Here is a 60,948-nt window from a genome sequence, read left to right as displayed (position 1 = left end):
CGCTAACAGACTACACTACTGATAAGGGCTACTGATAAGAATAGCGTCTCTACGAGATGGTAATCAAAAAACAAAAACAAAAAAAAAAAAAAAAAAAAAAGGGAACCACATGATTTAAGGCAATTATTAAGTATTTAATGCCAGAACATAATAAAATGAGCATAATAGTAATGATCATAATAAATAAAGGAATTTAAAGGTACTTTAGTGACAGATATTTCATTTAGCTTAGAGAAAAGAAGTTCTACTTATCTGAATGTTCCGTCTTGGTGTTGTTAAAGATTGCAAGGAAGATAATACCTTCAGGAGAAGTTTCGGTTTTGAGAACGAGACAATGTAGAGGATATTCGCGAAAATTTTTCTTAAATAAAGGAATATTTTTTGAAAAACATCTTTGAAAATTTAGGAGCTCTTCTAAGATCCTGCCTCCATCGTACGTGATCACAGCCAACACCGACTCTACTACAAGCCAGACGGCGGTTTTGTTACGTCACAAGTTGTGGTCATCGGGGATTTGATGCGTCGTCCGTTGTAAGGAACGAAGCGTGTTTGTTGCAATCGCTATTTTACAGTGTTCTTTTGTTGACATATTTGTTGGTCGATTCCGACTTAATTTTGACAAATATGGGTGGATGTGTTGCATCAAATTGTTCCAATCATTCAAAAAATAAGTTTAGGATGTTTCGCCAAAAATGAAGAAAGACGAAGAAAATGGATAATTAATTCTCGTCAAAATCAATGGATTCCGGTCTCAAAAGCATGTTTTTGAGGTAAGTTCAGCTTCGAATTTTCTCATAGAATGTTAGAATAAATTACTCTTCGTATTTCTTTAAAACGTGCATTTTCGTTTAACTATCATTTATTGATGATCAAATGATTTTATAAATACAAAATAAACTGCGGAATGTGTGTGTGTTTGTGCAGTAAATTATAGCCGATACTGTTTGTGATGTTTTTTTTATTATCGTGAATAGTTTATGCTGTTTGTAAAATTGTACACTACATTTCATGTAAATTTTGTGCTTGGTTAGAAATGTGATATGACTTTTCGTGTTTCAATTTTACTCTACGATTGGTAATTTAATAGTCGCATGCTATATTTTGATGTATTATCACCAAACCTGTTGGTTTGCACCTTTGTTACAAATTGGATACATAGTTATGATCTAAATTATAAATTATTTAGGTTTTTCGTTATATTAAGATAAATAAATTGTGTATTTGTCTAGGCATTTTGAAGAAGTATTAATTTAAATATTCTATGCATCATTTTGATCCTATTATCATGCTTGTATGTTATAGTAAACCTTCATGTTGTATTTCTAACTATAGTTACTTTAAATTTATTTTCAATGTGTGAACAGGAAATATGTTTTAATTAGCAGTATTAATTAATTAAATTTGCAAATTTAGGTGGGGTTTAAAAGTCCTCCTGAAATTTTTAAATTATGCTTTCTATGTGAAAAAATAATTTAAAATTTTCAAGACAAAATAATATGTGGAAATATAACTATGGATGAAGCATTTATAAATATGCAAAATCAGATGAGGTAAATATTCCCTCCTGTTACAATATCAAAACAAAGATCATAAAATGTTTGACTGCACGTGGAATTTTTTTTTTTCAAGAAGCTTATTCAAAATAAAAAGCAGCATGAGGAAAGTTTTGAAGCTCCTGCTTTTAAAAGGAAGAAACTAAATTAGAATCTGACAGTTTAAGAAGTTTTTACTGTTCAGTTCTGTCTGTGAAAAAGTACATTAGTTATTGCTGAAAAATTGTTGCTTATCTCTTAGAACAATAGTTATACCCACGAGTAGCTGAATGGTTAAGGTTACTGAATGCTAAGAGTACATTTTCTGTTCTTTTTCTGAACATGCTGTCTGCATGGTTGGTTTTTGTTTTTTTAGTTTTTTTTTACATATAATGTGAATACAAGCCAGTTCTCATTAGAAAGTCCTTCACCATGAGCAGGTAGCACTTTTGAGCTTTGTGATAGTCAACTAACCAAACTGTTATGAATATTAGATAATAAGCTTAACATTGGTGAAGATCTTTCTCATAAATTTGACATGGAATATCTCTTGGTCTGCTAAATCAAATTTACTTTTGTGTGACCTTAAATCAGAGGCACCAATCGTGAATCTGTTTTGGCGTGTTTTAAGAATTATAAATGAAAAATTTATTGCTACCGTGGAAGAGTGCTCAACTAATGTTTACCTTACTAATCAATTCTTATAGTATTGTAATGGCTGGCTCTGTTGCAATTTTTTCGCTAACCAGAAACTTTCAGTACTGCATTTCCTTTAATTGTGTTTTTGTTTATGCCCTTTCAGTTATAATTCTTATAATCATAGGGATAATGAAAGTATTTAATTACTTTATATTTAAGAAATAATTAAGTTTTTTTATTTATGGTAATATTTTGCACAGATTATAAAGTAAACATTTCACACAAGAGAGCATATATTTTCGGGAATATTGTTTAAAGTAAAAATGATATCAGTTTTTAAACATTATATATATATATATTAAGAAAATAAAATCAAGCTCTAGTGTAGAATTGGGTGCCCCTTTGATTAGCGACATTTTTTTTTGGGGGGGGGCAATGAAACCTCGCTTCAGGTTACCATGATAGTTTTAACTTTGTTTTAGCTTCCTTATTTAAATGAAAATAGATTGATGTGTACATGGACAAATTTAAGGCAGTGCGCAATGCCTAGTTTGTGCAATTCTAGGATGCTTTTTTAAGTGAAAACATATCGATGTATACATGGACACAGAGTTCGTGCAATTCTTTTTTCCTATTACTTATTACATGCTCCGCCTTTAGGCACTACAGGAAAAGGAGGAATGCCCCGTGGAGGTCTTGGTAAAATCCTAGTATACGGTGCAGCCTTGGTGCAATTTTGAAAATTATCGCCAACATCAAAATGACCTGTTTAACTACTCATCGTATATGTCCCGTTTACTGCTCATCATAAAGTGGGCAAAAGTAGCCAAATCCCTTGTGCACCAGATACTAGGATAAAACTTTTAAAATCCTAGTATACGGTGCAGCCTTGGTGCGATTTTGAAACTTATCACCAACACCAAAAATGACCCAAAGAACGTCTATGTATATACTATAGTATATGCTATGTATAACTATATATATTCTTTGAATGACGCGTTTACTACTCATCATATATGTCCCGTTTTTACTGCTCATCATAAAGTCGCCAAATCCTGTGTGCACCGGATACTAGGATTAAACCGAGGTCTTTTTAAGGTAAACTGGCTCATATCCAAGTTACACATGGGGAAAGCCACGAAAACGCCCATTTGCCGGGATTCAAACTCTGGACCGAACTACCAGTGTTCAGCGGCTTTTACCCCTTGCCCACTGGTGGGCTTGTGCAATTCTTTGACTTCTTATTTTGGTTTTGTATAGCGGCCATTTTGAAATTGTGCCTTCCTGACGCCGATCTTGGTGTCAAAAAAGAATCGCCAAAATACAAGGGACACCCAATTGTAAACTTTTACCTAAAATCACTACTCATCATGACACCAAATTTTTTTAAATGAATTTAGATCAGCAAAATATTCAAGACTATGCAAATTGTAAACAAAAACCAATGCATGTATAAAGAATTCTTTATTTGATTGCAGTCTTAATGTGACATGTCAGAACACTTTTCATATTTCACATTTTATTTATTCATTAAAAATTATTATGCATTCAAGTTTGTTTTCATTTTAAACTTAGTTTTGAAAAGGCATACTAAATTATTTTCAATATAATATCTGTTGTAATGTCCATAGATGGATTTATATTAGAATATAAAATTTTATTTGTTAGAAAATAATACAAATTTTCATAAATTCAACTGCTAAAGAAAAATACACAACAGTACATTTATAACAAATTTTATTACAGCATCTTTACACATATCATTATAACTGAAATCCAACACAATTTATTCTGTGTTGACACAAAAGAAATACAATGCAAGAATATAAAACTCGATCATTATAAGAAATGAACATTCGTAATATGAATCATTTATAATCTTCATAATAAATGGTTTTCTCTCCTTTTAATGCAACATTCAGGTATAGAATCCAGTACAGTTCTATTATGGGGAAGCCATCGGCAAATTTTTTGCTAAACTCGCCAAGAGACTGGTTCATATGAAGTCGCCAATGTTTACTTCTAAAGTTATTATAATGTTAAATTTTTTAAGAAAATGTAAAAGAATGTCTTTTCAAAATTGGCAATGAGAATGCAAATTCCAAAGACGTAATGGTCACTTGTATTTCAATCAACAAGCCTTCAAAACAAGTTTCCCATATTCTATTATAAAATATCTGGTTTCAATGATAATTGTAAGAGAATACATGTCAATATACACAGTCCAGTCACATTAATGTGACCACCAGGTACTTTCCATGTCAGAGTTAAATAACCAATCACAGAAGGCAGGTGGCAGCACAGTGCAGTTGAGCGTATATAAAGGGTGTGTGAGGGCTTCGGAAAACATTTCAATCATTGGCGTAATGCAGAAACGAAGCGATTTATCCGACTTCCAAAAGGGCATGATCATTGGCTTTCGGGCCAAGGGTGGAAGCATTTCCGAAACGGCTGAGTTTGTGAACTGTTCGCGTGCCGCCGTGGTAAAAGTGTACTGTGCATGGCAAAATGGGACTGTCCAAAATCAGCGACGTGGCAAATGTGGTGCACCACGGGCCATAGATGACAGAGGCGAACGACGGTTGCGGAGATGCGTTCGGGCAGATAGACGGGCTACCGTTGAGCAACTGACCACCAAAATGAACCAAGGGGCTACCAAAAGTGTCTCCCAAAGTACTATTCAGCGAACATTGCTGCGTCTGAGCCTCCGAAGCAGACGCCTGGTTCGTGCACCTATGCTGACTGCTGTTCATCGACGGCGAAGGCTAGAATTTGCACGCCAGTACAGCAGCTGGACGTCCACTGAGTGGCGACAGGTTGCCTTTTCGGATGAATCGCGTTTTATGCTCCATCGGACAGATGGACGTTGGCGTATAAGGCGTGAAACCTCTGAAAGGAACCACCCTGCAACCATTGCCGGAACGGTCCAAGCTGGAGGCGGGAGCATTATGGTCTGGGGAATGTTTTCCTGGCATTCTCTAGGTTCACTGATCATTGTGGAAGGCACAATGGATCAATACAAGTACGCATCTGTCCTTGCGGACCATGTTCACCCCTACATGCGCATTGTTTTTCCTCAGGATGATGGCATCTTCCAGCAGGACAATGCGAGGTGCCATACAGCTGCCAGTGTACGTGCGTGGTTCGAAGAGCACCAGGATGAGTTTATCGTCCTCCCCTGGCCAGCAAACTCACCTGACTTAAACCCAATCGAGCATCTGTGGTACCATCTCGATCGAGTTGTTCGCGCCATGGATCCTCAACCGCGTAATCTAGCGCAGCTGGCCACGGCATTAGAGTCGGCATGGCTCAACATCCCAGAGAACACCTTCAGGGACCTATGTGACTCTCTTCCTGCACGTCTCGCAGCAGTCCGCTCTGCGAAAGGTGGTTATTCTGGCTTTTGACAGATGGTCACATTAATGTGACAGGACTGTGTAGAATAATGACAATACACCAATGGCATTTTAGGAAAAAAAAAAAAAGTTTGCTTATTATCAATAATTAAATTTACAGTTATATGAAATAAAATAAACATACCCATTATATGCATCACAAGGTAATTTGTTTAAGAAATATTTTTCCATTCTTATGATACTCAGTTTCATAATATCCACAATTATCTGGGACATTTTTTACTTCTTCAGCACATAAAGCTCTTGCAATAATCAAAGATCTTTCCATCTATTTTATAATACTGACAATTTGTTACACAAGACACCACACTGATAAGCACAAATGTATATTACCAAATGAAGAGTTTTTGTTGAAAATAAGGAGGATGAATTATTCCAATACTTATATTTAGAATTAAATCATGCACACAATCAAGTTCTAAATATTCCTTTGTTAATCATTTTCTTTATCATTCAGGACTGATCGATATTCTTGAACAGAGTGGTGTGACAATGGATATTGCACATATTTTTTAGTCCACAAAGCACCAATTCTTAACTTCAATAAACTAAGATATATCCTATGCATTTTTACACCTGAGAGCCATTTCATGATAAAAACACTCCTTTCTTTGTTATGAATACCTGAAACAAACAAAGAAAAAACAGAACAAATTTATTTTTTAGTCTTTAAAATCATATATCATATAACTATTATACAGGTGAAATGTTATAAAGACCTTAGTATTTCAATAAAAATTCTTTGTAAAGACTTATAAATTAATATCATAATATATTTATAGAGCTTGGGTCAAAATTATTATTATGAAATATAATTATTGCTGTATGTCTCTTTCTTTTTAATAAACAAGGTGTTAGCCGAGGTTTCCAAGCCTTGTTACCAAAGTGTACATGGTAGAGCCTTATCATGTCAGGAAAAGTGCAATGACAGAAAAGGATACCGGACATCCCTTGCAGTCACACTTCATCATTTTTTATTTAATTATTTCAATAACTTTTCAAACTTTTAGTCTGTTTGCTTATTTTTCATGTTCCAAAACGAAAAGTCCCTAGGCCATTTCCAAGTCGTTTTCCAGTAGAAGCAGTCCGGCTAATTCTATCTTTGGATTTCTTAACAGTGAGATTTTTTATGGGATGGGGTAGTTAGCCCCACACCCAACCCCCAACCTGGAGGACCAGTTCCCTGATATAATCCCCAGGAGCAGGGTGCCCGGCCCCAGAAGCTGGGTACCCATTTTAGTCGCCTTTTACGACATGTATGAGCTACATTGGGACTATTCTTTCACACCCGGTCACCACACAGGTATATTAGTAGATTGATTTGTGCTTATTCACTGTGAATAATGTGAAGAGCAAATATTACTTGAGCTGAACATGTAGTACTATCCAGAAAGAGTCCATACAATTATTGCATAAATAGAAATATTAGAGTTAGATTGTGCAGAAAGAAGACATTATGGAATTTGTCTTCTTTCTACACTACTACACTATGCCATGTAATATGTTTTTTCTACACTACTACTCTATGCCATGTAATTGCAGGATACAAAATCTTAAATAATGACGAACATTTTAAGAAACACAATTGAAATACAAAATAGAAACTTTGGGAACTTGAGAAGTAACTGAGTATAAACAAAATTTTAAATAATATAAAATCTTCAGTAATACGGAAAACTTGGTTAAATAACTAAATAAGCAAAGAATAATATCTACAAGTCCAGAATAAATTATGATATTTAGCATTTAAATGTATAATAAATATGCTTCTTAAATCTCAGCTGCTCAGCAACGATGACACGTAGATATTTAGCAAAGGCGCTTGTAAATACAATATAGAAATTTCAGGACCTTGAGAAGTAACTTAGTATAAAACAAATTAAAAATTATATAAAATCTTGAGTAATATTAAAAACTTTGTTAAATAAGCAAAGAATAATATATACAAGTCTAAAATAAATTTTGGTATAAAGCAATTTAAATGTATAACAAACATGCTTCTTAAATCTCAGCTGCTCACCAAAGATGACACGTAGATATTTAGCAAAGATGCAGTTTGAGAGAATTTTAAAAATTACTTTTAAAGACAGCATAAATGTTACTTTGCAAGTGTCTGATGTTTCTTTTTTTTTCTTTATTGGACTTAATATTGTCATTTTTCCTATTGCAAAGATTCTTGAGCATGATATTTGTTGATATCCAAATTATCAGTTTGCTTATACTTTCACTTGTATGACCATTATCACAAATAATATCATCAAAGAGCATTTCTTTTAATTCTAAAATTTTAAAAGTCAAATTTGTAACAATTTTCCTCTGATTTTGTTCCAACAAAAAATCTTCATATTCTTCACTACACAGCTTATTTACAATTAAATAATTATATAAAGTCAGAACTGGCAGATGGCTACTAATGCCCTTCACATCACTCTCCGTAATATTTAATGATGGGTAATATACTGTATTATCTAATTCTATAATATCATGAAGATTATCATCATATTCAAATGATGTTAAAGGGACAGTAGTATTTTTAATAATTAATTCTAACTTAATACTTGATTGTATTCTTAATTTTTTTCGCATTCTAATAACTGTCTCATTGAAATATGATACTGAGAACCAGAAAGTTGTCTGTATTTACCAAACCGGGCTTCAAGAGCATCAGTCTGAATTTTTCCTGGAAGTATATATTTCATTCCAAGTTCTTCAACACAATATCTAGTCAACTCCAGTATACCATAAGTAGTTTGTTTGAGAGCTGCATGAGTTTCTTTTGTAAGCATGCCTGTTGAACATTTCATTGATTCCCATGCATTAACCAGTTAGGAAACTGATTGAGGAAAATAACTTTTGGATCAGAATCATCTGCTGTTAATGGCTTCATAAATTCACTCTTTTGATGTATACCTTTAAACATAGTTTTAACATTCATAATATCCCACCATTTGCATATTATGGATATAAACTCAGATGTATCTGAATAGTGTGGTATTTCATGCAAAGGACCCAAATGAATCAGACCTTCAATAGTAAATTTATTAAAAATCTTAAGAACCAGTTTAATGTTTTGTTTCTCTAAATTAGAAGGTGAAAGACTTGTTAGAGTTAAACCATTAGAATTTCAATTTCATGTAGCTTTCTCAAAGACATAAACGAAGCAGTTTTGAAGTGCTTCTTTGAAAGATCTTCAATATTTGGAAAAAACATACATGTACCAGGATTTTTCTTTTTCAGCCAATTGTTCCTTATATTTTTAAATAAATGAACTGCATCTATTATGTAGAAAAGAGGCCTATTCCCATTCATTGGATGTTTGTGTAAACAAATGAATTACGTGGTGGATTTGAAAACAAACTCATGGCTTTTCTATTTATTGCATTGTTGTCTGTAATAACACAAATAACAATAATTCCCATATTTTCAAGACCTCTAATCACTTTTTTAATTACATAATGTAATGTTTCAAAATTTATTGTGTTAACAGGCATAATATGTATTACCTCTTTGAATGAAGATTCCAAACTGGATATCATAAAAGCAAATGCACTGGTTGCCGGACTGGAAGAATCAAATGCAGCCCCAATGACAGAGCCTCCTTTGTAATCAAAATATGGCTGAACATAAATTTCATCTACCAAAAGAATCACTTTTCTTTCTCGATCCTCAAGGAAAGTTACACGATTTTTTATATATTTTAAAAAATTTTCATCAATAGTTTCATTACATGGTGACAATACTAAATTGCTGCAAATTTTTTTTTAAAGTCGAAGGATGAGGCATAATAATACTGCCACTATCCCTTAAAAATTTATATGCATGTGGTGATATAGTATTTAACAAGCACGCTAACACTAGTACATCAGGATTGTATCTAAAATTATTTTTAGGGCAAAGTAAAAGATTCATCTGGTCTTGCAAAAATTTAATAATGCTCTTATTTTTGTCGTTAGAGATAGTTTGCAGTAATTCATTAATTATATCAATTGTTATGGTTAATTTTGAATTTAACTCTTTGGTTTGAAGATTAGCAAATTTATCTAAAACAGTCCTAATTTCATTAAAATTTGGGAATGTGTAAAATTTGGGAAATGGAATTAAAATGTGGGAATGTGTAAGGAGATAATTGCATAATAGATTTTTCTTTAATAAATACAGACATTTCTTGATTGTCATTCACAACTACAGAATAATCAATTGATGGCCCAGGACTAAAAACAATATGAATAAAGCAAACAGTTGAGGTATCTGGAACTGTGTATACATGCCAAAATGCTGATATTCCATAGCGATCAATACATGACAAAATTTAAATTAATATATAAAAGGGAGTAAATAGTTATGTATAAAATATAAATTAATTATTTTTAAATATAAAAGGGAGTAAATAGTTATAGTGTATAGCTAATGGCATGTAAAATTTTAAGAATAAGCTGTGTTAGCTTATATTATAACATCAAATTTATACAGGTCCATAAAAAAAATGTTTTATTCTGAAACAGATCAGGTAATATAATTATGCAAAGCCCGTTTATTCTACGATGGGTTGACACAACATTATTCAAAACGAAATTATACATAGCACAGCAGCCTTGTCTCTACCAGAAATAACACATGTATACTAGAACATACGCCTAAAAACGTTGATATAATTAGAAAAATATAAATTTACAGAAGTAAAGTAATGTATTCTTACCTCTGTAAAATACATCCAACCTTAAAACCATAAAAAAATCAAAGTATTCTGGTTCAGCGTTCGCACAACGTAAGAAGCTTCAGCAATCAGCAAAGAGCCACCGCATGCGTTCCGAAGTTTATTATGACCAGAAGTCGTGACGTCACAGGAATTTTCGAACCGCGCGCTTAGGCTTGAAGTAGAGTCGGTGTTGTCACAGCGCCTTCCCACCCTTCCTCTAGGAGAGATTCTTTGTTCGGGGGTATTCCCGGTTTCAGCGCCCTCTTCGTTGAGCTATTCTTTGGCTTTACAGAAAATTTCGAGTAGCGTCTAGCCCTAGCATTGAAGTTGCTTCACGCATGCGCAATGACAGTTTCGTTGGCGTTATTGGCTGGTGTCCGTTATACAGAATTGGCGATGTATCATCAGGTTGGCAACTAAAGACATGTTATTCCACTAAATATTTCCACGTTGCAGAAGTTAGGCCTGAATAAGAAATTTGAAGCATAGAAGTTAGTTAATGTGTTACTATCGCGGTCGTTATTATGGAAGGTAATTTTGTATGTTTAGAGTGTTCAAAGACGTATGCATTCCGACGAAATCTACGGGCGCATATTACTAAGTGCCATCCATCGAAATTAGAGGAATTAGCTCCTGCATTAATAATTGTTCCCAAATTTACATGTAATGATTGTGAGAAAGTTTTTTCAAAACAAAACCTGTTTCGTACGCATGAACATACAGAGCATGGTAAGAGTTATACTCCTAAACTCACAAAAGGTGGTAAATGTTACAGCTATAAGAAGTGCCCATTATGTGATTTTACATCTACAAAGGCAGACTTGTTGAAGCATTTTGAAAACATCCATGATAAATGTGTTGTAACTGAAGATTTGCAGTTCCCTTCTTTTCAAGAATTTAATGTATGGAAAAAAGGCATTGAAACAGAGACAAAGTGCAGTTTTATAGTCGAACGTGGTGCCCAAAAAAGGAATTCAGATACCCACTACTTTTTTGTGTGTCATCGTTCTGGTGTTTATACACCAGAAGGTAGTGGTATTAGACATTTAAAACTACAGGGGTAAAAAAAAATAAATGGATTTTGTCCAGCAAGTATTACAGTTATTGAAACTGATGGAAAATGCTGTGTTCAATACTTAAAGACTCATGTTGGCCATAAAAATGAAACTGGACATATGTTTCTTTCAAAGGAAGATAGAATGCATTTAGCTTCCAAGATTGCTGCTGGTATTCCTTTCGAAAGGATTTTAGGCGAGATTCGCGATTCTATTGCAGGAGATCAGACACGTATGCATCTAGTTACTTGCCATGATTTACACAATATTGAATTTCTGTTCAATCTGTCATCTGTAAGACATGCAGTAAGTGTGGACTCATGGGTTCGTGAAATGGAGGGCACATAAAATTCTTGTGTGCTCTTTTATAAACCACAAGGACAGCTAAGTGACATGTACCCTGAGCTTAACCTTGAAGATTTATTCTTATAATTATGAATGAAGCTCAGTGTTACATGTTAGAAAAATCTGGTAAGGACTGTGTCTGTGTTGATGGGACTCAGGGTTTAAATAACTATGGGTTCGAACTTATCACACTGTTGGTCCTCGATAATCTTCGTCAGGGGTTTCCATGTGCTTTCTGCATATGTAGCAGAAACGATCAAACGGTAATGGCACTGTTTTTTTCACACATTCAGAAAACATGTGGAAACATTCAGCCTGACATATTTATGTCAGACATGGCTAATAATTTTTTTAACGGGTGGTGCCAAATTATGCCAGCCCCCAAAAAACGGCTTTTCTGTAGCTGGCATGTAGATAGAGCATGGCGAACGCAGTTAAAAAAAGTAAGTAGCAAAGAAAAACAACTAGAAGTGTACAAAATATTGCGAACTTTATTAGAAGAGAGGGACATCGCAGCATTTGAAAACATGTTAAAAACAGCAACCGAAACACTGCTAAATGACTCGGATACAAATGCCTTTGGGCAATATTTCATTAACCACTACGCAAAAAATGCCACTGCATGGGCATATTGCCATAGATTACAGTGTGGGATTAATACAAACATGCATCTAGAAAGGATGCATAAGACCATAAAGTATCTCTATCTTAATGGAAAAATAGTTAAACGACTCGACAAGTCTATAACAATATTAATGAATTTTATAAAAGATAAATTAGTCGACAGACTAATTATTCTGAACAAGGGTAAACTGTGCAGCAAGTTACAAATTCTGCGCAAACGCCACAAGGTAATCCTAACTGAATCGTATTCAGTCATTCAGAATGAAAGAGGTTGGAAAGTTTTATCAAGTGATTGTTCTGAAATCTATCTGGTCGAGCAAAAAGTCAATGATTGTACTTGCCAACTTACTTGTACTGAATGCAATGCATGTATTCACAAATATACTTGTACATGTGTAGATGCAAGTATAAAATGGAATATGTGCAAGCATATCCATTCTGTATGTCAGTACAGAAAAAATAAAAATTGTGATGACCATAATGATTCAGTAGGTGATTTATGTATCGATCATGATGATGACAAAGTTACCGAGCAGGATATAATTTCATCAGAATTAGAAAAAAATTTACCTAGCACTTCTAAAACTTTAACTTTGATGGAAAAAGTTCACAATATGAGTGAAAAGTTTTTATTCATTGTGCGCTCAATTAAAAATGATGCTGAGTCTAATGCAGTAAATAGACTGTTAGATGCAGTACAACCAACACTGGATGCAGTGCGTGCCCATAATGTCAGCTTTTCTGAAATTCAAACTGCTGGCCCTCCTAATAAAAATATTACACCCCAAAGTACGACAAAGAAGAAAAAAATTGATGTGCCTCAGAGGCATTTATTTTCTGTAAAAAAGGGAGAAAGAAAAAAAAAACACAAAAAAAATTGTGTAAACCCACAAAGGAAGAACCCCAAATCACTGCCTTACACCTACTAAATGTTGGAGAATCGAATCATAACACAGATACAAGGCCAGTATCACAGCAATACAATCCAGAAGACTAAGCTTCTTCATACTAGGCTAATAATAAATTATTTATGCTTACAGGTAATCTTTGTCTGAATACCCATTAGCTTCCACTATAAATTTATGGCCAAAAATTCCTTGCAATAATTTGTAATTCTAATTTTTGTAATAGCTCATAATAAATGTTACAAAAGAAATAAAAGTCTATATCAAGGCATCTCATTACTGTATGTTATTTAAAATTAACAATTTTAATACTTTGACTGCTGTCTGCATCGTACGTCATTTGACCATGGCACCAAGATGATTTTTTTTTATTAATTCAAATATGTCCAACTATTATGCAATGTATATTGTGTTGAAATATTACTTACAGAAGATAAGGTGAGTTTTATTAATTATGTTTAGTGCACTTTTTATGGTGGGTATTAACGGTGATCCCCCAAGGTGCTGTAGACCATTATTGCAATTTATTATTTAAATTTTTGCAATTTATTATTCTTGAAATCATTATAGTAACTATGGTATTATTAAAAACTTATCAGTATCAATATTTACTCTAATATTTTTACTATTGGTTGCATCACTGGTGGCCCCCAAGGTGCTGTAGCCAAGTTGAGTGCCAGCCACTGGTTATGCCCCCACAGCAATCAGTGTTAATCAATTCTTTAAATACAATATAATAATTTTTAATTTTATTACAATAATTATTTTTGTTGATAAAGGTCATAAATGTTAAAAAGAAATTTAAAAATCAACATTGGATTTGCCGAGAAGCTTACTGCAGTGAAATTTTAGATGATTTCTGAAGATAATATATTGCAAAGAATAAAATCATATCTACATTCCTGACATAACTAAGTTGAAGACAGGGGAACAGGGAATGGTACTATTCAACGTCAAGACATATTTTCTTTACATGACTCTATATCTTGATGTATTTATTACATTAAGTTGATTTAGTTTAATAATCTAATAAACAATCCCCAGGCCCTACTGAACAGCAGTCAACAACGCTAGCTACTATACTGGTTGAGCGGCTTTTTATAACTTAAATATATGTATAATTCGTCAATAAATATGTTTTAGTGCGAGTTTTAACAAAGCACAAATTGTTTGCATATTTAGACAAAAGATAATTTTTTTTTCGTGTGTGTGTCTTTTATATTATTATGTTAATAATGCTTCATTTTAAGTGTTAACCATAAATAATTTCCCTTTAACATCGTCACTGCATAAAGGCGCTCGTTAGGCATTTGCATGATGGCACCGGTTGGACTTAAAGCAAACCTGCATAAGAACATGCCTTTATGTTCTAAGGTCTTTTCAAAAAAGAGAACTTTTTTTAGACCTTTATCTGACTTTGCAGTTACCTTTAAACATAGCAATAATTTGCTTCATGTCTATCAGGGGTTTTGGACTATTTAACGTTTACCAGACCAAGTAAAACTAAGGCTCCTCTAAACCAGGCTGAATCACCAATGTGTTTCTCTCTTGGCGAGGGAGTGAACGCGCTGCCAATTTTGGCGCGTTTATCGCACACGCTGGCTGAATGTCTGCTGTTTTTTTAAAGATTTATTTTATAGACGCGCGGTATTCAGCGCATATAAACTTTTCGGATAATTTATTAATTCTCGAATAGTATATAGACGTTTTCACTGAAATAAAAATTTCGCGTATATTTTGTAAACATATTCAAAATAACTTATTCTTTAGATGTTTCAGTTTCGTTAGCAGACTATAATAAATAAGATATGAATAAAAACTTTCAATAGTGTCAAATGGGGAAATAGTTAAAGCGTAGAGTGTGCAAATAATTTATCTTAATGACATTTTAACAAAAATTTCCATAAAAACACTGTAAATTCATACTAAAAAAATAACTTAAGAATATGTTGTCATTTAAGTCTGAGGTACATGGAAATAATTGTGCAAGATTCTGAAGAAACACTTTCTTTTAAATGTGTGAAATATTTCATAACATAATATGGAAGAAGAAAGTACAGCATTCTGTGTTTTGGATGCTTTTCATCAAATGTAATATAAATACGAACTAGAAACCGTAATAAAAGTCCTTCCTCTTCAATCAGATCACCTTTGTGTTGCATTGTATTTGTAATACTTCTAAAAATCCAGTTTTTACCTAAATTAAAAAAACAGTTATTCCATAAAAGATAATAACTTTGAACGTATATAGAATGAATTTTGTAATTTGAGTTATGTTACAAAATAATTCATAGTTTATATATTTTATACTAATAATTTAGATAAAACCTGTCCAATTTAAGAATGTGTGTTAACCACATTCTTAAATTGTAAAAGGATGACTTAACCACATGTAATTCATTTCAAAGCATAAAAGAAAGCTTATTTTTTATTTTACACAGCAACAGCATTTTCATGCAGTCAACTTTTTTTAACTGCTAGTTATTATACATAATACTTAATTTTAAAAACCCATTCTTATTAGAAAGCATAACTAAGAAACTTCTTTTTAAAGCACCACAGTGATTGCAAAGAATGTCGTTAAATTTACAAAAGTATTGAAGATATATTGAACAGCATTATAACAAGAAAGTACTGTACAAAATATGTAAATTTAGCATAACTTCTTTTTTAATATTTGCATAGTTTCCTCCAAATGAACCTTAATGGGAAGTTATCTTGCGAAAATTTAAAAGTATTAAAATGGCCTCTATTTAAGATGTAACTGCATTTATAATTATTTTGTAATTGCGAATAGATTATATTATTGCAATTAGATTATGCACTTACAACATAATTGCATAAAGTAATGAAATTAAGAGTTCACAGATACAATGTAATATAATTACAATGCAATTACCTAAATTGTAATTATAATCACTTATTTCATACCACAATATTACAATCACAATGTAATTTAAATTGGGTACTATATTTGCATACCCTCCACTCAAAAGGAGGTACTGATAAGCCTGGAAGTTATTATCAACAAAAAGCCTGTTCAGGACAGTTTGATGACAATTTCCACCGGGCGAAAAGTACATTCTTAAGCCCAGGCAAATCATGACAATAAAAATCATTTAGTCTTATGATTGACTATATTTTAAACCCTAAATTTGAATTCTGCACCAAATTATTTACCTATATTTTAACATACTTTATGAATTATTAGAAGCGATATGGCAAATATCTTCTAAAAATAACTGTAAAATATTTGTATCCATTAATTGATTCAGATACACACTTTTATTATTTAAGTATATCAAAATAACAGTTTCATGTTCCTGAAATACAAAAATTATGGAAAAAGTTAAAGTAATATTCTTAGAAGCATATGATATTAGTCACCAGATGCAAAATTATAGTTAATTTTTTGCCCTAAATACAATTTTATTACACAGTAGTCAAATGTGTAACTTAATAACATGTTATATAAAAAATTAATGATAATAAGTTTATCAGAAATGAATTAATTCTGCAAATAAACTTTCTGCACTTGAAAATTTTCTACACCTGAGGGGAGGGAGAGATCTAGTAAAATTAGATTTATTATAACTTCAGTTGGACCAAACACCTTCTCTCTATATATATGCATCACTAAAGAAATAAATAAAATTATCATGCTTAAAAAACAGATATACCATACCAGTTTTTTTTTCCCCTTGTTACACTTTACATTGAGAAATAACAAACCGTACAACACTGAAAAATACTATCCTTGAAATTTTGTTTAAATGAAGAAACACACACCATCTTTTTATTTAAGCATTACACTTCAAAAACAGATACACATACCAATTTATTTTCACTAGCCTTTATACTGATAACATGCCATATAAAAATGAAAAGAATTATCCTTGAAATTTAGATAAAATGAAGTAACACAATGGGAAAATTTATGCACACGGACATCTTTTTTCTATTGCATGTTGTCTGACATGATCCACAAGTGCCTAAAAATGTACCCAAAGAAACGCATTTCAATATTAACAAAAAATTGTTTACAGATTAAAATTCATTCATTTCATACCAGTATTATAAAGATCATGCATGAAACAAATCTGCTTTCCCATACTTTTAAGTAAAACTTTTATACTGGAAAATAGACTATATTTCTATATATTAGAAACAAGAAAATACTAATTTGAATGTTCTGCATTCATTTCTAAATCTTTACTCCATTGCCAAATTGTATAATACTGTGATTATAAATAAACTTGCACAATCCTTGCAATTATTGAAGTCAGATTACATATATTTTGTCTCACACTATTCAATTTATTCTATTGACTTCAGATGTCAATGTCAAAATTCTGGAAGTTATTTTAACCAAGAAACAGTAGTGGGCACCGTGCATAAACAACTCATCTAACTTTTTAACAATAGTGATTATAAAATAAAGAAAAAATTATATATCATTCCAACGATATTGCAACTATAGTATAATGTTACATATATCTTTAGCAAATATTCAGATTTTATCTTGACTTTCCAAATTATTATTTATTTTTTAATAAATTTCAATATGCTAATGATTTTCATGTTACATTAGTATAAATTCCACAATTAGCACAGGAAAACAAAATCCACGCTTTATATTAGAAGAGAAATTTCTTTTCCATATTCAAAACATCTACATTGGCGATGTTTGGCGACGGGTACATTAACCCTAGACTAATTTAATTATAGCTATTATTACAGAAATTAGCAGATACTCAGGTTATTGTACACAAGAATTTCACTTTACTTGCACATTATAAACATCAGAGAAGATATAAACTCTAAATGAAGGCGTAATTAACATTATACTTACTAAGCAAAGTTCAGCGCCTGGACCAGGTTTCCAGTTGTCTCTTCGGCAATTATTTACCCATATTTTTCTTCTTTCTTCATTTTTAGGAAATTTTACCAATGTATGACCTTTCCGTGAATGATTTGAACAATTAATAGCTGTACATCCGCCCATTTTACACAAAATAAAAAAAAACACAAAAAATTGTTGCACCTTAACCACTCAGCCGCCATTAAATCTCCCACTTGGGAGCGCGAATGCCTGATGATTCAGCCTGGTATATAGGAGCCAAAGAATCTATAGTGATTTCCCCTAGAGATTCTTTGACAGGAGCCTTAAGTAAAACCTCATAAGTACTTTATCGAGAGATTGCCAAGTTAGGAGATAAAACACGCAGAAACTAGTGGGAATATTGGTTCGCATATTGAAGCAAATTTCTTATAGTTAGAAAAGACATTTAAAGGAAAGGAAATTGATATAATAGCCAGAATGTCTGGAAAGGCTTCAAATTAAAACGATGAACAAATATTTTGCTGAGTACTGTTGCTACGAAATGTAAATGTTTTGTAGCTTTTAATGTGTATATCTTAAAGTTGTTTAAGAATCAATGTCATAAATAACATGTATTTTAAACTGTGACATGTTAATTGATTGTGATTTTAATAAATATTTTTAAACAAATATTTTTAAAAAATAAATTTAATAGTAGCCACGTAAATCTAAAATGACTAAGTACCCTTATCTAACTAGCCAATCTAACTATTTGTAATTAACTAGTCACCTTTAAAAGATATCTGTGCATATTAAAGTAAGTTATTGCCTTTCATTAATCTTTACCGTGGTCACAAGATACAGCTCAAAAACGTAAAAATTAACAAGAAACTTAATTTTTTGCATCTAGTGAGACTTAAATTAATACAAAACAGCTTATCACCTCTGGTGCTTTAGTGGCTTATTGGAATCTTAAACTATATTAACTGTGTTAGAACCCCAGGAACTTAAAGTTATGACACAAACTGCGTCAGACAGGCCAGAGCACAACTAAATTTCAAAACTTGCCAAGGGTGCCTATATCAGGCTTTCAGGTTTGTTCTGTCAGCAGGCCTCTCTCTAGGTAAGCAGTACCGGTGGCAACAGCCAATCTTCTGTAACGAATCATGCTGATTATGATTTTGCTTCTCATTTTAACCTATGCCATTTGACATAAAATCTACCTGCTATTTACTAAACCTCTGAAATGAGCAAGTACGTGACAAAATGAAACATAAAAATATCAACATAAAGCTAAATTAGTAAAACTTAAATAAAATGTCACTAATCTTCTTTCAAATATGCCCAACTATTATAAGGATAAATATTTAATGCTACCTGATAAATTTTATAAGGTTGATTTTATTCACAATTTTACTTATTACCATGTTTATTAAATTAATTTTAACAATAATGCATTGTACAGTCGGCCACAGAAGTAATCGAACACCGGTACCCATTCAGAAAATTTACTTTTCCGTTGAGAAACAAAATTGTCTCCAGAGTCCATCTTGGTTCGATAGCCAAAAAAAAAACAAAAGGATGGCTCCTGTCCAAAATTGGCTAGGTGCATGAAACAAAATACAACATGACATATCTGGGTGAGATGGGAAACAAAATGGCTGCTCACGTGATCCATTATTGCGCTCATAGAAAACGCAAAGTGTGGCTGCGGCTCATCTCGGTTCGCGAAGAGTGAAAACCCAAAACGGTCTGTAGTGTCTATATTTGTTGGATGAGAAAACAAAAGGATGGCTCATGTCCAGTTTATTTAGGTGTGGGAAAAAATATAACATGACCTATCTGGATGAGATGTCTCCAGCGATCCAGTATAGACTTTCTTCCCCATCTGCAATAGGTGACATCTATAAACAATTTCATTGAAATCTCCTCGAAATATAAGAAACAGCTAACTCGTGAAATTGTAAGGTATTCCCAAAAAATTCCACTTCTTGAAGAAGGAAAAACATCCTAGATGCAGATGAGGTAGAGAGAGAAAAAGCATGTTGCACTATGGAGAGCCTGCACGGTTCTGAACAGAAAACGTGGAATGCTTTTATAGAAAAGAGTTGAAAGTGAAAGTAAAAGCCGATTGGAAATTTTTCAATTGGTTACATTTTTCCCATTCAACAGCCAAGAAATATTTCCAGCCAATACAATTTCATTTTTACTTTCACTTTCAATTCATTTCTTATATCTATAAGAACATTTCATGTTTCTGTTCAGATCAGTGTGAGTTGTTCAAGACGCAGCAACTCTACTCCATCCCAGAACCAGGAAAAAAACAGCCCACTCAATCGCTGAAATGGATTAAAAATAAATTCTTTCATACATTTTTAAACCTCAAGAGTGTTAGCTGTCATGGAAAGAGCCTTTTTTTCCCTGAGCTCTGAGAAAATGTTTCCCAGCAGACTCAATCGCTGAAATGGATTAAAAATAAATTCTTTCATACATTTTTAAACCTCAAGAGTGTTAGGTGTCATGGAAAGAGCCTTTTTTTCCCTGAGCTCTAAGAAAATGTTTCCCAGCAGACTCAATCGCTGAAATGGATTAAAAACAAATTCTTTCATACATTTTTAAACCTCAAGAGTGTTAGCTGTCATGGAAAGAGCCTTTTTTTTTCCTGAGCTCTAAGAAAATGTTTCCCAGTAGACTCAATCGCTGAAATCGATTAAAAATAAATTCTTTCATACATTTTTAAACCTCAAGGGTGTTAGCTGTCATGGATAGAACCTATTTTTCCCTGAGGTCTAAGAAAATTTTTCCCAGCCCACTCAATCGCTGAAATGGATTAAAAATAAATTCTTTCATACATTTTTAAACCTCAAGAGTGTTAGCTGTCATGGAAAGAGCCTTTTATCCCCCTGAGCTCTGAGAAAATGTTTCCCAGCAGACTCAATCGCTGAAATGGATTAAAAATAAATTCTTTCATACATTTTTAAAGCTTAAGCGTGTTAGCTGTCATGGAAAGAGCCTTTTTCCCCCCTGAGCTCTGAGAAAATGTTTCCCAGCAGACTCAATCGCTGAAATGGATTAAAAATGAATTCTTTCATACATTTTTAAACCTCAAGAGTGTTAGTTCTCATGGAAAGAGCCTTTTTTCCCCCTGAGCTCTAAGAAAATGTTTCCCAGTCCACTCAATCGCTGAAATGGATTAAAAAGAAATTCTTTCATATATTTTTAAAGCTCAAGCGTGTTAGCTGTCATGGAAAGGGCCTTTTTTTCCCCCCAGCCCACTCAATCGCTGAAATGGATTAAAAATAACTTCTTTCATACATTTTTAAAGCTCAAGCGTGTTAGCTGTCATAGAAACTGAAATTTATGTCATGGTTTGTGTCTCACACGTCGTCAACGGTATGGTTTGAGGTGTCTTTCAATATCATGACATCTCCTTTCAAATAGGATTTTTCTTAAACTATGTTAAAATCTTGTTGCATCCAAACCACGGATGGGAAATTCTGATTCATGGATGGATCATCCAATTTCGCTAGAACCTGATAAAGGGCTGCTGATGAAATCCAAACGAGGGGTCCTAGCTTTTCAAAAGGGAAACATTTTCCCCTAAACAGAAGAATGATTTCTATTCTGTGAGACATTAAAAAGTGGAAAGAAACTTGTGTTCACAGAAGCTCTTTCTAGAAGAATGTTCCTGGGTCCAGATGAGATAGAGAAAGAGAAAAAGCATGCTGCACCTTGGATAGCCCGCACGGTTCTGAATAGAAAACGTGGAATACTTTTATAGAAAAGCGATGAAAGTGAAAGTAAAAGCCAAATCTTCTTCGCTGAAAAATTTTCACTTGGTTGCCGACTGGGAAAAAAATTTCAGAGCTCAGAAAAAAAATCTGAGATGTAAAAAAAAAAAAAAAAAAAAAAAACTTTTTGTTAATTTTTATCATGTCTTCTAGACATGATAAAAATTAACCCTACCCCCCTTTTGTGTGGGAATGTTGTCTCACTGTTTCTAAAAATAGACCATGACTCATTCTAGGAATTATATGTTTTATGTTTTAGAAAGAATGAGTCATAGTCTTTGGGTTTCTCCATTCCAAAGTAAACAAAGTGAAGACATCAATTTAATAGAAAAAAAGAAAGAGGTTTTTTTTTTTTTTTTTTTTTTTTTTCAGCTCTGGAAATATTTTTCCCATTCAACAGCCAAGAAATATTTCCAGCCAATACAATTTCATTTTTACTTTCACTTTCAGTTCATTTCTTATATCTATAAAAACATTTCATATTTCTGTTCAGATCAGTGTGGGTTGTTCAAGATGCAGCAACTCTACTCCATCCCACAACCAGGAAAAAAAGATGTTCTTTCATGAGGAATTCTTTTGGCTTTCCAAAACAATGATGACATGATGATTGTAATACATTTCTGTTCTCATGTCCCATGCTTGAACTCAGAATTATTTCCAGAACTCTGAGAATTTTTCCTAGTCCACTCGATGACCCAAATTTCGTATATTTATTTAAGCTACTCGAGTTTCGACTACCCATCCGTGTGTGCTGTGCATTCAACCTGGAGACACATTCCCTGAGCTCTAAGAAAATTTTCCGAGCCCACTCAATCGCTGAAATGGATTAAAAATAAATTGTTTCATACATTTTTAAAGCTCAAGCGTGTTAGGTGTCATGGAAAGAGCCTTTTTTCCCCTGAGCTCTAAGAAAATGTTTCCCAGCCCACTCAATTGCTGAAATGGATTAAAAATAAATTCGTTCCTATACTTTTAAACCTCAAGAGTGTTAGGTATCATGGAAAGAGCTTTTTCTTTTCACAGCCCACTCAATCGCTGAAATGGATTAAAAATAAATTGTTTCATACATTTTTAAAGCTCAAGCGTGTTAGGTGTCATGGAAAGAGCCTTTTTTCCCCAGAGCTCTAAGAAAATGTTTCCCAGCCCACTCAATCGCTGAAATAGATTAAAAATAAATTCGTTCCTATATTTTTAAAGCTCAAGAGTGTTAGGTGTGATGGAAAGAGATTTTTCTTTTCACAGCCCACTCAATCACTGAAATCGATTAAAAACAAATTCTTTCATACATTTTTAAGCTCAAGAGTGTTAGGTGTAATGGAAAGAGCTTTTTCTTTTCACAGCCCACTCAATCGCTGAAATCGATTAAAAACAAATTCTTTCATACATTTTTAAAGCTCAAGAGTGTTAGGTGTAATTGAAAGAGCTTTTTCTTTTCACAGCCCACTCAATCGTTGAAATCGATTAAAAACAAATTCTTTCATACATTTTTAAAGCTCAAGCGTGTTAGCTGTTATGGAAAGAGCCTTTTTTTTCCCAGCCCACTCAATCGTGTTAGCTGTTATGGAAAGAGCCTTCCCCCCCCCAGCCCACTCAATCGCTGAAATGGATTAAAAATAAATTCTTTCATACATGTTTAAAGCTCAAGCGTGTTAACTGTCATGGAAAGAGCCTTTTTTTCCCAGCCCATTCAATCGCTGAAACGGATCAAAAATAAATTCTTTCATACATTTGTTTAAACCTTAAGACTGTTAGCTGTCATGAAAACTGAAATTTATGTCACGGTTTGTGTGTCACACGTCGTCAACGGTATGATTTTAGGTGAAAATTGAAAACCCGGTATGAAAAATCTCTTTAACTTCACTTTACAAGAAGGTGTGGGATAGAGAGATTTCGTCATGGGAAAATGTCTTTCAATGTCCGTCATGGGAAAATGTCTTTCAATATCATGTCATCTCTTTTCAAATAGGATTGAAGGATTTTTCTTAAACTATGTTGAAATCTTGATGCATAAAAACCACGGATGGGAAATTCTAATCCATGGATGATCATCCGATTTCGCTAGACCCTGATAAACGGTTGCTGATGAAATCCAAACGAGGGGTCCTAGCTTTTCAAATGGGAAACATTTTCCACTAAACGGAGGAATGATTTCTATTCTGTGAGACGTCAAAAATTGGAAAAAAGCTTGTGTTCACAGAAGCTCTTTCTAGAAGAGTGGTCCTGGGTCCAGATGAGGTAGAGAGAGAAAAAGCATGCTGCACCTTGGACAGCCCACACAGTTCTGAACAGAAAACGTAGAATACTTTTATAGAAAAGTGTTGAAAGTGAAAGTAAAAGGCCAATCGTCTTGGCTGGAGAATTTTCACTTGGTTGCCGACTGGGAAATATTTTTCAAAGCTCAGAAAAAAAATTTGAGATGTAAAAAAAAAAAAAAAAAAACTTTTTGTTAATTTTTATCATGTCTTCTAGACATGATAAAAATTAACCCTACCCCCTTTTGTGTGGGAATGTTGTCTCAGTGTTTCTAAAAATAGACCATGACTCATTCTAGGAATTATATGTGTAAGAAAGGATGAGTCATGGTCTTTGGGTTTCTTCATTCCAAAGTAAACAAAGTGAAGACATCAAATTAATAGAAAAAAGGAAGAGTTTTTTTTTTTTTTTTTTTTTTTTTTTTTTTTTTAAGCTTTGGAAATTTTTTTCCATTCGACAGCCAAGAAATATTTCAAGCCAACACGATTTCATTTTTACTTTCACTTTCAGTTTATTTCTTATATCTATAAAAACATTCCACATTTCTGTTCAGATCAGTGTGGGTTGTGGACGATACAACATCTCTACCTCATCTCACAACCAGGAAGAAAAGATGTTGTTTCATGAGGAATTGTTTTGTCTTTCGAAAACCACGATGGCGTGATGATTGTAATATATTTCTGTTCTAATCCGTGGGGTTTGTGGAAAATACATTCTCGGTACGCAATTCCCCACCCAGGAAGAACAGAAAATGTTTTAAAAGGAATACTTTGGCCTGACTTTTGAAAAAAACAATGATCACAGGGCTGTTGGGATAAGATTGAGAACCCATGATGATGTTGTGCGATGGGGCTAATCGTTTTTACTTAAACGGATCTTCTTCTAAACATCCAAGCTATGATTGTTTCCCTAGATGAAAGAAAACAATACTTTTTTTCTTTTTAACAAGAAAAGTATCCTCAATAATGTTACTGAAAAGATTAAAGCGATATTTTGTCATGGAACTATTAGACCGCTCGTCTATAGTCATGTTGCACCTTGGACAACCCGCACGGTTCTGAACAGAAAACGTGGAATACTTATATAGAAAAGAGTTGAAAGTGAAAGTAAATCGCGTTGGCTGGAAACATTTCTGTTGGCTGTCGACTGGGAAAAAAATTCTGAGATGAAAAAAAAAAAAAAAAAAAATCTTTTTGTTAATTTTTATCATGTCTTCTAGACATGATAAAAATTAACTCTACCTCCTTTTGTCTGGGAATGTTGTCTCACCCTTTCTAAAAATAGACCATGTATACCAATATACTACAAACGGACTTGAACGCGTGTTCTCAGTATGTAGCTATACAAATTTGAAGGTAAAATTAAAAAAAAGACATCTTTTTGGGAAAAAGAGAGTAAATTTGTATAGGAATATACTACAAACGGAATTTAAGGCCTGTTTTCAGTATATAGCTATACAAATTGGAAGGTAAAAAAAAATAAAAAAAGACATCTTTTTTTTTCGGAGGAGGGAAGGCAGTGAATTTGTATAGGAATATACTACAAACGGACTTTAAAGCCTGTTTTCAGCATATAGCTATACAAATTGGAAGGTAAAAAAAATAAAAAAAAGACATCTTTTTTTTTCGGGGGGGAAGGCAGTGAATTTGTATAGGAATATACTACAAACGGACTTTAAAGCCTGTTTTCAGCATATAGCTATACAAATTGGAAGGTAAATAAAAATAAAAAAAAAGACATCTTTTTTTTTTCGGGAAATTAAGTGAATTTGTATAGGAATATACTACAAACTGACTTTAATGCCAGTTTTCAGTATATAGCTATACAAATTGGAAGGTAAAAAAAAAATAAAAAAAAAGACTTTTTTTTTTTCGGGAAATTAAGTGAATTTGTATAGGAATATACTACAAACTGACTTTAATGCCTGTTTTCAGTATATAGCTATACAAATTGGAAGGTAAAAAAAATAAAAAAAAGATATCTTTTTTGGGGAAAAGGAGTGAATTTGTATAGAAATATACTACAAGAACATCAATAAAAGAACATCATGGGTCCAAGAATTGAAACTGAAAGTCCAAAAACGAAATGTTAACGACTGGGAAGAAAATTTTCAAAGCTTAAAAAAAAAAAAAATACTTCCCTTTTCTTTCTTAATTTGATGTCTTCATTCTTTTGACCTTGTAGAAATAAAAAAAAGTGAAGACATCAAATTAAGAAAGAAAAAAAGGAAGGTTTTTTTTTTTTTTTTTTTTTTTTTTTTTTTAATGTGTTAAAATTTTTCCAGAGCTCTGAGAATTTTTCCCAGTCGGTTTCTAGAAGCAACTCGTTAATGTATTTAAACCACTTGCGTTTCAGTTTCAGATCAGTCTGTGCTGTGCACTCAACGTGGATACACGCTTCTCACTCTCCTGGGAAGAGCTTCTGTGAAGGTATGTGAACATTTTTTTCTTACTCTTTTGCATTTCATAGACTACAAATATTTATTGAGTCACCCATTTTATAGAAATGTATTCTTATTTCCTTTCAATACTTTGAGGTAGGGTAATATTTTTCCCCGTGCTACTCTTTTTGCTTTTCAAGGCTAGAAATGTTTTACTAAATAGCTGTTTTTATAGAAAACATGCTATTATATCGTATACTGATATATTTTGTGAAACTTTAACAAATCCTTTTCAACAAAGCAAGATCATGTGATCCACAGCTGGCTAGATCCGTCAGTGTAATCGGATCACGATTGTTCCATCATATACTGATATATTTTGTGAAACTTTAACAAATTCCTTTCAAGAAGCCAAGATCTCGAGATCCACAGCTGGCTAGACCCGTCAGTGTAATTGGATCACTATTGTTCCATCCTATGCTGATATATTTTGTGAAACTTTAACAAATTCCTTTCAAGAAGCCAAGATCTCGTGATCCACAGCTGGCTAGACTCGTCAGTGTAATTGGATCACGATTGTTCCATCCTATACTGATATATTTTTTGAAACTTTAACAAATTCCTTTCAAGAAGCCAAGATCTCGAAATCCACAGCTGACTCCATTAGTCAGGAAAAACGGATCACGATTTTATCAATCGTATACTGATATATTTTGTGAAACTTTAACAAATCCCTTTCAACAGGGCAAGATCTCGCGATCCATAGCTGGCTAGAGCAGTCAGGATCAATGGATCACGATGGTTCCCTCGTATACTGATATATTTTGTGAAACTTTAACAAGGCAAGATCTCGTGATCCACAGCTGGCTAGACTAGTCAGGATTAACGGATCACGATTTTATCAATTGTATACTGATATATTTTGTGAAACTTCTTTAACAAATCCTTTTCAAGAAGGCAAGATCTCGTGATCCACAGCTGGCTAGAGCAGTCAGTATAATCGGATCACGACTGTTCCCTCGTATACTGATATATTTTGTGAAATTTTAACAAATGACTTTCAAGAAGGCAAGATCTCGTGATCCAGAACTGACTCAATCAGTCAGGATTAACGGATCACGATTGTTCCATTCTATACTGATATATTTTGTGAAACTTCTTTAACAAATGACTTTCAAGAAGGCAAGATCTCGTGATCCACAGCTGACTAGACTTGTCAGAATTAACGGATCACGATAGTTCCATTGTATACTGATATATTTTGTTAAACTTTAGCAAATTGTTTTCAACAAGGCAAGATCTCGTGATCCACAGCTGGCTAGACCCGTCAGTGTAATTGGATCACTATTGTTCCATCCTATGCTGATATATTTTGTGAAACTTTAACAAATTCCTTTCAAGAAGCCAAGATCTCGAAATCCACAGCTGACTCCATTAGTCAGGAAAAACGGATCACGATTTTATCAATCGTATACTGATATATTTTGTGAAACTTTAACAAATCCCTTTCAACAGGGCAAGATCTCGCGATCCATAGCTGGCTAGAGCAGTCAGGATCAATGGATCACGATGGTTCCCTCGTATACTGATATATTTTGTGAAACTTTAACAAGGCAAGATCTCGTGATCCACAGCTGGCTAGACTAGTCAGGATTAACGGATCACGATTTTATCAATTGTATACTGATATATTTTGTGAAACTTCTTTAACAAATCCTTTTCAAGAAGGCAAGATCTCGTGATCCACAGCTGGCTAGAGCAGTCAGTATAATCGGATCACGACTGTTCCCTCGTATACTGATATATTTTGTGAAATTTTAACAAATGACTTTCAAGAAGGCAAGATCTCGTGATCCAGAACTGACTCAATCAGTCAGGATTAACGGATCACGATTGTTCCATTCTATACTGATATATTTTGTGAAACTTCTTTAACAAATGACTTTCAAGAAGGCAAGATCTCGTGATCCAGAGCTGACTCAATCAGTCAGGATTAACGGATCACGATTGTTCCATTGTATACTGATATATTTTGTGAAACTTCTTTAACAAATGACTTTCAAGAAGGCAAGATCTCGTGATCCACAGCTGACTAGACTTGTCAGAATTAACGGATCACGATAGTTCCATTGTATACTGATATATTTTGTGGAACTTTAACAAATTGTTTCAACAAGGCAAGATCCTGTGATCCACAGCTGACTCCATCAGTCAGGATAACGGATCACGATGGTTCCATCTTATACTGATATATATTTTGTGAAACGTTAACAAATGACTTTCAAGAAGGCAAGATCATGTGATTCAATAGAATTTTTCAATCTTATACTGGTATATTCTGATAAAACAACAGAATGATCCAATTTTGAATACGATCCCAATATGTTTTTATAAAATCCATTTCATATTTTGTAAAACGTGAACGACTGACTTTCAAGCTGGCTGCATGGGTGTTTTTTTTTCGTGGTTTTTCCCCATGTGTAACGTGAATACGAGCCAGTTTCCCTTCCAAAGTCCTCCACGAAGGCATTTCTTAAGGCAAATACCAACTTCCACGGTGTCATTTGAACGATCGAGTCGGCTGTTGGAAAAAAATGTCTGACAGCTGAAAACAGTATCTCCACAAACCTTCACAAAACCTCTTTCCAGGAGGAAGAAGCGTGTATTCAGCTCCAGTGCACAGCACAGACTGATTTAAAGCTGAAACGCGACAGGTTTAAATAGATGAGAACCCTCTATAGAAATAATTTGAATATATCTGGTTTTGTGAATCAAGCCGACTGGGAAAAAATTCTCAGAGCTCAGAAAAAAATTCTGAGATGTAAAATAAAAAAAAAATCTTTTTGTTAATTTTTATCATGTCTTCTAGACATGATAAAAATTAACTCCCTTCTCTTTTTGTCTGGGAATGTTGTCTCACTCTTTCTAAAAATAGACTATGACTCATTCTTGTGGAATTCTGTTGCGATTTTACTTTCGATTGGCATTTGAATTTGTTTCAATTCCCCAGTTGTCTATAAAAGCATTCCGCGTTTCACTTCAGATCCGTGTGGGCTGTGGAAGAGGCAACACGTCTCTCTCTTTTCCCAATCTCATGATATTCTTTAAGAATTTCTTAGCCATTTGTCAAAGAAGGGGATTATAATTGAAGAATTTATGAATTTGGGAACATGTCACCCATGGCAAATCTAAAATCTTCGAAGTGGATACTGGAAAGCCCCGCTCTGGTTATAATTCTGAGTTCTAGCATGGGACATTTTTTAAATCAATAAGCTAAACTATTTTTCTAGTCTCATATTCTCTCGTGACTAGGGTTCCAGATTTGGGTAGAGAGAGACATGTTGCCTCATCAACAGCCCGCACTGTTCTGAACAGAAACGTGGAATGCTTTTATAGAAAAGTGAAGAGTTGAAAGTGAAAGTCGAAAAACGAAATGGGATCGGCTGGGAAAATATTTTCAGAGCTCAGAAAAAAATTCTGAGATGTAAAAAAAAAAAAAAAAAAGAGAAAAAAAAAAAACCAATCTTTTTGTTAATTTTTATCATGTCTTCTAGACATGATAAAAATTAACTCCCTTCTCTTTTTGTCTGGGAATGTTGTCTCCCACTTTCTAAAAATAGACAATGACTCATTCTTTCTAAAGAATAGAATTCCAAGAAAAGATTGGATGAGTCATGGTCTATTTTTAGAAAGTGGGAGACAACATTCCCATACAAAAGGGGGGTGAGTTAATTTTTATCATGTCTAGAAGACATGAAAAAATTAACAAAAACTTTTTTTTTTTTTTTTTTACATCTCAGAATTTTTTTCTGAGCTCTGAAAATATTTTCCCAGCCGATCTCGTTTCGTTTTTCGACTTTCACTTTCAAATCTTCTCTTTTCTATAAAAGTATTTCGAGTTTCTGTTCAAAACACTGTGGGCTGTTGAAAAGGTAACACGTCTCCCTCTCTACATTAATGGGGAATCCAAGATGTTCTAAAGAAGAATTCTTTGAGAATCTCTTAACCTTTCTGAACTTTAGAAGAGCTAGCTGGATATTTCTTCATTTCTTTTTCAAGTATGGGTTCAAAGGATTCTTTTAAATAGTTGCAAGTAAGACGTTGTATCATTTTCTGTTGATCATGAATCTATTAAAAAAATTTCAATGCCTAGTTTTAGGGCTACCTATACCCAACATGATTCATATGTTTTACTCTACGTTTTAGATGAGACCCTCTCTTAAAAACATGATTTTCCTATTCAAAGTTGAAATGATTTTCCAAAAGCATGATCCTTTAAGAAAAAACATGTGTGTTTGTCTATGTGTGGTGGGACGGTTAGCTTTCTTTCTTACGAGATAGTCATCTCCACGAGATGTGTTTTGGATATCTTCTCCACCCTCTCGTGGTCACTGAAATCTCGTGATGGCTCAAGTGAAAAGGGTTCGTTTATTTTGACTCACAACCACGTTATATTTTTTTGGATATCTCCTCCAACGACTCGTGGAACTCTTTTCCCTGAAATGAGGTATGTTTAGCAGTGCACGCCCTCTGAAGTGAAGCTCGGAATACTTTGACAAATCCTGTCGAGTGGATTATGAAACCATTTTTAAAGGACCTCAGAGAAACACCCATGAAGACGATACCAACGTGTCGTTTTTCAGAAAGCATGAAGGTGATTCATGGTGAGAGATGAGATGGTAAAATAGTTTTTTTCTTAGAAAGTTGAAAAAATGGAGAGTAGTAAGACACAGTCTCTTTTTTCGAAACTGAGTAGGAGGGTCATTTTGAGATGAGCTGGAAAAAATTTTCTGAGAGATTTGAAAAAAAAAAATAAAAAATAAAAAAAATATATATTATATAATATATATATTATAAATACTTTTTGTTTATTTTTATCATGTCTTCTGACATAATAAAAATGAACGACATCTCTCTTTTTTTCTTTGAAACCTCTCTCAACCTATCTCGTCCTGTTTCTCAAGTAACATTCCTTTCCTGAAAAGCTAATTTCTTTAGACACCTAAGACAACAAGTAGAGACATACTTCGAACCAAAAAGAGAGTAGAGATCCTTTTGAATAATGTCGAATAGACAAAACATGAGTAGCCATTTCAGTTCTATGCTTTTTTCCTAGGGACGATCCACGAAAGGGTCCTCTTTTGTTCACGAAGCGTGGTTAACCCATGAATGAAACACGTAGGCTCGAAACTTTCTAACATCTCTACCTCCACGGTGCAGTTTGAAAGGAAGGTGACCCACCCATCACCCCAGCTATGAAATGAAACGTCAAAACAGTGCACACGTTCTAGAATAAGAACCCTTGTAGACATTTGGGGGCTCTACAGCACAGACTCAACAGAAACAAAACGACAAAAACTTTCATAGATCCCAGAGACTGGATGCTTAAAAATAAGGTGATGGCTCGTCGATCAAATCAGCTGTAAATAAATGTCTAAGAGCTGTGAAGAATGGATGGCCTACCTTCACAAAAGCTCTTTCTAGGAGGGAAAAGTATGTATCCAGGCAGAATACACAGCACAGACTGATGTTAAGTCGAAACTGGAGTGATTTCAATACACAAGTATGAATTCGTTCTAATAACCCTTTAGATAGGTCTTGTTTGACTCATCGAGTCGAGGGGGAAAACATTGACGTGTTGCTTTTCCAACAGCCCACACTGTTCTGAACAGAAACGTAGAATGCTTTTATAGATAAGAGAAGAATTGAAAGTGAAAGTAAAAAAACGAAATCGGATCGGCTGGGAAAATTTCTGAGCCGAGAAAAAATTCTGAGTCAGAAAAAAAAAAAAACTCTTCCTTTTTCTTTATTAATTTGATGTCTTCACTTTTTGACTTTCTACAAGGTCAAAAGAGTGAAGACATCAAATTAATAAAGAAAAAGGAAGAGTTTTTTTTTTTTTTTTTTTTTTTCAATCTCATAATTTTTCCTGAGCTCTGAAAAATTTTTTCCCAGCCGATCCCATTTCGTTTTTTGACTTTCACTTTCAATTCTTCTCTTTTCTATAAAAGTATTGCGCGTCTTTGTTCACAACAGTGTGGGCTGTTGAAAAGGTAACACGTCTCCCTGTCTCTTTACCCAAATCTGGAACCCATGATGATCTTAAGAAGAATTCTTTAAGAATCTCTTACAATTCCTGAACCTTAGACAAGCTGAATGTTTCTTTTTCGTATTTCGAAGCTATTGACGGATCAAAGAAGAAGATTTCAATGGAATGACTTCATCGTTCTAGGATAGAATATTTTTTCGAAATCTCTTCCTACTTTCGTGTACACAGAAATGCTTTTCACGAAAGTTTGGTCCTCTTTTACATTTACTTTTTAAATAGTTGTTCAAAGGGATTTTCGTTCTGCTGATTCAGGTTTCCCGCGCTTCACGCTACCCATCCTCACCCATTTCTAAAGGATCTCAGAGAAAATTAAAAGGGAAAGAAATAGCCTCCAGTGAACACAACTCCAACAACGACAGTGGATAGTTTTTTTCTGTCCTTCCAGAGATATCACCGGTGACCGATAGGTTGTTCAGCCACACGGGTGTCGTGAAAAGGCACACCATGCCTGTTTCCCTCCCAAAAATGTTTCTTCGGAAAAGGGAAAGTTTTTTTCCCACCCCTTTGGAGATTCCTTTTCCGCATCGATACCCAAACCCATCGGCCAGAAAAATAAATTTTTTTTAAGAACATTAGGTTTCTGAAATATATTACCAACATACGTATTCATTTTAATATTTTACCTTCATTGGATGAAATAGTCTGTAAACTCTAAATTTCTTAAATGATTCCAACAACATGAGATTTTAGTGTTATTTCATCAATCTTTTAAGTATATTGTGTCTCGTCAAATCCTTTTTATTTGAGATGGATGATTGCTAAATAAAATGGTTGAAATAGCATGATAAGAAGGAAAAATATGTTATGTTAGCAAATAATTTACGTGACATAAATATTATCTAACTATTTACACGGATCCAGCTAACTCAAACTGACTGTATATAAATTGTTTTGAGGGGGGGGAATTAAATTCATCTTGTCACAGGTTTTAGCTAAATTGTATATACAATGTATTAGAAATTCCTTAGAAACTTTAAACAATATAGTTGTAAGAGGTTAGAACAAAGAAATAATAATACGGTTCTTCCAAGCTACTTTACGTAAGATTGACGAAGCATTGTAAGAAATAATAGATAAGCTCGTAAAATACATGTATGCGTGATTTATTAAAAATATTAGACTGAATACGTATCTTATATTGAATTTCAAGAGTAGAAAGGTTCTTAAAAAAATTTATTTTTCTGGCCGATGGGTTTGGGTATCGATGCGGAAAAGGAATCTCCGAAGGGGTGGGAAAAAAACTTTCCCTTTTCCGAAGAAACATTTTTGGGAGGGAAACAGGCATGGTGTGCCTTTTCACGACACCCGTGTGGCTGAACAACCTATCGGTCACCGGTGATATCTCTGGAAGGACAGAAAAAAAAACTATCCACTGTCGTTGTTGGAGTTGTGTTCACTGGAGGCTATTTCTTTCCCTTTTAATTTTCTCTGAGATCCTTTAGAAATGGGTGAGGATGGGTAGCGTGAAGCGCGGGAAACCTGAATCAGCAGAATGAAAATCCCTTTGAACAACTATTTAAAAAGTAAATGTAAAAGAGGACCAAACTTTCGTGAAAAGCATTTCTGTGTAGACGAAAGTAGGAAGAGATTTCGAAAAAATATTCTATCCTAGAACGATGAAGTCATTCCATTGAAATCTTCTTCTTTGATCCATCAATAGCTTCGAAATACGAAAAAGAAACATTCAGCTTGTCTAAGGTTCAGGAATTGTAAGAGATTCTTAAAGAATTCTTCTTAAGATCATCATGGGTTCCAGATTTGGGTAAAGAGAGAGGGAGACGTGTTACCTTTTCAACAGCCCACACTGTTGTGAACAAAGACGCGCAATACTTTTATAGAAAAGAGAAGAATTGAAAGTGAAAGTCAAAAAACGAAATGGGATCGGCTGGGAAAAAATTTTTCAGAGCTCAGGAAAAATTATGAGATTGAAAAAAAAAAAAAAAAAAAAAAAACTCTTCCTTTTTCTTTATTAATTTGATGTCTTCACTCTTTTGACCTTGTAGAAAGTCAAAAAGTGAAGACATCAAATTAATAAAGAAAAAGGAAGAGTTTTTTTTTCTGACTCAGAATTTTTTCTCGGCTCAGAGATTTTCCCAGCCGATCCGATTTCGTTTTTTTACTTTCACTTTCAATTCTTCTCTTATCTATAAAAGCATTCTACGTTTCTGTTCAGAACAGTGTGGGCTGTTGGAAAAGCAACACGTCAATGTTTTCCCCCTCGACTCGATGAGTCAAACAAGACCTATCTAAAGGGTTATTAGAACGAATTCATAGTTGTGTATTGAAATCACTCCAGTTTCGACTTAACATCAGTCTGTGCTGTGTATTCTGCTTGGATACATACTTTTCCCTCCTAGAAAGAGCTTTTGTGAAGGTAGGCCATCCATTCTTCACAGCTCTTAGACATTTATTTACAGCTGATTTGATCGACAAGCCATCACCTTATTTTTAAGCATCCAGTCTCTGGGATCTATGAAAGTTTTTATCGTTTTGTTTCTGTTGAGTCTGTGCTGTAGAGCCCCCAAATGTCTACAAGGGTTCTTATTCTAGAACGTGTGCACTGTTTTGACGTTTCATTTCATAGCTGGGGTGATGGGTGGGTCACCTTCCTTTCAAACTGCACCGTGGAGGTAGAGATGTTAGAAAGTTTCGAGCCTACGTGTTTAATTCATGGGTTAACCACGCTTCGTGAACAAAAGAGGACCCTTTCGTGGGTCGTCCCTAGGAAAAAAGCATAGAACTGAAATGGCTACTCATGTTTTGTCTATTCGACATTATTCAAAAGGATCTCTACTCTCTTTTTGGTTCGAAGTATGTCTCTACTTGTTGTCTTAGGTGTCTAAAGAAATTAGCTTTTCAGGAAAGGAATGTTACTTGAGAAACAGGACGAGATAGGTTGAGAGAGGTTTCAAAGAAAAAAAGAGAGATGTCGTTCATTTTTATTATCTCAGAAGACATGATAAAAATGAACAAAAAGTATTTATAATATATATATTATATAATATATATATTATATAATATATATATTTTTTATTTTTAATTTTTTTTTTCAAATCTCTCAGAAAATATTTTCCAGCTCATCTCAAAATGACCCTCCTACTCAGTTTCGAAAAATGAGACTGTGTCTTACTACTCTCCATTTTTTCAACTTTCTAAGAAAAAAACTATTTTACCATCTCATCTCTCACCATGAACCACCTTCATGCTTTCTGAAAAACGACACGTTGGTATCGTCTTCATGGGTGTTTCTCTGAGGTCCTTTAAAAATGGTTTCATAATCCACTCGACAGGATTTGTCAAAGTATTCCGAGCTTCACTTCAGAGGGCGTGCACTGCTAAACATACCTCATTTCAGGGAAAAGAGTTCCACGAGTCGTTGGAGGAGATATCCAAAAAAATATAACGTGGTTGTGAGTCAAAATAAACGAACCCTTTTCACTTGAGCCATCACGAGAAAGTGAAAGTCGAAAAACGAAACGAGATCGGTTGGGAAAATATTTTCAGAGCTCAGAAAAAAATTCTGAGATGTAAAAAAAAAAAAAAAGTTTTTGTTAATTTTTATCATGTCTTCTAGACATGATAAAAATTAACTCACCCCCCTTTTGTATGGGAATGTTGTCTCCCACTTTCTAAAAATAGACCATGACTCATCCAATCTTTTCTTGGAATTCTATTCTTTAGAAAGAATGAGTCATTGTCTATTTTTAGAAAGTGGGAGACAACATTCCCAGACAAAAAGAGAAGGGAGTTAATTTTTATCATGTCTAGAAAACATAATAAAAATTAACAAAAAGATTTTTTTTTTTTTTTTTTTTACATCTCAGAATTTTTTTCTGAACTCTGAAAATATTTTCCCAGCCGATCCCATTTCGTTTTTCGACTTTCACTTTCAACTCTTCACTTTTCTATAAAAGCATTCCACGTTTCTGTTCAGAACAGTGCGGGCTGTTGATGAGGCAACATGTCTCTCTCTACCCAAATCTGGAACCCTAGTCACGAGAGAATATGAGACTAGAAAAATAGTTTAGCTTATTGATTTAAAAAATGTCCCATGCTAGAACTCAGAATTATAATCAGAGCGGGGCTTTCCAGTATCCACTTCCAAGATTTTAGATTTGCCATGGGTGACATGTTCCCATATTCATAAATTCTTCAATTATAGTCCCCTTCTTTGACAAATGGCTAAGAAATTCTTAAAGAATATCATGTGATTGGGTAAAGAGAGAGACGTGTTGCCTCTTCCACAGCCCACACGAATCTGAAGTGAAACGCGGAATAGTTTAGCTTATTGATTTAAAAAATGTCCCATGCTAGAACTCAGAATTATAATCAGAGCGGGGCTTTCCAGTATCCAGTGCCAAGATATTAGATTTGCCATGGTGACATGTTCCCAAATTCATAAATTCTTCAATTATAGTCCCCTTCTTTGACAAATGGCTAAGAAATTCTTAAAGAATATCATGAGATTGGGTAAAGATAGAGACGTGTTGCCTCTTCCACAGCCCACACGGATCTGAAGTGAAACGCGGAATGCTTTTATAGACAACTGGGGAATTGAAACAAATTCAAATGCCAATCGTAAGTAAAATCCCAACAGAATTCCACAAGAATGAGTCATAGTCTATTTTTAGAAAGAGTGAGACAACATTCCCAGACAAAAAGAGAAGGGAGTTAATTTTTATCATGTCTAGAAGACATGATAAAAATTAACAAAAAGATTTTTTTTTTTTTTACATCTCAGAATTTTTTTCTGAGCTCTGAGAATTTTTTCCCAGTCGGCTTGATTCACAAAACCAGATATATTCAAATTATTTCTATAGAGGGTTCTCATCTATTTAAACCAGTCGCGTTTCAGCTTTAAATCAGTCTGTGCTGTGCACTGGAGTTGAATACACGCTTCTTCCTCCTGGAAAGAGGTTTTGTGAAGGTTTGTGGAGATATTGTTTTCAGCTGTCAGACATTTTTTTCCAACAGCCGACTCGATCGTTCAAATGACACCGTAGGAGTTGGTATTTGCCTTAAGAAATGCCTTCGTGGAGGACTTTGGAAGGGAAACTGGCTCGTATTCACGTTACACATGGGAAAAAACCACGAAAAAAAAAACACCCATGCAGCCAGCTTGAAAGTCAGTCGTTCACGTTTTACAAAATATGAAATGGATTTTATAAAAACATATTGGGATCGTATTCAAAATTGGATCATTCTGTTGTTTTATCAGAATATACCAGTATAAGATTGAACAATTCTATTGAATCACATGATCTTGCCTTCTTGAAAATCATTTGTTAACGTTTCACAAAATATATATCAGTATGAGATGGAACCATCGTGATCCGTTATCCTGACTGATGGAGTCAGCTGTGGATCACAGGATCTTGCCTTGTTGAAAACAATTTGTTAAAGTTCCACAAAATATATCAGTATACAATGGAACTATCGTGATCCGTTAATTCTGACAAGTCTAGTCAGCTGTGGATCACGAGATCTTGCCTTCTTGAAAGTCATTTGTTAAAGAAGTTTCACAAAATATATCAGTATAGAATGGAACAATCGTGATCCGTTAATCCTGACTGATTGAGTCAGTTCTGGATCACGAGATCTTGCCTTCTTGAAAGTCATTTGTTAAAATTTCACAAAATATATCAGTATACGAGGGAACAGTCGTGATCCGATTATACTGACTGCTCTAGCCAGCTGTGGATCACGAGATCTTGCCTTCTTGAAAAGGATTTGTTAAAGAAGTTCCACAAAATATATCAGTATACAATTGATAAAATCGTGATCCGTTAATCCTGACTAGTCTAGCCAGCTGTGGATCACGAGATCTTGCCTTGTTAAAGTTTCACAAAATATATCAGTATACGAGGGAACCATCGTGATCCATTGATCCTGACTGCTCTAGCCAGCTATGGATCGCGAGATCTTGCCCTGTTGAAAGGGATTTGTTAAAGTTTCACAAAATATATCAGTATACGATTGATAAAATCGTTATCCGTTTTTCCTGACTAATGGAGTCAGCTGTGGATTTCGAGATCTTGGCTTCTTGAAAGGAATTTGTTAAAGTTTCACAAAATATATCAGTATAGGATGGAACAATCGTGATCCAATTACACTGACGAGTCTAGCCAGCTGTGGATCACGAGATCTTAGCTTCTTGAAAGGAATTTGTTAAAGTTTCACAAAATATATCAGCATAGGATGGAACAATAGTGATCCAATTACACTGACGGGTCTAGCCAGCTGTGGATCACATGATCTTGCTTTGTTGAAAAGGATTTGTTAAAGTTTCACAAAATATATCAGTATAGGATGGAACAATCGTGATCCAATTACACTGACGAGTCTAGCCAGCTGTGGATCACGAGATCTTGGCTTCTTGAAAGGAATTTGTTAAAGTTTCACAAAATATATCAGCATAGGATGGAACAATAGTGATCCAATTACACTGACGGGTCTAGCCAGCTGTGGATCACGAGATCTTGCCTTGTTGAAAACAATTTGTTAAAGTTTAACAAAATATATCAGTATACAATGGAACTATCGTGATCCGTTAATTCTGACAAGTCTAGTCAGCTGTGGATCACGAGATCTTGCCTTCTTGAAAGTCATTTGTTAAAGAAGTTTCACAAAATATATCAGTATAGAATGGAACAATCGTGATCCGTTAATCCTGACTGATTGAGTCAGTTCTGGATCACGAGATCTTGCCTTCTTGAAAGTCATTTGTTAAAATTTCACAAAATATATCAGTATACGAGGGAACAGTCGTGATCCGATTATACTGACTGCTCTAGCCAGCTGTGGATCACGAGATCTTGCCTTCTTGAAAAGGATTTGTTAAAGAAGTTTCACAAAATATATCAGTATACAATTGACAAAATCGTGATCCGTTAATCCTGACTAGTCTAGCCAGCTGTGGATCACGAGATCTTGCCTTGTTAAAGTTTCACAAAATATATCAGTATACGAGGGAACCATCGTGATCCATTGATCCTGACTGCTCTAGCCAGCTATGGATCGCGAGATCTTGCCCTGTTGAAAGGGATTTGTTAAAGTTTCACAAAATATATCAGTATACGATTGATAAAATCGTGATCCGTTTTTCCTGACTAATGGAGTCAGCTGTGGATTTCGAGATCTTGGCTTCTTGAAAGGAATTTGTTAAAGTTTCACAAAATATATCAGTATAGGATGGAACAATCGTGATCCAATTACACTGACGAGTCTAGCCAGCTGTGGATCACGAGATCTTGGCTTCTTGAAAGGAATTTGTTAAAGTTTCACAAAATATATCAGCATAGGATGGAACAATAGTGATCCAATTACACTGACGGGTCTAGCCAGCTGTGGATCACATGATCTTGCTTTGTTGAAAAGGATTTGTTAAAGTTTCACAAAATATATCAGTATACGAAATAATAGCATGTTTTCTATAAAAACAGCTATTGAGTAAAACATTTCTAGCCTTGAAAAGCAAAAACAGTAGCACGGGGAAAAATATTACCCTACCTCAAAGTATTGAAAGGAAATAAGAATACATTTCTATAAAATGGGTGACTCAATAAATATTTGTAGTCTATGAAATACAAAAGAGTAAGAAAAAAAATGTTCACATACCTTCACAGAAGCTCTTCCCAGGAGAGTGAGAAGCGTGTATCCACGTTGAGTGCACAGCACAGACTGATCTGAAACTGAAACGCAAGTGGTTTAAATACATTAACGAGTTGCTTCTAGAAACCGACTGGGAAAAACTCTCAGAGCTCTGGAAAAATTTTAACACATTAAAAAAAAAAAAAAAAAAAAAAAAAAACTTTTTTTTCTTAATTTGATGTCTTCACTTTTTTCTTTCTACAAGGTCAAAAGAATGAAGACATCAAATTAAGAAAGAAAAAGGGAAGTATTTTTTTTTTTTTTTTTTTTTTTTTTAGCTTTGAAAATTTTCTTCCCAGTCGTTAACATTTCGTTTTTGGACTTTCAGTTTCAATTCTTGGACCCATGATGTTCTTTTATTGATGTTCTTGTAGTATATTTCTATACAAATTCACTCCTTTTCCCCAAAAAAGATATCTTTTTTTTATTTTTTTTTACCTTCCAATTTGTATAGCTATATACTGAAAACAGGCATTAAAGTCAGTTTGTAGTATATTCCTATACAAATTCACTTAATTTCCCGAAAAAAAAAAAAGATGTCTTTTTTTTATTTTTTTTTACCTTCCAATTTGTATAGCTATATACTGAAAACAGGCTTTAAAGTCCGTTTGTAGTATATTCCTATACAAATTCACTGCCTTCCCCCCCCGAAAAAAAAAAGATGTCTTTTTTTTATTTTTTTTTACCTTCCAATTTGTATAGCTATATACTGAAAACAGGCCTTAAATTCCGTTTGTAGTATATTCCTATACAAATTTACTCCCTTTTCCCCCAAAAGATGTCTTTTTTTTAATTTTACCTTCAAATTTGTATAGCTACATACTGAGAACACGCGTTCAAGTCCGTTTGTAGTATATTGGTATACATGGTCTATTTTTAGAAAGGGTGAGACAACATTCCCAGACAAAAGGGGGTAGAGTTAATTTTTATCATGTCTAGAAGACATGATAAAAATTAACAAAAAGATTTTTTTTTTTCATCTCAGAATTTTTTTCCCAGTCGACAGCCAACAGAAATGTTTCCAGCCAACGCGATTTACTTTCACTTTCAACTCTTTTCTATATAAGTATTCCACGTTTTCTGTTCAGAACCGTGCGGGTTGTCCAAGGTGCAACATGACTATAGACGAGCGGTCTAATAGTTCCATGACAAAATATCGCTTTAATCTTTTCAGTAACATTATTGAGGATACTTTTCTTGTAAAAAAGAAAAAAAGTATTGTTTTCTTTCATCTAGGGAAACAATCATACCTTGGATGTTTAGAAGAAGATCCGTTTAAGTAAAAACGATTAGCCCCATCGCACAACATCATCATGGGTTCTCAATCTTATCCCAACAGCCCTGTGATCATTGTTTTTTTCAAAAGTCAGGCCAAAGTATTCCTTTTAAAACATTTTCTGTTCTTCCTGCGTGGGGGATTGCGTACCGAGAATGTATTTTCCACAAACCCCACGGATTAGAACAGAAATATATTACAATCATCACGCCATCGTGGTTTTCGAAAGACAAAACAATTCCTCATGAAACAACATCTTTTCTTCCTGGTTGTGAGATGAGGTAGAGATGTTGTATCGTCCACAACCCACACTGATCTGAACAGAAATGTGGAATGTTTTTATAGATATAAGAAAAAAACTGAAAGTGAAAGTAAAAATGAAATCGTGTTGGCTGGAAATATTTCTTGGCTGTCAAATGGAAAAAAATTTCCAAAGCTTAAAAAAAAAAAAAAAGGAAAAAAAACCTCTTCCTTTTTTCTATTAATTTGATGTCTTCCCTTTGTTTACTTTGGAATGAAGAAACCCAAAGACCATGACTCATCCTTTCTTACACATATAATTCCTAGAATGAGTCATGGTCTATTTTTAGAAACAGTGAGACAACATTCCCACACAAAAGGGGGTAGGGTTAATTTTTATCATGTCTAGAAGACATGATAAAATTAATAAAAAGGTTTTTTTTTTTTTTTTTTTTTTTTTTACATCTGAAATTTTTTTTCTGAGCTTTGAAAAATTTTTCCCAGTCGGCAACCAAGTGAAAATTCTCCAGCCAAGACGATTGGCCTTTTACTTTCACTTTCAACACTTTTCTATAAAAGTATTCTACGTTTTCTGTTCAGAACTGTGTGGGCTGTCCAAGCTGCAGCATGCTTTTTCTCTCTCTACCTCATCTGGACCCAGGACCACTCTTCTAGAAAGAGCTTCTGTGAACACAAGCTTTTTTCCAATTTTTGACGTCTCACAGAATAGAAATCATTCCTCCGTTTAGTGGAAAATGTTTCCCATTTGAAAAGCTAGGACCCCTCGTTTGGATTTCATCAGGAACCGTTTATCATGGTCTAGCGAAATTGGATGATCCATCCATGGATTAGAATTTCCCATCCGTGGTTTTTATGCATCAAGATTTCAACATAGTTTAAGAAAAATCCTTCAATCCTATTTGAAAAGAGATGACATGATATTGAAAGACATTTTCCCATGACGGACATTGAAAGACATTTTCCCATGACGAAATCTCTCTATCCCACACCTTCTTCTAAAATGAAGTTAAAGAGATTTTTCATACCGGGTTTTCAATTTTCACCTCAAATCATACCGTTGACGACGTGTGACACACAAACCGTGACATAAATTTCAGTTTTCATGACAGCTAACAGTCTTAAGGTTTAAACAAATGTATGAAAGAATTTATTTTTGATCCGTTTCAGCGATTGAGTGGGCTGGGAAAAAAAGGCTCTTTCCATGACAGTTAACACGCTTGAGCTTTAAACATGTATGAAAGAATTTATTTTTAATCGATTTCAGCGATTGAGTGGGCTGGGGGGGAAAAGGCTCTTTCCATAACAGCTAACACGATTGAGTGGGCTGGGAAAAAAAAAGGCTCTTTCCATAACAGCTAACACGCTTGAGCTTTAAAAATGTATGAAAGAATTTGTTTTTAATCGATTTCAGCGATTGAGTGGGCTGTGAAAAGAAAAAGCTCTTTCCATTACACCTAACACTCTTGAGCTTTAAAAATGTATGAAAGGATTTGTTTTTAATCGATTTCAGCGATTGAGTGGGCTGTGAAAAGAAAAAGCTCTTTCCATTACACCTAACACTCTTGAGCTTTAAAAATGTATGAAAGAATTTGTTTTTAATCGATTTCAGTGATTGAGTGGGCTGTGAAAAGAAAAACCTCTTTCCATTACACCTAACACTCTTGAGCTTTAAAAATATAGGAACGAATTTATTTTTAATCCATTTCAGCGATTGAGTGTGCTGGGAAACATTTTCTTAGAGCTCTGGGGAAAAAAGGCTCTTTCCATGACACCTAAAACGCTTGAGCTTTAAAAATGTATGAAACAATGTATTTTTAATCCATTTCAGCGATTGAGTGGGCTGTGAAAAGAAAAAGCTCTTTCCATGATACCTAACACTCTTGAGGTTTAAAAATATAGGAACGAATTTATTTTTAATCCATTTCAGCAATTGAGTGGGCTGGGAAACATTTTCTTAGAGCTCAGGGGAAAAAAGGCTCTTTCCATGACACCTAACACGCTTGAGCTTTAAAAATGTATGAAACAATTTATTTTTAATCCATTTCAGCGATTGAGCGGGCTCGGAAAATTTTCTTAGAGCTCAGGGAATGTGTCTCCAGGTTGAATGCACAGCACACACGGATGGGTAGTCGAAACTCGAGTAGCTTAAATAAATATACGAAATTTGGGTGATCGAGTGGACTAGGAAAAATTCTCAGAGTTCTGGAAATAATTCTGAGTTCAAGCATGGGACATGAGAACAGAAATGTATTACAATCATCATGTCATCATTGTTTTGGAAAGCCAAAAGAATTCCTCATGAAAGAACATTTTTTTTCCTGGTTGTGGGATGGAGTAGAGTTGCTGCATCTTGAACAACCCACACTGATCTGAACAGAAATATGAAATGTTTTTATAGATATAAGAAATGAACTGAAAGTGAAAGTAAAAATGAAATTGTATTGGCTGGAAATATTTCTTGGCTGTTGAATGGGAAAAATATTTCCAGAGCTGAAAAAAAAAAAAATAACTCTGTCTTCACTTTGTTTACTTTGGAATGGAGAAACCCAAAGACTATGACTCATTCTTTCTAAAACATAAAACATATAATTCCTAGAATGAGTCATGGTCTATTTTTAGAAACAGTGAGACAACATTCCCACACAAAAGGGGGGTAGGGTTAATTTTTATCATGTCTAGAAGACATGATAAAAATTAACAAAAAGTTTTTTTTTTTTTTTTTTTTACATCTCAGATTTTTTTTTCTGAGCTCTGAAATTTTTTTCCCAGTCGGCAACCAAGTGAAAATTTTTCAGCGAAGACGATTTGCCTTTTTTTTTCACTTTCATCGCTTTTCTATAAAAGTATTCCACGTTTTCTATTCAGAACCGTGCGGGCTATCCAAGGTGCAGCATGCTTTTTCTCTTTCTCTATCTCATCTGGACCCAGGAACATTCTTCTAGAAAGAGCTTCTGTGAACACAAGTTTCTTTCCACTTTTTAAAGTCTCACAGAATAGAAATCATTCTTCTGTTTAGGGGCAAATGTTTCCCTTTTGAAAAGCTAGGACCCCTCGTTTGGATTTCATTAGCAACCGTTTATCAGGTTCTAGCGAAATTGGATGATCCATCCATGAATCAGAATTTCCCATCCGTGGTTTGGATGCAACAAGATTTTAACATAGTTTAAGAAAAATCCTAATTGAAAGGAGATGTCATGATATTGAAAGACACCTCAAACCATACCGTTGACGACGTGTGAGACACAAACCATGACATAAATTTCAGTTTCTATGACAGCTAACTGCTTGAGCTTTAAAAATGTATGAAAGAAGTTATTTTTAATCCATTGCAGCGATTGAGTGGGCTGGGGAAAAAAAAGGCCCTTTCCATGACAGCTAACACGCTTGAGCTTTAAAAATATATGAAAGAATTTGTTTTTAATCCATTTCAGCGATTGAGTGGACTGGGAAACATTTTCTTAGAGCTCAGGGGAAAAAAAGGCTCTTTCCATGAGAACTAACACTCTTGAGGTTTAAAAATGTATGAAAGAATTTATTTTTAATCCATTTCAGCGATTGAGTCTGCTGGGAATCATTTTCTCAGAGCTCAGGGGAAAAAAAGGCTCTTTCCATGACAGCTAACACGCTTAAGCTTTAAAAATGTATGAAAGAATTTATTTTTAATCCATTTCAGCGATTGAGTCTGCTGGGAAACATTTTCTCAGAGCTCAGGGAAAAAAAGGCTCTTTCCATGACAGCTAACACGCTTAAGCTTTAAAAATGTATGAAAGAATTTATTTTTAATCCATTTCAGCGATTGAGTCTGCTGGGAAACATTTTCTTAGAGCTCAGGGGAAAAAAAGGCTCTTTCCATGAGAACTAACACTCTTGAGGTTTAAAAATGTATGAAAGAATTTATTTTTAATCCATTTCAGCGATTGAGTGGGCTGGGAAACATTTTCTTAGAGCTCAGGGAAAAAAAGGTTCTTTCCATGACAGCTAACACGCTTAAGCTTTAAAAATGTATGAAAGAATTTATTTTTAATCCATTTCAGCGATTGATTCTGCTGGGAAACATTTTCTCAGAGCTCAGGGGAAAAAAAGGCTCTTTCCATGACAGCTAACACGCTTAAGCTTTAAAAATGTATGAAAGAATTTATTTTTAATCCATTTCAGCGATTGAGTCTGCTGGGAAACATTTTCTTAGAGCTCAGGGGAAAAAAGGCTCTTTCCATGAGAACTAACACTCTTGAGGTTTAAAAATGTATGAAAGAATTTATTTTTAATCCATTTCAGCGATTGAGTCTGCTGGGAAACATTTTCTCAGAGCTCAGGGGAAAAAAAGGCTCTTTCCATGACAGCTAACACGCTTAAGCTTTAAAAATGTATGAAAGAATTTATTTTTAATCCATTTCAGCGATTGAGTGGGCTGGGGAAAAAAAAAGGCCCTTTCCATGACAGCTAACACGCTTAAGCTTTAAAAATGTATGAAAGAATTTATTTTTAATCCATTTCAGCGATTGAGTCTGCTGGGAAACATTTTCTTAGAGCTCAGGAGGAAAAAAGGCTCTTTCCATGAGAACTAACACTCTTGAGGTTTAAAAATGTATGAAAGAATTTATTTTTAATCCATTTCAGCGATTGAGTCTCCTGGGAAACATTTTCTCAGAGCTCAGGGGAAAAAAAGGCTCTTTCCATGACAGCTAACACGCTTAAGCTTTAAAAATGTATGAAAGAATTTATTTTTAATCCATTTCAGCGATTGAGTCTGCTGGGAAACATTTTATCAGAGCTCAGGGGGAAAAAAGGCTCTTTCCATGACAGCTAATACTCTTGAGGTTTAAAAATGTATGAAAGAATTTATTTTTAATCCATTTCACCGATTGAGTGGGCTGGGAAACATTTTCTTAGAGCTCAGGGAAAAAAAGGTTCTTTCCATGACAGCTAACACTCTTGAGGTTTAAAAATGTATGAAAGAATTTATTTTTAATCCATTTCAGCGATTGAGTCTACTGGGAAACATTTTCTTAGAGCTCAGGGAAAAAAAAGGCTCTTTCCATGACAGCTAACACTCTTGAGGTTTAAAAATGTATGAAAGAATTTATTTTTAATCCATTTCAGCGATTGAGTCTGCTGGGAAACATTTTATCAGAGCTCAGGGGGAAAAAAGGCTCTTTCCATGACAGCTAATACTCTTGAGGTTTAAAAATGTATGAAAGAATTTATTTTTAATCCATTTCACCGATTGAGTGGGCTGGGAAACATTTTCTTAGAGCTCAAGGAAAAAAAGGTTCTTTCCATGACACCTAACACTCTTGAGGTTTCAAAATGTATGAAAGAATTTACTTTTAATCCATTTCAGTCATTGAGTCTGCTGGGAAACATTTTCTCAGAGCTCAGGGAAAAAAAGGCTCTTTCCATGACAGCTAAAACTCTTGTGGTTTAAAAATGTATGAAAGAATTTATTTTTAATCCATTTCAGGGATTGAGTGGGCTGTTTTTTCCTGGTTCTGGGATGGAGTAGAATTGCTGCGTCTTGGAGTAGAGTTGCAGAAACATGAAATGTTCTTATAGATATAAGAAATGAATTGAAAGTGAAAGTAAAAATGAAATTGTATTGGCTGGAAATATTTGTTGGCTGTTGAATGGGAAAAATATTTATAGAGCTGGAAAAAAAAACTCTTCCTTTTTTTCTATTAATTTGATGTCTTCACTTTGTTTACTTTGGAATGGAGAAACCCAAAGACTATGACTCATCCTTTCTAAAACATATAATTCCTAGAATGAGTCATGGTCTATTTTTAGAAACAGTGAGACAACATTCCCACACAAAAGGGGGGTAGGGTTAATTTTTATCATGTCTAGAAAACATGATAAAAATTAACAATTTTTTTTTTTTTTTTTTTTTTTTTACATCTCAGAATTTTTTTTCTGAGCTCTGAAAATTTTTTCACAGTCGGTAACCAATTGAAAAATTTCCAATCGGCTTTTACTTTCACTTTCAACTCTTTTCTATAAAAGCATTCCACGTTTTCTGTTCAGAACCGTGCGGGCTCTCCATAGTGCAACATGCTTTTTCTCTCTCTTCCTCATCTGCATCTAGGATGTTTTTCCTTCTTCAAGAAGTGGAATTTTTTGGGAATACCTTACAATTTCACGAGTTAGCAGTTTCTTATATTTCGAGGAGATTTCAATGAAATTGTTTATAGATGTCACCTATTGCAGATGAGGAAAATGTCTATACTGGATCGCTGGAGACATCTCATCCAGATAGGTCACGTTACATTTTTTCCCACACCTAAATAAACTGGACATGAGCCATCCTTTTGTTTTCTCATCCAACAAAGATAGACACTACAGACCGTTTTGGGTTTTCACTCTTCGCGAACCGAGATGAGCCGCAGCCACACTTTGCGTTTTCTATGAGCGCAATAATGGATCACGTGAGCAGCCATTTTGTTTCCCATCTCACCCAGATAGGTCATGTTGTATTTTGTTTCATGCACCTAGCCAATTTTGGACATGAGCCATCCTTTTGTTTTTTTTTTGTCTATCGAACCAAGATGGACTCTGGAGACAATTTTGTTTCTCAACGGAAAAGTAAATTTTCTGAATGGGTACCGGTGTTCGAATACTTTCGTGGCCGACTGTCTGATTATACTGTTACAACCACGAAATCTCGAAATGGATGGGTTTTACAGTTGACTACGGTAAGACGCAGGGAGACCTGTCATCCCTAGCTCCTCCTAGGAATTCTGAAGATACTATTACAACCCCCAAATCTCAAAAATGATAGGATTTACAAGTGACATCGAGTCCCGAAACCAATCGAGCTGACCCTAGAGAGATTGGAAAGGAAGATGGATTCGATGAGAGGGAGATTATTCTTCTTTCGGGATGGAAACAATATTCGTACTACTTTTCTTTCAAGAGGGAAAGGGGCATCCAATCCCACAACCTGTTGAGTGGACCCTAGAGAGGTTGAAAAGGCAGACAGATTCGACAGGGGTCGGTTTCGGATTAAAAAGAAGAGCCGTTCCGCTTTTCTTCCAACATGGAAAAGGGTATCTAGTCTCACAAGTTACAAACGCATCTTCCTTCAAAAAGTTAGAAAGGATTTTAAAATAGGTTGGAAACTATTTTCTTCTTCAAAATTCGGAAAAAACAACAACATACGCTTGGGTTCCAAAAAAACAGTTAAAGAAGGCTAAATGAACAGCCCGTCTAAAGTGAAATTCCGAAGAGAATAAATGGGTAAGGACTCATCCATCGAGTTGGCTGGGCAATGGTTTTTTTAGAAATTGAAACGGTCCACAAATAAAAAACGTGGTAAACAATATCAACAAAATGGTAAAGCAAATCTATTGAGCTGGTCTCTCAAATCTCACCCCGCAAAATATTTTAAACGTAAACAAGTCAACAACATAGTAAATACCATCAATAGAATAGGATAATAACATCGGCTAGAAGGGGAAAAACCTGTCAGAGAAGCAAAAACACAAAAGAGTGGAAGAAAAAACGTTAACATACCTTCACAGAACCTTTTTCCAGGAGAGATAGAAGCGTGTATCCACGTTGAGTGCCCCGCACAGACTGATTGGAAGCTGAAACACGAGTGGTTTAAATAGCTAAGTGAGAGTTCTTTCTAGAAACAATTTGGAAGTCTTATTTTGATCATCGAGTGGACTGGGAAAAAATTCTCAGAGCTGAGAAAAAAAATTTCTGAGATGTAAAAAACTTTTTGTTAATTTTTATCATGTCTTCTAGACATGATAAAAATTAACTCCCTTCTCGTTTTGTCTGGGAATGTTGTCTCCCACTTTCTAAAAACAGACCATGACTCATCCTTTCTTAAGAATACAATTCCAAGAAAAGAATGGGTTGGGATCTATTTTTAGAAACGGTTAGACAACATTCCCAGACAAAAAAAGGGGGTAGTTAATTTTTATCATGTCTAGAAAACATGATAAAAATTAACAAAAAGTTTTTTTTTTTTTTTTTTCATCTCAGAATTTTTTTTTTCTCAGCTCTGAGAATTTTTTCCCAGTCCACTCGATGATTAAAACAAGACTTCCAAATTGTTTCTAGAAAGAACTCTCACTTAGCTATTTAAACCACTCCAGTTTCAGCTTCAGATCAGTCTGTGCTGGGCAGTCCACCCGGATATAGGCTTTTGGATTACAAGAATGGTTTTTCTCAACTCGCAGAAATTTGTTTCCAGCCGACTCTTTTTCACTTTCCCATTCAACTCGTCTCTGATCTATAAAAACATTCCGAGTTTCAATTCAGTTCGGAACGGGCTGTTGGAGATGCAACACAAGATCATTCTCGTCCAAACCTGAAAAATACTTACCTATTAGGAAGATAAAGATACGTAAAAGAATAAGCTGTTACGTTATTATTGATTCCATCTCCTTTTTAGCTTCTTCTCGCATTTGTTTCCGATACTTTGCAATTTTCATAGAACGTTTAATGATGGTATAGGAAGGATTAAAGAGTCGATACGGGAAATACTTTCGGAAGAATCGTTTTAACTTTCTTGAGCAACTATCTAATGATCGAGGGAAAAGTGGGCCTGCAATAACCCAAGCCAAAAATTCATACAAATACCGATTACGTTGATCCCATATATTGGACGATGCCATTTTCTTTTCTGCATAATGTCGTCGAAGATCTGTTTCGTTCAGAAGTTTTAAAATTTCGTTTGCTTTTAAGTCAGTTTCAAGAATGACAAGAATAAATAAAGGCATCTCTTCATATTCATAACGATCTATAACTATTTTTCTAAGTTTTTTTAGGTCATTTAATGTAAGAAGAGGACCTTAACACCTTTTAATATGAATTTGTTTCGGGCGCTCCCTTTTTTTACCGAGCAAACGATACAAAAACACGATTTTATTTTTTATTTTATTATACGATTTCCTCTTTTCCTCAGTCAGATACTTTTCATATTGGTCTAATGCTGTTTTATAATAATACTTTATACCGTCACCATGTTTTCGATACCATTCATAGATTCATTAAAATAAAATTCATACTTAGCTCGTGTTCGTTCCGAAACATTCATACGTTTAATAATGTTTTGACATTCCTCCATTGTCGGACATTGTTTGAATACTGTGTTGTCAGGCTTATGTCTATGTTTAGGAAGACCATTATCCCAACATTTCCATCATCTCATTCGTTGGTATTCATTTTCTTTGAATCGGACGTTTGGATCTTTTCGCCTTTCTCGTTTTCTCCATCGATTTGCTTCTTTTACTCGTTACAGTGACCAATAATGTTTCAAATATGCTTTTCTTTTTCTTTTCCTTTCAGATAATGTTGTAGATTCCTCAGTATTCATCTTGATTCCTACCCTTCATTATTAATAATTATCTATTATTTTTCACTTCGTCTTATATTTTTTAATCTAATCCTATTTTGGTACCTAAAAATTAAATTGATTAAAAAAATATAAGAATTCCATAAAACTTTTAAAATTTCCTTGACCGTAAAATAAAAGAAATCCTAAACTCCTTACCTTTTAAATCTAGTGTGTCTCATAGGACAAACCGGTTTGTCCTATGAGACACACTAGATTTAAAAGGTAAGGAATTTAGGATCTTTTTTATTTTACTAAAAATTGATAAAAAAGGTTTATACTAGAAGGTTTCAAAATTGTATTAATGATATTAAATTATTATTAATGATTTTTTGAATGGGTGCCAGGATCAGGAGATATTGATAAAGAAATAACTTAATCAATAATATATATGTCTGAAAGATAAATACCATGAAGGGGGGCATAGTTTTTATAATGGCTAGCTTGCTATGTTTAATAATAAATCATGTAAATGGTCAAGCAAATCACTTATGTAATGACAAATAAATAGTAAAGCTGGACAGTATGAAGGAAAGGCATAAACTTACCCCACTTGTAATCAAAGATTTGAAAAGGATGGAATACGTCATCTTCTTTAAGTTGAAGAGATTCAAACCGTTATGTTCCACCTTGAACAGCACGCATAGATTGGAAATATTGTTATCAATAACAAGGATCTTGTGTTGCATCTCCAACAGCCCGTTCCGAACTGAATTGAAACTCGGAATGTTTTTATAGATCAGAGACGAGTTGAATGGGAAAGTGAAAACGAGTCGGCTGGAAACAAATTTCTGCGAGTTGAGAAAAACCATTCTTGTAATCCAAAAGCCTATATCCAGGTGGACTGCCCAGCACAGACTGATCTGAAGCTGAAACTGGAGTGGTTTAAATAGCTAAGTGAGAGTTCTTTCTAGAAACAATTTGGAAGTCTTGTTTTGATCATCGAGTGGACTGGGAAAAAATTCTCAGAGCTGAGAAAAAAAAATTCTGAGATGAAAAAAAAAAAAAAAACTTTTTGTTAATTTTTATCATGTCTTCTAGACATGATAAAAATTAACTACCCCCTTTTTTGTCTGGGAATGTTGTCTCACCGTTTCTAAAAATAGAAACCCAACCCATTCTTTTCTTGGAATTGTATTCTTAAGAAAGGATGAGTCATGGTCTATTTTTAGAAAGTGGGAGACAACATTCCCAGACAAAAAGAGAAGGGAGTTAATTTTTATCATGTCTAGAAGACATGATAAAAATTAACAAAAAGTTTTTTTTTTTTTTTTTTTTACATCTCAGAATTTTTTTTTCTCAGCTCTGAGAATTTTTTCCCAGTCCACTCGATGATCAAAATAAGACTTCCAAATTGTTTCTAGAAAGAACTCTCACTTAGCTATTTAAACCACTCGTGTTTCAGCTTCCAATCAGTCTGTGCGGGGCACTCAACGTGGATACACGCTTCTATCTCTCCTGGAAAAAGGTTCTGTGAAGGTATGTTAACATTTTTTCTTCCACTCTTTTGTGTTTTTGCTTCTCTGACAGGTTTTTCCCTTCTAGCCGATGTTATTATCCTATTCTATTGATGGTATTTACTATGTTGTTGACTTGTTTACGTTTAAAATATTTTGCGGGGTGAGATTTGAGAGACCAGCTCAATAGATTTGCTTTACCATTTTGTTAATATTGTTTACCACGTTTTTTATTTGTGGACCGTTTCAATTTCTAAAAAAACCATTGCCCAGCCAACTCGATGGATGAGTCCTTACCCATTTATTCTCTTCGGAATTTCACTTTAGACGGGCTGTTCATTTAGCCTTCTTTAACTGTTTTTTGGAACCCAAGCGTATGTTGTTGTTTTTTCCGAATTTTGAAGAAGAAAATAGTTTCCAACCTATTTTAAAATCCTTTCTAACTTTTTGAAAGAAGATGCGTTTGTAAGTTGTGAGACTAGATACCCTTTTCCATGTTGGAAGAAAAGCGGAACGGCTCTTCTTTTTAATCCGAAACCGACCCCAGTCGAATCTGTCTGCCTTTTCAACCTCTCTAGGGTCCACTCAACAGGTTGTGGGATTGGATGCCCCTTTCCCTCTTGAAAGAAAAGTAGTACGAATATTGTTTCCATGCCGAAAGAAGAATAATCTCCCTCTCATCGAATCCATCTTCCTTTCCAATCTCTCTAGGGTCAGCTCGATTGGTTTCGGGACTCGATGTCAATTGTAAATCCTATCATTTTTGAGATTTGGGGGTTGTAATAGTATCTTCAGAATTCCTAGGAGGAGCTAGGGATGACAGGTCTCCCTGCGTCTTACCGTAGTCAACTGTAAAACCCATCCATTTCGAGATTTCGTGGTTGTAACAGTATAATCAGACAGTCGGCCACAAAAGTATTCGAACACTGGTACCCATTCAGAAAATTTACTTTTCCGTTGAGAAACAAAATTGTCTCCAGAGTCCATCTTGGTTCGATAGACAAAAAAAACAAAAGGATGGCTCATGTCCAAAATTGGCTAGGTGCATGAAACAAAATACAACATGACCTATCTGGGTGAGATGGGAAACAAAATGGCTGCTCACGTGATCCATTATTGCGCTCATAGAAAACGCAAAGTGTGGCTGCGGCTCATCTCGGTTCGCGAAGAGTGAAAACCCAAAACGGTCTGTAGTGTCTATCTTTGTTGGATGAGAAAACAAAAGGATGGCTCATGTCCAGTTTATTTAGGTGTGGGAAAAAATGTAACGTGACCTATCTGGATGAGATGTCTCCAGCGATCCAGTATAGACATTTTCCTCATCTGCAATAGGTGACATCTATAAACAATTTCATTGAAATCTCCTCGAAATATAAGAAACTGCTAACTCGTGAAATTGTAAGGTATTCCCAAAAAATTCCACTTCTTGAAGAAGGAAAAACATCCTAGATGCAGATGAGGTAGAGAGAGAAAAAGCATGTTGCACTATGGAGAGCCCGCACGGTTCTGAACAGAAAACGTGGAATGCTTTTACAGAAAAGAGTTGAAAGTGAAAGTAAAAGCCGATTGGAAATTTTTCAATTGGTTACCGACTGTGAAAAAATTTTCAGAGCTCAGAAAAAAAAATTCTGAGATGTAAAAAAAAAAAAAAAAAAAACTTTTTGTTAATTTTTATCATGTCTTCTAGACATGATGATAAAAATTAACCCTACCCCCCTTTTGTGTGGGAATGTTGTCTCACTGTTTCTAAAAATAGACCATGACTCATTCTAGGAATTATATGTTTTATGTTTTAGAAAGAATGAGTCATAGTCTTTGGGTTTCTTCATTCCAAAGTAAACAAAGTGAAGACATCAATTTAATAGAAAAAAAGAAAGAGTTATTATTTTTTTTTTTCAGCTCTGGAAATATTTTTCCCATTCAACAGCCAAGAAATATTTCCAGCCAATACAATTTCATTTTTACTTTCACTTTGAGTTCATTTCTTATATCTATAAAAACATTTCATATTTCTGTTCAGATCAGTGTGGGTTGTTCAAGATGCAGCAACTCTACTCCATCCCACAACCAGGAAAAAAAGATGTTCTTTCATGAGGAATTCTTTTGGCTTTCGAAAACAATGATGACATGATGATTGTAATACATTTCTGTTCTCATGTCCCATGCTTGAACTCAGAATTATTTCCAGAACTCTGAGAATTTTTCCTAGTCCACTCGATGACCCAAATTTCGTATATTTATTTAAGCTACTCGAGTTTCGAATACCCATCCGTGTGTGCTGTGCATTCAACCTGGAGACACATTCCCTGAGCTCTAAGAAAATTTTCCGAGCCCACTCAATCGCTGAAATGGATTAAAAATAAATTGTTTCATACATTTTTAAAGCTCAAGCGTGTTAGGTGTCATGGAAAGAGCCTTTTTTCCCCTGAGCTCTAAGAAAATGTTTCCCAGCCCACTCAATTGCTGAAATGGATTAAAAATAAATTCGTTCCTATATTTTTAAACCTCAAGAGTGTTAGGTATCATGGAAAGAGCTTTTTCTTTTCACAGCCCACTCAATCGCTGAAATGGATTAAAAATAAATTGTTTCATACATTTTTAAAGCTCAAGCGTGTTAGGTGTCATGGAAAGAGCCTTTTTTCCCCAGAGCTCTAACAAAATGTTTCCCAGCCCACTCAATCGCTGAAATGGATTAAAAATAAATTCGTTCCTATATTTTTAAAGCTCAAGAGTGTTAGGTGTAATGGAAAGAGCTTTTTCTTTTCACAGCCCACTCAATCACTGAAATTGATTAAAAACAAATTCTTTCATACATTTTTAAAGCTCAAGAGAGTTAGGTGTAATGGAAAGAGCTTTTTCTTTTCACAGCCCACTCAATCGCTGAAATCGATTAAAAACAAATTCTTTCATACATTTTTAAAGCTCAAGAGTGTTAGGTGTAATGGAAAGAGCTTTTTTTTTCACAGCCCACTCAATCGCTGAAATCGATTAAAAACAAATTCTTTCATACATTTTTAAAGCTCAAGAGTGTTAGCTGTTATGGAAAGAGTCTTTTTTTCCCAGCCCACTCAATCGTGTTAGCTGTTATGGAAAGAGCCTTTCCCCCCCCAGCCCACTCAATCGGTGAAATGGATTAAAAATAAATTCTTTCATACATGTTTAAAGCTCAAGCGTGTTAACTGTCATGGAAAGAGCCTTTTTTTCCCAGCCCACTAAATCGCTGAACCGGATCAAAAATAAATTCTTTCATACATTTGTTTAAACCTTAAGACTGTTAGCTGTGTCCGTCATGGGAAAATGTCTTTCAATATCATGTCATCTCTTTTCAAATAGGATTGAAGGATTTTTCTTAAACTATGTTGAAATCTTGATGCATAAAAACCACGGATGGGAAATTCTAATCCATGGATGGATCATCCGATTTCGCTAGACCCTGATAAACGGTTGCTGATGAAATCCAAACGAGGGGTCCTAGCTTTTCAAATGGGAAACATTTTCCACTAAACGGAGGAATGATTTCTATTCTGTGAGACGTCAAAAATTGGAAAAAAGCTTGTGTTCACAGAAGCTCTTTCTAGAAGAGTGGTCCTGGGTCCAGATGAGGTAGAGAGAGAAAAAGCATGCTGCACCTTGGACAGCCCACACAGTTCTGAACAGAAAACGTAGAATACTTTTATAGAAAAGTGTTGAAAGTGAAAGTAAAAGGCCAATCGTCTTGGCTGGAGAATTTTCACTTGGTTGCCGACTGGGAAATATTTTTCAAAGCTCAGAAAAAAAATTTGAGATGTAAAAAAAAAAAAAAAAAACTTTTTGTTAATTTTTATCATGTCTTCTAGACATGATAAAAATTAACCCTACCCCCTTTTGTGTGGGAATGTTGTCTCACTGTTTCTAAAAATAGACCATGACTCATTCTAGGAATTATATGTTTTATGTTTTAGAAAGAATGAGTCATAGTCTTTGGGTTTCTTCATTCCAAAGTAAACAAAGTGAAGACATCAATTTAATAGAAAAAAAGAAAGAGTTATTTTTTTTTTCAGCTCTGGAAATATTTTTCCCATTCAACAGCCAAGAAATATTTCCAGCCAATACAATTTCATTTTTACTTTCACTTTCAGTTCATTTCTTATATCTATAAAAACATTTCATATTTCTGTTCAGATCAGTGTGGGTTGTTCAAGATGCAGCAACTCTACTCCATCCCACAACCAGGAAAAAAAGATGTTCTTTCATGAGGAATTCTTTTGGCTTTCGAAAACAATGATGACATGATGATTGTAATACATTTCTGTTCTCATGTCCCATGCTTGAACTCAGAATTATTTCCAGAACTCTGAGAATTTTTCCTAGTCCACTCGATGACCCAAATTTCGTATATTTATTTAAGCTACTCGAGTTTCGACTACCCATCCGTGTGTGCTGTGCATTCAACCTGGAGACACATTCCCTGAGCTCTAAGAAAATTTTCCGAGCCCACTCAATCGCTGAAATGGATTAAAAATAAATTGTTTCATACATTTTTAAAGCTCAAGCGTGTTAGGTGTCATGGAAAGAGCCTTTTTTCCCCTGAGCTCTAAGAAAATGTTTCCCAGCCCACTCAATTGCTGAAATGGATTAAAAATAAATTCGTTCCTATATTTTTAAACCTCAAGAGTGTTAGGTATCATGGAAAGAGCTTTTTCTTTTCACAGCCCACTCAATCGCTGAAATGGATTAAAAATAAATTGTTTCATACATTTTTAAAGCTCAAGCGTGTTAGGTGTCATGGAAAGAGCCTTTTTTCCCCAGAGCTCTAACAAAATGTTTCCCAGCCCACTCAATCGCTGAAATGGATTAAAAATAAATTCGTTCCTATATTTTTAAAGCTCAAGAGTGTTAGGTGTAATGGAAAGAGCTTTTTCTTTTCACAGCCCACTCAATCACTGAAATTGATTAAAAACAAATTCTTTCATACATTTTTAAAGCTCAAGAGAGTTAGGTGTAATGGAAAGAGCTTTTTCTTTTCACAGCCCACTCAATCGCTGAAATCGATTAAAAACAAATTCTTTCATACATTTTTAAAGCTCAAGAGTGTTAGGTGTAATGGAAAGAGCTTTTTTTTTCACAGCCCACTCAATCGCTGAAATCGATTAAAAACAAATTCTTTCATACATTTTTAAAGCTCAAGAGTGTTAGCTGTTATGGAAAGAGTCTTTTTTTCCCAGCCCACTCAATCGTGTTAGCTGTTATGGAAAGAGCCTTTCCCCCCCAGCCCACTCAATCGGTGAAATGGATTAAAAATAAATTCTTTCATACATGTTTAAAGCTCAAGCGTGTTAACTGTCATGGAAAGAGCCTTTTTTTCCCAGCCCACTAAATCGCTGAACCGGATCAAAAATAAATTCTTTCATACATTTGTTTAAACCTTAAGACTGTTAGCTGTCATGAAAACTGAAATTTTTGTCACGGTTTGTGTGTCACACGTCGTCAACGGTATGATTTGAGGTGAAAATTGAAAACCCGGTATGAAAAATCTCTTTAACTTCACTTTAGAAGAAGGTGTGGGATAGAGAGGTTTCGTCATGGGAAAATGTCTTTCAATGTCCGTCATGGGAAAATGTCTTTCAATATCATGTCATCTCTTTTCAAATAGGATTGAAGGATTTTTCTTAAACTATGTTGAAATCTTGATGCATAAAAACCACGGATGGGAAATTCTAATCCATGGATGGATCATCCGATTTCGCTAGACCCTGATAAACGGTTGCTGATGAAATCCAAACGAGGGGTCCTAGCTTTTCAAATGGGAAACATTTTCCACTAAACGGAGGAATGATTTCTATTCTGTGAGACGTCAAAAATTGGAAAAAAGCTTGTGTTCACAGAAGCTCTTTCTAGAAGAGTGGTCCTGGGTCCAGATGAGGTAGAGAGAGAAAAAGCATGCTGCACCTTGGACAGCCCACACAGTTCTGAACAGAAAACGTAGAATACTTTTATAGAAAAGTGTTGAAAGTGAAAGTAAAAGGCCAATCGTCTTGGCTGGAGAATTTTCACTTGGTTGCCGACTGGGAAATATTTTTCAAACCTCAGAAAAAAAATTTGAGATGTAAAAAAAAAAAAAAAAACTTTTTGTTAATTTTTATCATGTCTTCTAGACATGATAAAAATTAACCCTACCCCCTTTTGTGTGGGAATGTTGTCTCACTGTTTCTAAAAATAGACCATGACTCATTCTAGGAATTATATGTTTTATGTTTTAGAAAGAATGAGTCATAGTCTTTGGGTTTCTTCATTCCAAAGTAAACAAAGTGAAGACATCAATTTAATAGAAAAAAAGAAAGAGTTATTTTTTTTTTTTTCAGCTCTGGAAATATTTTTCCCATTCAACAGCCAAGAAATATTTCCAGCCAATACAATTTCATTTTTACTTTCACTTTCAGTTCATTTCTTATATCTATAAAAACATTTCATATTTCTGTTCAGATCAGTGTGGGTTGTTCAAGATGCAGCAACTCTACTCCATCCCACAACCAGGAAAAAAAGATGTTCTTTCATGAGGAATTCTTTTGGCTTTCGAAAACAATGATGACATGATGATTGTAATACATTTCTGTTCTCATGTCCCATGCTTGAACTCAGAATTATTTCCAGAACTCTGAGAATTTTTCCTAGTCCACTCGATGACCCAAATTTCGTATATTTATTTAAGCTACTCGAGTTTCGACTACCCATCCGTGTGTGCTGTGCATTCAACCTGGAGACACATTCCCTGAGCTCTAAGAAGATTTTCCGAGCCCATTCAATCGCTGAAATGGATTAAAAATAAATTGTTTCATACATTTTTAAAGCTCAAGCGTGTTAGGTGTCATGGAAAGAGCCTTTTTTCCCCTGAGCTCTAAGAAAATGTTTCCCAGCCCACTCAATTACTGAAATGGATTAAAAATAAATTCGTTCCTATATTTTTAAACCTCAAGAGTGTTAGGTATCATGGAAAGAGCTTTTTCTTTTCACAGCCCACTCAATCGCTGAAATGGATTAAAAATAAATTGTTTCATACATTTTTAAAGCTCAAGCGTGTTAGGTGTCATGGAAAGAGCCTTTTTTCCCCAGAGCTCTAACAAAATGTTTCCCAGCCCACTCAATCGCTGAAATGGATTAAAAATAAATTCGTTCCTATATTTTTAAAGCTCAAGAGTGTTAGGTGTAATGGAAAGAGCTTTTTCTTTTCACAGCCCACTCAATCACTGAAATTGATTAAAAACAAATTCTTTCATACATTTTTAAAGCTCAAGAGAGTTAGGTGTAATGTAAAGAGCTTTTTCTTTTCACAGCCCACTCAATCGCTGAAATCGATTAAAAACAAATTCTTTCATACATTTTTAAAGCTCAAGAGTGTTAGGTGTAATGGAAAGAGCTTTTTTTTTCACAGCCCACTCAATCGCTGAAATCGATTAAAAACAAATTCTTTCATACATTTTTAAAGCTCAAGAGTGTTAGCTGTTATGGAAAGAGTCTTTTTTTCCCAGCCCACTCAATCGTGTTAGCTGTTATGGAAAGAGCCTTTCCCCCCCCAGCCCACTCAATCGGTGAAATGGATTAAAAATAAATTCTTTCATACATGTTTAAAGCTCAAGCGTGTTAACTGTCATGGAAAGAGCCTTTTTTTCCCAGCCCACTAAATCGCTGAACCGGATCAAAAATAAATTCTTTCATACATTTGTTTAAACCTTAAGACTGTTAGCTGTCATGAAAACTGAAATTTTTGTCACGGTTTGTGTGTCACACGTCGTCAACGGTATGATTTGAGGTGAAAATTGAAAACCCGGTATGAAAAATCTCTTTAACTTCACTTTAGAAGAAGGTGTGGGATAGAGAGATTTCGTCATGGGAAAATGTCTTTCAATGTCCGTCATGGGAAAATGTCTTTCAATATCATGTCATCTCTTTTCAAATAGGATTGAAGGATTTTTCTTAAACTATGTTGAAATCTTGATGCATAAAAACCACGGATGGGAAATTCTAATCCATGGATGGATCATCCGATTTCGCTAGACCCTGATAAACGGTTGCTGATGAAATCCAAACGAGGGGTCCTAGCTTTTCAAATGGGAAACATTTTCCACTAAACGGAGGAATGATTTCTATTCTGTGAGACGTCAAAAATTGGAAAAAAGCTTGTGTTCACAGAAGCTCTTTCTAGAAGAGTGGTCCTGGGTCCAGATGAGGTAGAGAGAGAAAAAGCATGCTGCACCTTGGACAGCCCACACAGTTCTGAACAGAAAACGTAGAATACTTTTATAGAAAAGTGTTGAAAGTGAAAGTAAAAGGCCAATCGTCTTGGCTGGAGAATTTTCACTTGGTTGCCGACTGGGAAATATTTTTCAAAGCTCAGAAAAAAAATTTGAGATGTAAAAA

At 34.5% G+C, this 60,948-nt stretch overlaps 1 protein-coding gene and 1 long non-coding RNA gene across 2 annotated transcripts; one reads left to right on the top strand and one right to left on the bottom strand.

Annotated features, from left to right (window-relative positions):
- Positions 1-3,889: 3,889 nt before the first annotated feature.
- LOC146995947 (uncharacterized) lies at positions 3,890-10,595 on the bottom strand. Its single transcript, XR_015042721.1, has 2 exons — positions 10,284-10,595; positions 3,890-6,211 (listed from the first exon to the last, which is right to left on the bottom strand). It is a non-coding gene; the product is annotated as an uncharacterized LOC146995947 (long non-coding RNA).
- Positions 10,596-10,714: 119 nt separating this feature from the next.
- LOC118184442 (uncharacterized) lies at positions 10,715-15,357 on the top strand. Its single transcript, XM_085822387.1, has one exon. The coding sequence runs from the start codon at positions 11,773-11,775 to the stop codon at positions 13,234-13,236; it is 1,464 nt and encodes a 487-aa protein (XP_085678513.1). The 5' UTR covers positions 10,715-11,772; the 3' UTR covers positions 13,237-15,357.
- The last annotated feature ends 45,591 nt before the right edge of the window (positions 15,358-60,948 follow it).

This window comes from Stegodyphus dumicola, chromosome 8 (genome assembly GCF_044657685.1).
Source record: "Stegodyphus dumicola isolate Sdum_Otavi_A_Nest chromosome 8, ASM4465768v1".
NCBI classification, from domain to species: domain Eukaryota; kingdom Metazoa; phylum Arthropoda; class Arachnida; order Araneae; family Eresidae; genus Stegodyphus; species Stegodyphus dumicola.
This window is presented reverse-complemented; position numbering and strand designations above follow the sequence as displayed.

Bases quoted from the DNA above. Each gene is read 5' to 3' on its own strand.
- LOC118184442 (XM_085822387.1), top strand. From the start codon at position 11,773: ATGAATGAAGCTCAGTGTTACATGTTAGAAAAATCTGGTAAGGACTGT.